This window comes from Balaenoptera acutorostrata, chromosome 19 (genome assembly GCF_949987535.1).
Source record: "Balaenoptera acutorostrata chromosome 19, mBalAcu1.1, whole genome shotgun sequence".
Classification (NCBI taxonomy): Eukaryota; Metazoa; Chordata; class Mammalia; order Artiodactyla; family Balaenopteridae; genus Balaenoptera; species Balaenoptera acutorostrata.
In genome coordinates, this window is record NC_080082.1 from 60,633,494 (window position 1) to 60,688,834 (window position 55,341).

Genomic DNA, 55,341 nt, shown 5'->3' on the forward strand with positions numbered 1-55,341 from the left:
CTCTAGGCATGTGGGGTTCAACAGTTGTAGCTTGTGGCTCTAGAGCGCAGGCTCAGTAGTTGTGGCCCTGGGGCTTCGTTGCTCTGCGGCATGTAGGATCTTCCCGGATCAGGGATCGAACCCGTGTCCCCTGCATTGGCAGGCAGATTTTTAACCACTGTGCCACCAGGGAAGTCCCCCCAGCAATCTTGTTTTCCTCTCTTTTTTCTTTTTCTTAATTGAAGTATAGTTGATGTAAAATATTATATAATTTCCAGGTATACGATATAGTGATTCACAATTTTTAAAGGTTATGCTCCGTTTATAGTTTTATAAAATATTGGCTATATTCACCCCAGCAAGCTTTTGAGCTATTGTAGTAAGACAGGTTCCAGACCTGCCACCTCAGAACTCTCTGATCCTGGGCTTTCCCCCACAGAGCAGGTGAACACGTGTGGCAGGTGAACCGTATCTGAGTTCTGCGGTACCCAAGCACAGAACCACGAGAGGATGGACATGCGATCGGGAAGGGATTCCCAGATGCTCACCATTACAGATGGAACGTGACAGACATAAATAGCCTCCAAGCATAGATAGCAGGAAAAATAATTAGGAATTGATGAGTTTTGAGTATTGACTTTTAAAAAGTATACATTACTTAATTGTAAGTTTATGTAATTTAATTTTTAATAATGGCTGTGTTTAGCAACCGGCTCTCAAAATTCCTGAAAATTTGCCAAGAGGCTCTTATGGGCTGGGATGAGCTGGCCCTGGCACACGCAAAAGAGCTGCCACCCAGCCCAGGTTTAATGATTTTTTTATTCATAGGGACTCTCGACTTTGCTTTTAAATTATGTTTACTGTTTCTTGTCTGTGACCTCCTGCTAGAACGCAAGCTCTGTGACGAGAAGCATTTAGATTTGTCTGGCTCGTTCGCAGCCCTACTTCCAGTACCTAGAACCATGCCTGGCGCATAGTAGGTACCCAGTAAATAGACCAATGCCTTGTACACAGTAGGTGCCCGATAAATAATCGTTCTTGAATGAAAGTAAGAAAGAGAATGAGATTCATAACACAATGATTTTGTGTAAATTAGAAGCAACACAATGTGACGGTGCATGTGTTCCAAGGATGCAGGGTATTCAAGGCCATCTGTGTTGATGCCTTTGGGGAGGGAGGGGAACCAGAGCCAGGGATGACAAATGGAAATAAATAAAACGAGAGCAGAGCTCTGTCAGGACCTGAGTGTGATTAACTCAACTCTCCTCACCTGAGATCTGACTAGGAAAAAGAGGATCTCTTCACTTGCATAGTGTTTTCCAGGAAACAAGGTAGGTCTTTGCCCTCCCTGTCTGGGACCTCAGCAGTCCCTGCTCACAGGACTCTGAGAGGAGGCTGGAGGAAGGGCAGTCCTGCTCAGGGTCACCGTGCAAGGCTGGGGCGTTTCCTTCTACCACACCAAGTACAGTGGATGGTGAGGGGGCAGACGCCCAGGGGACACCATGCACTTTGGAACATGCCTCCTGGCTGGGCGTGATTGGACCCCTGTGTGCATAGCTGTTGGATGAATTAAATGAATGGAGAACGGAATTTAGGATTGTTAAAGTTTTATTCGTAGTATTTACCTGGTGTTTACAGACACTAAGAGTTTTGAACATTGTCTTCTTCGGCATATGGTGCCAGTGCAGCACCTTTGCCTTCACGCTCCTACTCTGTGTGTCTTAGGGGCACCTTGAAGAATGACGGGGATGTTGTGGGGTGCAGAGAGAACCCCTGAAGGAACCGCTCTGGGAAAGGGGAGTTCTGAGCCAGGGGTCAGGAGCAGGATGCTGGGGGCCTGGGCTTGTGGGTCTGAGGGAGGGGGCGCTGGGGGCCGGGATCCCGGGGTCTGGAGTGGGGAGAGCAGGGTCTTGGGGAGCATGAGGGCAGGTGCTGTCCTGTAACACCGGCTACGATCTGCTCTGCATGGTTTCTTGGATCCAGTTTTGGTACTTGCACAGGTTTGTATAGACGCCGGGGTAACCAGGCTGGGCACAGTTCTCCATCCCCCAGGACACGAGGCCCTGGAGCTTTCCATCGCACACCAGGGGTCCCCCGGAGTCACCCTGAGGGGGAGAGACAGAGATGGAGACATCCACAGACAGATGACCAGAGCCGTGGGTATGGAGAACCCGAGAGGCAAAGATGGGACAGGGGTGGGCTGAGAGCCCTGGGCAGGGGCTCTGGAGATCTCAGCCCCTGGGCGTTGGGGTCACTGGTTCCCACTCTGTCTCTGTCCCTTGGGCCCCTCTTCATCTTAGCTCTGTCTCTAGAAAACTATGTGTGTGTTTCCACATCCCCTGTCTCTGGAGCCATCGCTCAGGGATGGATTACGATCTCTAGAGGACCTGAGCCCGGCTTTCCAGGTGCCCGTATGTGATGATGGCAATGACAGTGGTGACCAGAGCTCTGTGCTCTTTCCATGGACTAGCTCATCTCATTCCACCGACTAAGACCTGCTACCCCCAGGGGACAGATGAGGAAACTGAGGTCCAGTACCCAAGGGCGAACAGCGTGGAGGCAGCCTGGCTATTACAACCTCTCTCGTTCTCTGTGTGTGTGTGTGGGGGGGGGGGTCTCCCCTGATCTTCATGTTCCTGTGGTCCTTTTGTACCTAAGTCCCTGCTCCAAACAATCCCCCTGCCCGTGCTCTCCCTGGGCCTCACCTGACAAGAGTCCTTCCCGCCTTGGGGGACCCCTGCGCAGACCATGCCAGGGGTGATGGCTCCAGAATAGGCCCGCTGACACTCCTCATTCGAGAAGATGTTGATGTTCACGCATTGCAGAAAGTTGGGGAACCTGGCTGCAGGGGCACCGAGGGGTTACGATGGGGTCTACCCCTCAACAAGACCCAGGGGTCAGGGCCACCAGCCCCTCCCCCCTCGGACCCAGGATCCAGGCCCCCAGCCCCTCCTCCCTCAGACCCAGGATCCAGACCCCCGGCCCCTCCTCCCTCAGACCCAGGATCCAGACTCTCGGCCCCTCCTCCCTCAGACCCAGGAGTCCCCGCCCCCAGCCCCTCCTCCCTCAGACACAGGACTCAGACTTCCAGCCTCTCTTTCCTGACGCAGGACTCTCACCGATGGGACTGGATATCGTGCCCCAGCCCGACACAAGGCAGGACGTCCCTGCGCTGGCACAGGAGCTGGCCATGGCGATGGGCTTCACTGCCCTCCCCAGCCGAGCAGGCCGCTCCAGCTCCAGCAGCATCAGGTCGTTGTCGATGGTCCGGGAGTTGTACTGGGGGTGTGGCACCTGGCGGATCACACGCAGCACCTGCTGTGTGACCTCCAAAATCCTCATGTTGTGCTTGCCCAGGGCCACTCGAAGGATCCTGGCCCATGACCCCCAAGAGTAGCGCCGCTCAGGGTCTGACCTGGAGACCTGTCCCCACCCTCCAGCGGCGCTCCCTTCCCTGGTGATGAGTTTTCCTCAAGTCTAACCGTCCCTCTGACTGCAGGCTGAGTGTCTCCCGGCACCCTGCACCCTTTCCCCCAGCCTGGGCTTTCTCTCTGGACCCAGTCTTACCATTCTCCCCTTCCCCTTGTGGGCTGCGCTTTGCCTTCTGACTTGGGTATAAAGTGATGATTGAGCGTTCTTGGCTCTGTCCTAGGGTCTGAACCTGGATCAATACTCTGAATTCTAAGTGAGACTCTGGGCTGTGGCTCTAGGCTCTAAATCAGAATTGGTATTCTGGAGTATCCTTCCCAGTTACTCCATTGCTTCAGGGAGGTTCCATTCCAGTTCTAGCCTGGCCTTTGGACTCTAAACATCCTGAACTTTTGAGTCTAAGCTAGGAGCTGGGTTCTAGATTGAATCTGGATGATAGCATACTTTTTAGATACTGGTGTGAGCTCTGGTTTCTAGGTTGAGTTCTGGGTTCTTGATTAAACTCTGGCTTATGACCTGGGTTGTAGACAATGGTTTGAGCTCTGTGCTCCAGTTGGGCTCAGGGCTCTAAACACCGGTCTGCATTCTTGACTCTAGGTTGGGTTCTGTTTTAGATCAAATTACAGGTGATAGTCTGGGCTCTTGGTTCTAGACTCTGGTCTGAGCCCTTGACCTCGGGTCAGGCTCTGGGTTCTAGATGGAGCTCCAGGTTATGGTCAGGTTATCCCAGGTTCTAGATGTTGGTTTCCATTCTAGACTCTGGGCCCTAGGTTCTACACTGAACTTTAGTTTATGGCATTAGATCTGGTTTATGGGCACTGGGTGAGCTTTTATCTGGACTTTGACTTCTAGTCTGGGGTCTGAGGTCCAGGTTTCAGTCTAGAATCTGAGAAGGGCTCTGGGCTCGATATGAAGCTTTAGATTATGGTCTTCATTCTGGGATGTAGATGGCGGGTTGAGGTCTGGGTTCTAGGCTGCTCAGAGAGGAGCTGTAGACTAGACTCTGGATTAAATGTTGGATCTAGAACAAGCTTCAGGTTCTGTCTTTATCTTACGCTCTGAGCTGTAAGCAGGTTTCTGGATTTATGTCTGGACTGTGGGTTCTGAACCTGACTCTGGATTCCAGGCAGTGTTCTGAGAGGGGTCCTGAGTTTCTGAAGGTAGACTGTGTCCAGAATTCAACCACTACTCTGGAACAGGCTCCTCATCTTAGTCTCTAGGTAGAGCTTGGCCTCTGGATGGATCTCAGGTTATGTGTTAGATTCTAGATTCTGTGTGGGACTCTAAGCTTGTGTATGGGTTCTAAATGGTTGATCTGCTTTTAGAATCTAAACCGAGTTCAAGATTTATGGCTGGATTCCATGCTCTGAGCTGGGTCTGTTGTTCTAAGCTCTTATCTAGACCCCAAACCAGGGTCCAGCTACTACACTGGGTTCTACACAGGGCTAGACTCTGGAATTCACTTGGCAGAAGAATAAGGAGAGGGTCACTCACGGACGGGCACAGTGAGCGGCGGTGATGACCCATCGCTCGGACAGCAGGGACCCTCCACAGAGAAAACTACGGCAGGGACCTGTCAGTAGGGCTGCCTGCCATGGTTGGGAGTGCCGGGTGCATCTGTAGCCTCCAATTATCTTGTTCCCTTGGTTCTGTGCCATGGCTAGGAGAAGGCAAGCGTGAGGTGAAGTGGGGAAAGTAGATAAACAAATGCTCTCCATCTACCCCCAACTCTCTAGGACATCTGGAATCCACAAATCCCCCCTTTTTTGCCTAATCCTTAAACCACCCACCTTTATCTACCCCACCCTATATGAGATATGCCCAACACTGCCCCCCCATTATTGTCCCAACATAACCAGGGAGTTCTCTGACACCCCCTCACCCCCAGGCACCTCCATAGTATCTATTATTGGATCCCAGGGCCACCTCATCCAGGGTCCTGATACAGCTACTATGCTTGACTCTGCTTCTCCACGAATACTTTCTGTCATCACTTTTCACAATACAGCACAATTCCACCCAGTAATCTTCCAACACCTTCAGGGAGCTGCCTGTTCCTTCCCCAAACTTCTCACTCCATGTGACGCCCCCGGATCCACTATCTCTCCCCACACCCACTCTGCGTGCCACACCACTCTCCCTGCCAGGAGCTCACCACCCCATCATCATTCCCACCATCATTTCTGGCAACACGCTGTCTTTCCCGTATTAGTTCTTCCCTAACGCAATCAAGAAGTGTCCTGCTGTCCTTTCTAGGAAGACCCAGTCAAGACCCCATAGTTCTACTCAATTCCTCTCTTATTTCTCCCCATCTCCTACAACTCCCTGGACCCTGCGATCTCCTAATACCTCCACAACTTAGAACTCAGGCCCCCCCCTCCAGCATGCACCTCAGCCATCATCCCCAAACTACTCCCTGCCCCTTCTCACCAGGTCACCTGTGAGCACGTCGGGTCCCCAGGACCCTTCCCCACCTCTTCTCAGGGTCCAGGTCCCACTGTTGTCTTACCTACAGCCAAGATCTGAAGCGCTGTCAGCAGGAGGAACATTCTGAGGGCTGGGGGCTGGATTCTGGCAAATGCAGAGAGAAAGTGAGGGTTAAGGAGGCTGTGAGAGACGCAGAAGGTATAGTTCAGAGACAGAGAGAGCGTCTTAGACAGAGACTAAGACCCATAGAGACATGGATGAGGGACAGAATAGAGAACAGAGACCAGGTAGGTCAGAGACAGAGAGAGCGTCTTAGACAGAGACTAAGACCCGTAGAGACATGGATGAGGGACAGAATAGAGAACAGAGACCAGGAGGGCAGGGTCTGGGGGATCCTTGGTGGCTGGAGAGAGGATGCTGAGAAGGGTTCAGGTCCTGCCTGGATGTCTCCTGTCTGGAGGAGCGGGGAAGATGTCTTGCTTCCTTGTCACTCATGGAGGCCTTTTATCTCTGGCCTGAGTAGCTGGCGCTTCTCCTCCACCCTTCTGGCTTTTTTTTTTTTTTTTTTATTGCCTACTTCCCATTCCAGGATCCCTGTTCCATCTCTTCCCTCTCCCCTCTCACCAGAGAAGTAGTCACAATTGTTAATGAGAACCCGCCTGCTTGGTAAGGGAAGGTGTTGTAATCTGGAAGGAATCCAGGGAGAGGGACCCCAGGGCAGGGTGGACGGGGTGGGGGTGGGAGAGGGGCTGAGAGAGGGAGGGACAGAGGCAGAGAGAGGGGCTGCCATGGGAGGAGAGAGAGTCTAGGAAATGTGAGAGAAGTAGCATATGAAGGTGGAGAGGCAGAGAAAGAGTAAGAGAAATACAGGCCAGAGAGAGAAGAGTCAGAGGTAGAGAGAATTCAGGGAGATGGAGAACGAGCGGGAGAGGAATATAGATGGGGAAGGGAGGCAGACAGCAAAAGACAGAACAGATGGGGGCAGGGCACAGGGACAGACATTCATGGAGAGGTGAGTGTGGCAAAGTGAGAGACAGAAACAGAAAAACAGAAGGAAGAAGGGGGAAGGCAGAATAGAAACAGGCACAGAGAAAGAGAAAAAAAGTGAAGAGAGAGAAAGGAGGCGGAGGTACCCCAACTCCAAACACACCCACACAGAATAATAGCAGTGATGATGAGAGGAGGCCAAGAGATGACAAATGAGGACGTGGTGATACAGGGAACAGTGAGGAGGAGATGCAGGACCAGGCAGAGGACAATGGGGAGATGGAGGGAGAGGGGGACACAGAGGAGACTGAGAAAGAGGAGACACAGCCGCAGAGGAAGAGAGAGAAAGGGGTGGGGGTGAGGAACCGGCAGGAGACTGGAGGTGCTGGGGCACTTGGTGCTGGGTGGTCCTGTCTCCTAGGCTTTCTCACTTTGCGGTCCGGGAGCAAGGGCCCCGGCAGGGAGTGAGCAGGGGGGGCGGGGGGGGAGGTCAGGGCAGAACTTGTGTCCCCCAACTCAGGCTCTGCAGAGAGGTCAGGGGAGAGTGGGATACAGGGACCCAGTGAGAGGGGGAGAGGGACCCAGAGAGAGCAGGAGAGACAGAGTGATGAGGTGGGGATTGGTTCCAGGCAGACGGAGGAGGGCCTGGGTTTGGGGGACTCATCCTATCTTTGGGCAGGGCTCGCTGACCTCAGCCCCTCCCCCAGCCTCTTAAATTCCCTAATGACTGCATCTGTCTCTGGGCTTGGGCAGCCCATCCGGACCACCACACAGAGACTCAGTAGGCCACATCTGTGCACTCTCCCTCCCTCACCAGCCCCGGGGCTTGCTCCCAAACCACTTTCCTCCGCTCTCCCCCTGGGCTGGTCTCCGCCCCTAGGGAGTCCCTCTGTGCCTATGCCCACCTAGCCCCCCGTGCGTGTCTGTTTCCCGTGAACTGGCTCTGCTGAGGGGTCTCGCTGCTTTGAACTGAAGGTCTTGGCTCAGGCCCTGGGAAACCAGAAGGGCGAGATGCGCAAACAGAAACCCCTCTGACGGCGCGGGGCGGCACAGGCGGCTGCTCTGTGAGCGCTCAGTTCTGCATCTTGATGCCATTGTGGTTACACGGATCTACACTTGGGATAAAATTACACAGAAACACGTGTGCACATACGTGCACAGGCAAAAAGATGCACGTAAACAATGAACACCGGATGAGACCTGTAGTTTGGTCAATAGCATGGTACCCTCTTCGATTTCCCGGCTCTGATTTTGGACTGCAGTTATCTGAGCTGTCACGACTGGGGGAAGCTGGGGGAAGGGTATGGGGACTCTGTACTCTCTGCGCAACTTCCTGTGAGTCTATCGTTATTTCAAACTAAAGAATTAACAACAAAACAAATTCCTGGTAAGCGCAAGCCCTGCCCCCTCCCTTTGAGCAGAAGTCTGTGATCTGGTGGACTCATGGGGACCCTCTGCTGAGCTAGAAGGCCTAGGTAAACCTGAGATCTCCCTCTTCCTAGAAAGAACACCCGGCTTAAGCAGAAGGCCTCGGCAAACCCCAGGGAGCGCAAGAAAAAAGTGCTGGGGATGCAACCGCGAATAGGGCTCAGTTAACTGCCGTATCCCCCCCATCCCAGCCCCTAGTTCCCTCAGGGTCACTGCCAGGTTACTCATTCCCCTCCCGTCAGACTCCACTCTGGGCTGCCTTGCTCCCTACTCCACCCGCCACGGTATTGTTTGCCATGACAGGGGTCCTCAAAAAATATTTGATGATGAATGAATGAATGAACTTATGGCCACAGTCCTCGCCTTCAAGAAACTCACAGTCTGGCAGGAAAGGCCTAAGAGGCAACAGGAAACTCCCGTCTGGTGTGATGTGTGCTCTAATGGGGGTGGTAGGGGAGTGAGTGGCAGTGTTGAAGGGCCTGATGAAGCCCCAGGGGCGGGGAAAGTGTTTCCAGAAGGCGGGCTGTCTAAGCTGGGTACCGCGGCTCAATATTATAAAACAACCTAAATGGGAAAAGAATTTGAAAATACATGTGTATGTATAACTGGGTCACTTTGCTGTACACCTTAAACTAACACAACATTTTGTTGTTGTTTGTTTGTTTGTTTTAAACATCTTTATTGGAGTATAATTGCTTTACAATGGTGTGTTAGTTTCTGCTGTATAACAAAGTGAATCAGCTATACATATACATATATCCCCATATCTCTTCCCTCTTGTGTCTCCCTCCCTCCCGCCCTCCCTATCCCATCCCTCTAGGTGGTCACAAAGCACCGAGCTGATCTCCCTGTGCTATGCGGCTGCTTCCCACTAGTATCTATTTTACATTTGGTAGTGTATATATGTCCATGCCACTCTCTCACTTCATCCCAGCTTACCCTTCCCCCTCCCCGTGTCCTCAAGTCCATTCTCTACGTCTGCGTCTTTATTCCCGTCCTGCCCCTAGGTTCTTCATGGCCTTTTTTTTTTTTTTTTAGATTCCATATGTATGTGTTAGCATACTGTATTTGTTCTTCTCTTTCTGACTTACTTCACTCTGTATGACAGACTCTAAGTCTATCCACGTCACTACAAATAACTCAATTTCGTTTCTCTTTATGGCTGAGTAATATTCCATTGTATATATGTACCACATCTTCTTTATCCATTCATCTGTCGATGGACACTTAGGTTGCTTCCATGTCCTGGCTACTGTAAATAGAGCTGCAATGAACATTGTAACACAACATTGTTAATCAACTATACTCCAATACAAAATTAAAAGTTAAAAAAAATGAATTTCCAGCTTTAAATTGTCAAAAAACAAAAACAAAAACAAAAACAAAACCCACACGTCTACTGAGGTCTTGGTTCAGCCAGGTGCTGTGTTATGTTCTTCTCCCTGCTTTTTTTTTAATGTTCAAAACTTTTTTAAAAATAAAATTTTTTATTGTGGTGAAGTATAATACATACATAACATAATAAATACATAAATATAATAAATACATAACATAAAACTTACCATTTAAAACATTTTTTAAAATAAATTTTATTTATTTATTTATTTATTTTTGGCTGCATTGGGTCTTCGTTGCTGTGCACGGGCTTTTCTCTAGTTGGGGTGAGCGGGGGTTACTCTTTGTTGCGGTGCGCGGGCTTCTCATTGCGGTGGCTTCTCTTGTTGCGGACCACAGGCTCTATGCGTGTGGGCTTCAGTAGTTGTGGCTCATGGGCTCTAGAGCGCAGGCTCAGTAGTTGTGGCGCACGGGCTTAGTTGCTCTGCGGCATGTGGGCTCTTCCCGGACCAGGGCTCGAACCCGTGTCCCCTGCATTGGCAGGCGGATTCTCAACCACTGCTCCATCAGGGAAGTCCCTTAAAACATTTTTAAATGGCATGAAGTACATTCACTTGGTTGTGCAACCATCACCATCATCTGTCTCCAAAACCTTTTCATCTTCCCCAACTGCAACTCTGTCCCCGTGAAACACGGGCTCCCCATCCTCCCTCCCCCAGGCCCTGGTAACCTTCATCCTACTTTCTGTCTCTATGAATCTGACTACTCTAGGTATTTCATATAAGTACCATCATGTAGTAATTGTGTGATTATTTTTTGTGTGTCTGGCTTATTTCCCTGAGCATAATATCCTCAAGGTTCATGTCAGAATTTCCTTCCTTTTTTTTATACTTTGTTTTGCTGTGTCATGCAGCATGCAGAATCTTATTTTCTGGACCAGGGATCGAACCTGCACCCCCTACAGTGGAAGCACAGATTCTTAACCACTGGACCACCAGGGAAGTCCCAAGAATTTCCTTCCTTTTTAAGGCTGGATCATACACCACCGTATGGACAGGCCACAATTTGTGTATCCAGGTAACTTCTTTATGTGGGTTAGCTTCTTTCATTCCTCCTTCCCTCCCTCCCTTCCCCTCTCCCTTTCTCCCTATCCCTCCTTCCATTCAACAAATATTTCTTGAGCACCTACTAGGTATCAGGCACGGTTCTAAGTGCTGAGGATACGGCAATAAACAAAATAGACGGAGATCCCTACCCTCCTGATACTTCCATTGTGGAAGGAAAGGCAACCAAGCAAAAGAAAGTTAAATAAATACAATGTATACTATTGCAAGTTACGAGTGCCAAGAAGAATAAGAAAGCAGGGAAGAGGTCAGTGTCCAGGGAAGGCCTGACCAAGGGGATTTTTGAGCAAAGACCTGCAGTTTGTCAGGGATACCAGGGGAAGACTGTTCCAGACAGAGAGAGCAGCATGTGCAAAGGCCCTGAGGTGGAAGGAGGTCTGATGTGTCTGGGGACCAGTGAGGAGGCCAGTGTGGCTGGTGCAGCATGAATCAGGGAAGAAAATAGAAGGAAATGAGGGCGGTGAGGTCGAGGAAAGTCCAGACTCCATGGGCTAGGGACTATCTTGGGCCCATTTTACAGTCTGAGAAACTGAGGCTGGGGGAAGGGGGAAGTGGCTTGTCCAAGGTCATCCAGCTGGTAAGCGCAGGAGGAAGCGTACAAACTCCTGGACTCTCTGAATCCTCTCTATGGTCTCCCGAGGTGATCTGAGCCTCAGTTCCATCGGAGCACTGATTTGTGTGTCCAACACTGTTTTAACGCATTTTTCGTAAGTTAACTTACCGAACCCTTCCCACGGTCTGGTGAGAAAGGTACACTTATTATTCTCCATGTGCAGAAGGAGAAGTGGAGACGCCCATGCAAGGTTACACAAAGCTGCGTGGTAGCACTGTGATGCAAACCCCGGCAGAGAGCTCTTAACAACCTCAGGGATGCCCGAAAACAAAGGCGTGGGTGGTGCACCTGCCCAGCCGAGTGGTGGGATTAGCCCCAGACAAAAGGAAAGACACCTCTTCCCTTGTTCAGAAAGGAAGAAGGAAAGGGTGGGGGAGTTTGCAGGTGGGGTGTGGGTCAGGTGGCCAGAAGTGGAGGGAGGGCTGGGCCAGGGAGACTAGGAGGCCCAGGCCAACTCATCTCAGCGGGCACCTGGTTGGGGAGGTGAGGATGGCGAGCAGGTTCCCAGGTGAGGCTGGTGACCAGGAATTTAAAGAGGCGTCCTCTGAGCAGCCAGATGATTTTGCTTTGTTTCCTCCCGCAAAGGACAGCGGGAGGGGGTGTGGTAAAGGGGCGGAAGGTAGGGGTAAAGGAGGTGCAGAAATAAGGGCCTTGGTGGAGGGAGGGCTGCACAAAGAGGGTCAGGGTGTCTTTGAGGTGGAAGAACAGGTATGGCAGAGCTCTGGAAGCATGGGAGGCTGTAGTCTGGGAGTGGGATGTGGGATTTTGTGGTTTTAGAGGTGGAGCTCTTCTGATGGAGGTAGGGGCCAGGGTGTACCTGTGGGACTGGGTGATGGGGGAGGTGGTCTCCGGCCACCTGGAGGCTGAGAGACTGTGAAGCCAGGGGGTCCTCTCTCCTGGGGGCTCCTGGGGGCTCCTGACTCCCTGTCAGCAAATGCCTGTCTCTATCTCCATTTATAATACAAATCTGGCAGGTTGTCAAGGACTTTCCATACATTATCACATGTAATCCTCACAAGAGCTTTATGAGGTTAGGGTTAGGGTTAGTACCGCGTTAGAGATAAGGAAACCGGGTCTCAGGCAGAAGTCACTTGTGCAAATGGCATTAGCCGGGATTGGAACCTGGGTCATCTGGTTGTTTTTTTAAATTTTATTTATTTATTTATTTATGGCTGTGTTGGGTCTTCGTTTCTGTGCGAGGGCTTTCTCTAGCTGTGGCGAGCGGGGGCCACTCTTCATCGCGGTGCGCAGGCCTCTCACTATCGCGGCCTCTCTTGTTGCGGAGCACAGGCTCCAGACGCGCAGGCTCAGTAGTTGTGGCTCACGGGCCCAGTCGCTCCGCGGCAGGTGGGATCTTCCCAGACCAGGGCTCGAACCCGTGTCCCCTGCATTAGCAGGCAGATTCTCAACCACTGTGCCACCAGGGAAGCCCCATCTGGCTGTTAAATGCCATGCCATTCTGTCTCCAAATCTGTCTCCATGCCATCGAGGGTGGGGAGTTCTCTGTTGGATCCTCGTCTCCTGGAACAGCCCCAGCGGCTGAGAGTTCGTGCAAAGAATGTTTCTGGTATGTGCAAATGGACCCTCACCTTGGGAATTTCCTGGTGGTCCAGTGGTTAGGACTCCACCCTTCCACTGCAGGGGGCATGGGTTCGATCCCTGGTCAGGGAACTAAGATCCTGCAGGCTGCTAAAACAAGAAACAAAACAAAACAAAAAAACCAAACCAAAACAAACAAAAAACAAATGGACCCTCACCTTTGTCTTCTGTCTCCCATCAGCTCTTGGTTGGCAATTTCTCTAGTACCTCCTAAGTGTCACGTCTTGCTTAATCCCCCCATTGGCCCTGTGTGGTACACACAATCACACCCATTCTACAGATGCGGAAACTGAGAGAAATGAGGTCAGTTGCCCAACAAGCAAGTGGTGGAGCTTGGACTGGAACCCCAGCCCATCTGACTCCATGCTCCTGTGCTGCTGATTTCACGTGTCTCTTTGATTACCCAGACTCTCTCTGGGTAATCTCTTAGATGGCTCTGAGTCAGCACCTGAATCTGCTACATGCCAGGCAGCTTCTGCATACACACCTGGGTGCCCCCTGATGCCCTGTCAACAGCCAACGAACATCTCTGCCCCACCTCCCTCCATCTCCATCATCAATCACTTATTTCCCTTTGTTGGTAGTGACACCATCCTCTCCCCAGTTGCTTCCGTCAAAAGCTGGGAGTGGTCCTTGATCCCCTCCCTCACTCCCACTTCCTACTTTGGCACTTCCTGTCACCTTAGTGCCAAAATAGACACTGAATCCACCCACTTACTTCCTCTCACTCACCCTTGTCCAAGCTACCCTTACGTCTCACCTGGACAGGTGCAAGAGCATCCAAGCTAATCTCCCTGCTTCCACATTCAACCCCATTCCCACCTCCCCCCACTCCTACCCCACACTAAGTTCATTCTCCACTTGGCAGCCAATATGTTCTTAAAATATAAAAGAGTATCATGTTAAACCCTGCTTAAAGCCCATCTATGATTTCCCACTGCAATTGTAGTAAAACCTAAACACCTCCAAGGCACTCTGTGTCTGGCTTTATGTCCGCCTCTCCAGCCTCACCATTCCGTCATGCACTGTGCCTCAGACCCCCTGGACTTCCTTGACTTTCTTGACATGGTAGGTGCCTTCCCACCTCAGGGCCTGTCTTTGCTGTTCCCTCTGCCTGGGACATGCATCCCATCACTCTGCCCGTGATCACCTTCTCTAGAGTAGACATTCCCTTCTAGTTTCTATCTCAGCCCCTTGTTGGTTTCCTTTCTGTGCCTCATTTCAATCTATAATTGCTTTATGTGTTTGCTTCCTTTTTTATTGTTGTTGTTGTTTTTTCTCTATGGTATTTATCACCATCGGATGTCCCTCGTGTTTTATTTATCTCCTTTTCTGTGTAGTCTATCTCCCACAATTTGAGTGCCAACTCTGACAGGGCAGGGGGTTTTGCCTGCTTTCTTGGCTTCTGTTCCCTGGCACATAGTAGGTGCTCAGTAAACATTTATGGAATGAAGAAACATTTCTCTCACTCAGACTGAGGCTTCACGAGGGCAGGGACCTTGTCTAAAGTGCTCACTGCTGAATCCCTGGAGCCCACTCTGGTAGCTGGCATGTGCAGGGCCTCTATGAAAACAGGCTGAATGAGAGTGAGATTACTGAGAGCCTTCCTCTCCCCAGAATCTCTGCACCCAATGCCTCTACATCTTCAGACCTGACAGGAATCTCTAATTACCCAGCCCTGGGAGAGCACACACAGGGGGAAGATGGGGAAGCCCATCTTTCTGAGATCGGGTTCCAAATCCTTGCAGGAAAGAATGCTTCTGACTCCAGGGGATGGTACCTTAAGGCGTGGGGGATTCCTGCCTCATCAGTCCTGGTCCTTTCACAGACATTCGATAAGTATAAAGGACCCCTTGTGTTTAGGTAAGGGCTGCATTCACCAAGGCCCATGGGCTCCCAGACAGAGAGCCCACTGAGGGCAGGGACTGGGGCTGACCCAGCTCTGTTTCCCCGCTGCCCCGTGCAGGGCCCGGCTCCTGGGAGGTGCAAGCAAATGTTGGCTTCCTGAATAAAGAGATGGTCCGTATCGCTGCTGTGCTCAGAAATCTCCTGACCTCCGCCTCAGCCAAAGCCCTGCTCCGTGATGACTAGACTTCTTGCCTGGGCAACACCTGTACCCCACCCTCCTTGTTTACCACGACTTTCTCCCTCAGAAAGACTCTCCCGTGTTCACCACAGCCTGCCTAAGTGGCAAACATCTTTATTTTTGTTCAGCCTGTTTAGGAGAGGTTTCTCTTGTATTTACAGTTTGGGGGGGGTTTAGGCAGGAGCTCTTAATACTTACAAGGCACACCCTAGAGTTTAGTAGGATTTCCAGACTTCTTAAATAGCCCTCATCTCTGTTCCCACCATTCCCACCCGCTTATGGTTTTGGCTTCTCCCTGGCCTCCTGGCCTTGAAGTCCCCCTCCCCCATCCCCACCCCACAGTCCTCCTAGACACAGACCCAGAAGGCTCTTTCTGACACCCGGGGCGAGGCCTGTCCGCTCTAAACCCTTCCTGGTGCCCCATCACCCCAGCGGGAAACCTGCCTTGTGCAATGGCATCCTGACCCTCTTGGGGGTGGGGTGGGGAGACGCTGGCCGCCCTCACCAGCTCCTGCCCGGGCGTCCTGCACCAGAGGCAGCCATTCAGCCCGGTTCACAGTGTGTCCTTCCCTGCAGGTCTTTCCACCTGCTGTTCTCTGGGCCGCAGGTGCACCCGTCCTCCTCCACCCTTTTCCCCGTGCTCATTCTTACTCATCTTCTGGGGCCTGGTTTAAACACTACCTCCTTCAGAAAGCGTTCTATGACGCCCCACGCTAAGTTAACCGCCCCACCTCTGGGCTCCCCTGTGCCCTTACGAACCCCCGCCGTGACACGTATCCCTTTGGGTCTTGATTTGCCAGTGTCGGTCCGTGCCGCCTCCCCCATCAGACAGAGAGCCCATTGAGGGCAGGGACTGGGGCTGACCCAGCTCTGTTTCCCCGCTGCCCCGTGCAGGGCCCGGCTCCTGGGAGGTGCAAGCAAATGTTGGCTTCCTGAATAAAGAGATGGTCCTTTTCACCCCTCGGCTCCAAACTCTCCGTGGCTTCCGCCTCAAAATCACAGCTGTGCCCATGCAATCGGGCCCCTCTTACCTCTCTCCTCCACTTACCCGCTCCACCACTCCCCTGCCTCCCTTGGCGTTTGCCCACGCTGTTCCCACAAATCTGCAGAGCCCACTGCCTCACCTTGTGTGGGTCTCTGCTCAAATGTCATCTTCTCCTCGAGGTCTGCCCCATCCACCCTACTTAAATGTGTGGCATGCTTCCCATCCTCCGATTAATCAATTTATCACCATCTGACACACTACATAGTCTACTTATTTTCCTCCTTTTTTGGGCCTCTCCCATAAGGGCAGGTTTTTGTTTTGTTCATTGCTGTCACAAACTGAGTGCTCAATAAATATTTGCAGAATGAATGAATGAATGAACACATGGATCTTGAGGTCATGGAAGGTTTCCAGCGTTCATAGGGGACCTTCAGGTTTCTGCCAGACTGTGTCTCTCGTCCTCGGAGTCTGGCTCAGGCCAGGGGGACCCGTGGGGAGGTGGGAGGAGAGAGCAAAGCTCCCCAGCCAGGCAGCGGAAAGAAAGACTTTGCTCTTCGGTCAATGGCCACCCGATGCAAGGTGTGGTCACAGTGACCCCCTTGTGGTAGGAGCTGAGAACAGCATTTTCCCCAGCTCCCACTTGAGGCCCTCTTGTCACATTTGCCACAGAACTGTGGTTGAATCTGAATAGAGACGGGTTGTAAGTGTAACATACATACCGGATTTTGAAAACTTAGGACCAAAAAAAGGTAAAATATCCTCAAGGTTTTAATTTATTTATTTTTGGCTGTGTTGGGTCTTCGTTGCTGGGCGCGGGCTTTCTCTGGTCTACTCTTCCTTGCGGTGCGCGGGCTTCTCATTGCTGTGGCTTCTCTTGTTGCGGAGCACCGGTTCTAGGCGCGTGGGCTTCAGTAGTTTTAGTTCGGAGGCTCTAGAGCGCGGGCTTCAGTAGTTGTGGCACACAGACTTAGTTGCTCCGCGGCATGTGGGATCTTCCCAGACCAGGGATAAAACCGCGTCCCCTGCATTGGCAGGCGGATTCTTAACCACTGAGCCACCAGGAAGTCCCATCCCCAAGGTTTTAAAATATTGATTACATGTTAAAATAGTAATATTTTGGATATAGTGGGTCAAATAAAATACATTATTAAAATTTCCCCTCCCCCCCTTAAAAAATATGGCTACTCGTAATTTTGAAATTACACATATGGCTCGCATTATATTCCTATTGGATAGTGCTACTCTAAACCACAGCAGAAATCTAACCAACCACCCACCTCCTGGTGTGAAGGTGTGAAGGTGTGACGGGAGAAACTCGGTTACAGAAAAGTCCCTTGCCCAAAACCACAGGGTGAATCAGTGGCCGACCTGCAACAAGGGCCCAGGTCCTCTTGCTTCCAGCAGGCGGCATAGCAAAAAGGTTCAAGAGCCCTAGCTCCTTCACTGATTTGCTGCTGTGTGACCTTGGGCAAGTCACTTCACCCCTCTGAGTCAAAAATTTACCCTTTGTAAAATTGGGGATCAAAACGCAAGGAAGGAGTGTTCCGCAGTGCGTGGTGCGCTAGAATCATTCCAATTGACCGTGATCATCTTGCGCCCCCTAGAGCCCGTTCTCTCCACCGCAGCTGCAGGGATTTTTAGAAAACGGAGATGGGCTCCTGCCCCTGCGAGATGCTGCAGGACCAGCCCTGGCTACCACCTGATCTCAACTCTTGCTCTTCTTCTCCCTGCCCACTCTGCCCTGACCACACTTCCTTGCTGTTCCCTGGACTTACCAACTTTATTCCCACCTCTGGGCTTTTGCATCGGCAGTTCCCTCTGCCTGGAAAGCTCTCCCCCGAAATGGCTTTATGATTCACTCCTTTGCTTTATTCAGGTCTCGGCTCAAATGCCACCTCCTCAAAGAGGCCTTGCCCTGACCCCTATGGACACTGGCTTTTGCTATCTCCCTCTCTCTTTATCCTGCTTTATTATTATTTTTTTTAAGGTAAAGCTATTTTAATTATTTATTTATGGCTGTGTTGGGTCTTCGTTTCTTGTGCGAGGGCTTTCTCTAGTTGCGGCAAGTGGGGGCCACTCTTCATCGCGTTGCGCGGGCCTCACTATCGCGGCCTCTCTTGTTGCGGAGCACAGGCTCCAGACGCGCAGGCTCAGTAGTTGTGGCTCACGGGCCTAGTTGCTCCGCGGCATGTGGGATCTTCCCAGACCAGGGCTCGAACCCGTGTCCCCTGCGTTGGCAGTCAGATTCTCAACCACTGCGCCACCAGGGAAGCCCTATTTTTATTTGTTGCATTAATCACTACCTGACATTATATTTTTATTGACTTATTGTCTGTTTCTCCCAGATTGTGAACTTCATGGGGGCAGGGGCTTTTGTCTTTTGCTCACTGCAGTATTCCTAGCACTTGGCACATGGGCCACAGATGAGGTGCTCAATAAACGTTTGTCGAATGAATAACTATCCTAATGCTCAATTAACTCACGGAGGAGGCGGGGCCTCTGGTCCCTGCCCTCCAGCCCAATCTAATTAGGAAAAGCGAGCCCCAAAGAGTGTGCATGGCTGGAGGACAGGACCCAGGGGCTGAGGTTTGGGAGAGTCCTAATGTCCTGGGCTGGGCAGGGTGGGAGGAGAGAATCAGGGATGCTTCCAGGAGGCCCCTTGAGGATGTGAGCCAGAAGATGGGAAAGGAAGGCACTCCTGACAAGGAACCAGCCCAGCACAGCTTGAAGGTGGAACTGAGGACACCAAGTCTCCCCAGGGGTCAGGCAGGAAGTTTCTGAGCCTCACACCTGTCTGGACCGGCAGGGAGGCAACCCTGCAACCCAGAGCCTCCCGGGGGGCCAAACTTTAATGTGAACAACGAAGTTGGACACCATTTATTGAGTGCTTTATCAAATATTCACAACAGTGCTTCGGTGGGAGGCTTTGATTCCATTCTCAGAGGAGGAAATGGAAGACCAGAGAGGTTAAGTCACTGACCCAGGTTCACCCAGCTCTGCCTCCAGAAATCTGAGGTCTGGGGAGCTGACCCAGTGGCTCCCCCCCCATCACACAGAGATTCGGGGGGTGGTGGGCGGGGGGGGGGTAAGGACTAAATACACCGTCTTGAGGAGCCCCAGGCAGACCTGGGTGTGAGCCCCCAGTTGGGGATCCAGCGAGGTGACCTCAGGCCAGTTATGGGGCCCAGGCTACAGCCAATGAGATCATGCTGGGGATGAAATGAGACGACCCAGCGCCCGCCCTGTGTACAGCGCTCACACAGAAGCATCACGATTGGTGTAACTGACGTGCCCATCAAGTTACATGGTTTTGCTTATCCCACTGCAGGCAAACATGAAACATCAGGCACACAGTAGGCGCTCAAGAAGGGCAGGACTATCTGAGCACGCCCAGAACCCCACAGAGGTACAGGCAAGGAGCCCCCCTAATTCCCACTCGCTCAGGAATGGAAAGTTGTTTAGTTCTCTCCTCTCTGGGGCCCAGGAGTCCCCCACACACCCAGGAGACCTCCGCAGCCCCAGGAGCCCAGAGCCCCAGCTTCTGCAGGATCACAAGTAAGGGGTTCCGACCCCTTCCCAACCTCACACCGAAGCCCGGGCTAAGGTAACTCGGGTTCCTTCACAGTGTCATTTACAGGCGGCCCCGCACTCCCACGTCGTCGGATCCCAGCGGAGAACCGGAGTCTCTAGAAGCCGGGGATGGGCTCCGAAGCCGGGGGTCCGGACGGCTGCGGCTCCCGCGGCGACCCCTCCTCGTCCAGCCCCCGGCGGCCCTTGCCGATGGCCAGGCGGGGCCGGCCGCGGTTCAGGCCGTCCAGGAGGGCGCAGGCCTGGCAGAGCGCGCGGCTGGCCAGCGCCCCGCAGCGGGAGCAGGCGCCGGGCGGCGGGGGCCGCGCGGCCGGGGCCAGCGCCAGGCGCTCGGCCGAGTGCACGAGGTCCAGCACCGCCGACGGCCGCGCCGCCTCCAGCAGCTTGAGCAGCTCGCGCGCGTGGCCGCGGAAGGCCTCGGGCGCGTACACGCACTCCTCGGAGAAGTAGTCCAGGCGGCGGAAGTGCGCGTACAGCACCACCTCCTTCTGCGAGGCCAGCTGCAGCGGGCGGCAGCGCGGCAGGGCGCCCCCCTCGCCCGGAGAGCCCAGGCCCCCGCCCCGCGCCAGCCGGCCCGCGTCGCCCCGCAGGAAGTTCATGAGCACCGTCTCCGCCATGTCGTCGGCGTTGTGTCCTGGGGGAGAGACGCGAGCCGGTGAGGAGGGGGCGCGGGGCCGGCGGGTCCGCGGGACGGCCGGGGGGAGGCTGCGGGTGGACCCCGCGAGAAAGGAGAGGGGAACACACCAGGCTCCCGTGGAGCAACTTGGGGTGCCCTCATTTGCCCCCCTCGTATTGCAAACCAGGCTCTGTGCTCGGTGCCCTTTCAGGTAGTGAGTAAAAGTGCTTTATGCTACAACTATCATTTCAGTCTCAGTTGAAAGTGTACTTCAGGGAATTCCCTGACGGTCCAGTGGTTTGGACTCAGCGCTTGATGCGGAGGGCTGGGATTCAATCCCTGGTTGGGGAACTAAGATCCCACAAGCCACACAGCAGGGAAAAAAAAAAAAAAAAAAAAAAGGCATTTAATGAAGATTGGAAAGAGGATCGTTGTGGTAAGTAGAATTCTCCCCCACCCCACAACCTGAAAATATGTTGGGTCACATGGCAAAAGATATGAAGATTACTGACAGAATGAAGGTTGCTAATCAGCTGACCTTAAGATAGGGAGAGCAGTCTGGATTATCCAGGTGGGCCCCAGGGTAATGACAGGGGTCCTTAAAGTGAAAGAGTCAGGATGGGAGGTGTGGGGACAGAAGCAAGGTCAGATGATGCAAGGTGAGAAGGACTCAGCCCGCTGCTGCTGGCTTTGAAGCTGGAGGAAGGAGTCGAGGGATGAAGGTGGGCTCTAAAAACCAGAAGAGGCAAGAAAATGGACTCTCCCATAGACTCTTCAGAAGGAATGCCAACCTTTCTTCACTGGTCTCAGCCCAGTGAGACCCTTGCTCAACTTCTGACCTCCAGAACTGCAAGCTAATAAATTTGTGTTGTTTTTAAGCCACTCAATTTGTGGTAATTTGTTACAGCAGCCATAGAAAACTCATAGTTGTTGACACAAGTGCCTTTGACAGCACAGACTGCAATGTTTTTGTGTTATCTTTGTTTAGGGAGACCAGGGAGAAAGTAAGGGAATATTTACACACCATAAAAAAATGCATTGATTCTCACAACCATCATTTCTCACCTGGACCACCCCAGCTGCCTCCCTCTGAGGTCATCTCCTTTGCTCTGCCTTGCCCCTCCAACCCAGGCTCCTCACCCCTGCCACAGTGAACTTTTCAAAGTCAAACAGTCTTCATATCAGGACCACTGGTTTCCCCATTGCTCCAAGGAGCAGGTGTTAATGCCTCACCGCCACAAGGGCCCGTGGAGCCAAGCTCCGACCACTGCTCGGGCCTCACCTCCCCGGCTCTCTGGTCTTCCTGGGGCATCTCAAACGGGCCTCTGCTCAGATGGTTCCCTCTGCTTGGAACAACCTACCCCCCAACCCTCACTCCTCTTCACCTCCTCACCCTGAGCCCTCGGATCTCAAAACACCTCCCTGATCCCGTCTCTCCACATCATAAGGTCCTCTTTTTGCTCACATAGTCCGTGTAATTTTTTTCAGTAACATTTATGATCGTTTATCATTTTATATTTGAGTTGTGCAAAGGTTCGGACTTATGTCTGTCTTGTGCATAGTTGTATTCTCGGCCCTAGTCCGATGATGATGATAATAGCATATATAATATATATGTGTAATACATATTATATATATTAATAACAGCTTGGATCTGGCATTTAGTAGAAACCCGGTAGTTTGTTGAAGGAATGGATGAAAGTGAGAGAATAAAAGAGAGTTATCGAAGAGATTCCAACAAGAAAAAGGCGTTAGGAGGCAGAGAGATGCTTTGCAGAGATAGAGAAGTATTCTGAAGAAAGACAGTTGGGGGCCATGAGACCAAGAGTGTTAGACAATTAAAAATAAATTAAGAATCAAATACCTAACTCCCAGAGACTAACTCCTACTCACTCACTTCTCCCATCTCCCACCCTTCTTGCCAATCTGTGTAGACCCAGATGGTGGCAAAGACACCAAAGTCTTTGTGATGCCCTGCCTAGCCCCAACCCTGACATAGCCCATCCTGTCTCCTGCCGCCCCCCTATCCCAGCATGAACCTTCTGTGGGCTCCAGCCCCATGCTGGAGCATGCGCACATCCCCTTTTCTTTGTTGGGTTCTGTCCCCTAGGATATACAGTCTCCATTACCACCTCTTGGGCATGCGCCTCAGTCCCCTCGCAGTGTCCGCCCCTCGCCCGCGCATGCGCCCGTTCCTCCCACCGCGCCGCTCTGTGCCGCGCCTGCGCTCACCTGTCACGACGTGCGTGGCTCCCACGCGGCGCGCCCCTTCCTCTAGCGCCCGGCGGCGCAGCACCCCACAGAAGGTGCAACAGGAGCGGCTGCGGCCGGAGCCGGCCGTGCTGCGGGCCACGGCGTCCATCGTCCAGCCCCCGAAGAGCTCTGCGTAGGCCACGACGGTGAGCGGGAGCTCCCAGCGCGCTGCCTGCCGCCGCACGGCCGCCAGCGCCGCGTCCCGGTAGCCGCCGATGCCCTCGTCCACGGCCACGAGGTGCAGCGAGATGGCGAGGCGCGGGGCCAGCTCGCGCAGCACGTGCGCCAGCACAGTGGAGTCCTTGCCGCCCGAGGCGCCCACGGCCACCACGGCGCCGGGCGGCAGCAGGCGGCCCGCCACCACCGTGTGCAGCACCTCGGCCTCGAAGGCGGCGCAGAAGCAGGTGCCGCACAGCGCCTGGCCCGAGCGCGGACGGCGGAGGGCGGCTCGCGCCTTGCGGCAGGAGGCGCACTGCGGGGCGGGCATCGCGGGCTCCTGGCGAGGCGGGAGGGGTCGGCTTCTCCTGGATGGGTGGAGAGGGGAGGCGGGTTACACGTGTATTCCGGATTGCGGGAGTCCTTGCCTGCAGAGACTGCTTGCGTAGTGTCTCTGCCAGGAATAGTGCAGGCCGAGTAGGCCTTTTCCAGAGTAAGGGAGGGTTACACATATACAGTTGACCCTTGAACAACACGGGGGCCAGGGACGCAGCCGAAATCCGCATAACTTTACAGTCCGCCCTCCTGGTTCCGCATCCGCGGATTCAACCAAACCGCGGAGGATGTAGTACTGTATGTATTTATTGAAAAAAAAAAAAAAAATCAGAGTATTAGGGAACCAGCGCAGTTCAAACTCATGTTGTTCAAGGGTCAACTGTATTCTAGTTTAAGGAAGCTAGTGCCTCCAGGAAGGCTTCTTGGATTACACCCATTACACACCAAGAAGAGAAGGAGCTGGTTGGGAGAGGTGGAGGGGAGAGGGAGAGACAGGCAAGTTACACCCAGAATTAGGTCGGATTCTGTTTGGAGGGATGGAGGTGCCTCTTAAGGACCAGTTTCACAGTCTCCAGGGAGGCCAGCCCTTTTACAACCCTGATCAGAAAGACAGGGTGGTAATCACTGACCTGGGCTTCCAGGGCTGGTCAGAGAGCTTGGGAGGGGTCAGTGATCTAAGAACAGAGAGAGGCAAGGGAACTGCAGCTCTGTTAGGGGAAGGGGGAAGAACAGAAAAGACCAACTGGATTTCACTTTGGTGGGGGTGGGATACTGTCTCTAGGAATTGGTCCCGATTGTATCCTCTGAAAGGCAGGGCAGTCATCTCCTCCAGGGAGACACAGAGGCAGCATGGGTCGTACCTCCAAGGAGATCAACTGGGGCTTCTTCTGTTTTGGGGGCAGGAGGGGGCGTGGTGTGGGCCTCCAGGATTGCTGTGGTCTCAGAATGCCCCGAAAGCTTCTGTGGCCTTATCAAGACCTGGATCAGCCCAGTTTTGACTCATTTCTGTTCCCCCCACCTCATCCCTCCCCACCCAGCCAAAAATTCCAACCCTCTCTCCTTGGACCCACCTGCTTGGGAAACCCATAAAAACCCACCCGACTGAGTCCCTCCTCCCCAAGCCACCATCATCTCCAGGCTGAACGAGTGCAGTAGTCACCCTGTTTCCAGGATTTACCACAATGTGTGGAATCATGTTATGTGACTTGTATGCTTACTGCCTGTAACACCAGTTAAGGACCAGTGCAACTCACGTCTGACAGGCATCTCAAAACCTAGATTCCTGATTCCCCTTCCCAACCCTGCTTCTCTTGCGGTAAAGGGCAGCTCCATCCTTCCAGCTACTCAGGGCAGGAGCCTTGTGGTCCAGGACCCATGACTGCTCTTTCTTCACCCTTCTTCCCACTCTCCCTGTGGGTGACTCCCAACTGCAGTGTCAAGTCCCAGCCTTTCCTCCAAACGCGCCACTGAAGATGCACCTGGGGCACCCTCCTCAGACCTCGAACCCCATATGCCCAACCAGAATGGAGCGAATCCTGTTCGTAGCTTCAAAACAGATCCAGAAGCCCAACACTCCTTAGCATGTCCACAACTGCGACCCTAGCCTGAGCTGAGCCATGTCTCTCTTACTGCAGGAGGCTCCTCCTCGGTCTCCCTGCCCCACCCTCCCCTCCTCTACACACACAATTCTCCACAAAAGAGCCAGTGGGATCCTGCCCAGTATTTTCTCTGCATCCTCCCATGCATCTCATCTCACTTTCGTAAAAGCTTATGGCTGATGAGGCTCCCTTTTTCTCTGACCGCACATTCCACTCCCCTTCAGCCACTCGGGCCTCTACTCTCCAACACCGCGGAAACACATGCCCAGGAAAGTGTTAGCACTGCCCTTCCCTCTGCCCAGAGTACCCTTCCTTGTCACTGGGCCCAGTAAACAGCCCTCAGGACCCCACTGGCCATGCCCATTCGGCACATCCGTCACAGCTGAGCAACGCCCCCTTGAAATCGCTCCCCCACCCCCACCCCATCCCACCCCCGGCTTTGACTTGATTCTCCCTCGCTCTCCTGGTTTGCTTCTCAGGTCCTGCCCAGCTCATTTTCCTTGTGGGTGACTCTGGATAATGATGTCCATCGGGCTGGTCCTCCAAATGCCCCACTGAGGATCCCCGTTGGTCCTCTGGGATCCTAGGCGCCCAAACTGACCAATCACCCTGCTCCCCACAGGGAGAAACCTGTTCTTGCCCAGCTGTCCCCTGTCTCCTGAGAGGACTGCCACTTCCTCCCAGCTCCTCCCCAGGACAAGACATAAAGTCACCCTGGACTCATCTCTCTTCTCCCCCTAAATCTATGGTCACTCGGTCCTAGGGGTCTACCTCCTGAGTGAGGAAGACCCTGGCAGGCAGTGAGTCTGTGCAGATTGTCAGAGGCTCGTAAGTCATGATACAGTTTTAATTTTATTCAGAGAGAGATGGGAGCCATGGGAGGGTTTTGCGCAAAGAAGGGATACGATCTGACTTAGGTTTTAAAAGTTTCCCTTTGGCTGCTGTGTGGGGAACAGGCCGTGGCAGGCAGGATCAGAGGCAGCGAGGCCAGGGAAGAGGCTATTGGCAATAGTCAGTGAGATGATGGTGGCCTGGACCGGGGTGCTGGCAGTGGAGATGACAAGAAAAGGTGGGATTTTGTATCTATTTTGAAGGTAGGGTCCACGGGACTTGCACAGGACTTGGATTGGGGTGGAGGGTGCGGTCATGAGGAAAGAGGAAAGAAGGATAACTTGGAGGTTTGGGCCTGAGCACCTGGGAGGATGATGGGACCATTTAGTCAGCGGGGACACTGACCAGAATTCCATTTGGACATGTCAGATTTGAAGTGTCTGTTAAGCATCTTCCCCTCGAAGACTTTATAGACCCCAGGCTGGGTCAGGCGCCTCCTCTGGGCTCCCAGAGCCCCATGTATGCCCCCATCCCAACCGGATCATGACGGTATCCTTCATGGTGATAGGCCTGTCTCCCCCGTTGTATTGTGAGCTCACTAAAGGCAGGGATAGGGTCTGCTTCGGCCACCACTGACTTCCCCTGCCTCGCACGGGATTTGGGACAGGGTCGGTGCTCAGGAAAGATCTGTAGGCTGAGGGAATAATAAATGCGCCCCGAAGACGAGACCCAGACCCCAGGGATGCCTCCGTATCGCAGCCTTGTCGGGAGGACGGATAGTGTGTAACATCATTCTATCAAGACAGAGGTTCCAGGACAGAGTAGGGACCTCCCGGACGTACCCAGTCGGAGGCGGGGGCAGGGAAATGGTCGAATTCCAACCTGGGGGAGGGGATGGGCGAGCAAGAGACAGGCCGGACCGCAGTGCCCGAAGTGGGGATCCCGGTCAGAAGGCCTCTGGGATACAAGCGTTGGGAAATCAAAGGCGAGTGTCATCACCCCCAGAGAGACCCTCATCCCTCACACGGCACCGCAACAAAGAGCGGGCGCTCACGAGCCGACCAGCTGGTGAGGAAATACCTGAGTAGAACGCGGTGCTGGATGGTCCCGACTGCCGAACACGCGGAGCTCCGGCGCGGAAGTGGCTCCAGAGACTACGACTACCACAAGGCCTTGGGGGCTGTCTTGCCTACGGCTCCCAGAACCCCATGCAACAGCTCCACCCGAGGCACCTGTGGTTACTGGGCCCTCGGCCTTCAACTCCCAGCAGCCCCTGCGGCCCCTTGTTTCACTCTGCCTACCACTCCCAAAATGCACTGCCTTGTTTCCTTCTGCGCCTGCGCACGGGCAAGGGCCGTGGGGCGTGGACTGTTCGCTGTGGTAGTAATATGTTGCCGTGCAGGACGCTTAAAAGGCGAAATGGCTGTATTCGGGTTATCTGCTTTTGTGGGATTATTATAGGCTTTTAGAGGGATTATAGAGCATATTATTTTTACCCTTTGAGGTGGGATTGCGGGTGGGAATTGAAGGTGGGAGTGCGGGGTTTGGTCGTGGGTGTAAAAGGAGTCAGCGCATGCGCAGCGCAGAGAGCCAGAGGGTGGGGGTTCGGAATGGATCTACGCATGGCCTGCAGGGGTGGTAATGGTGCGTGTGGACGTGTAGGGTGGGGAGAGGGAGCAGTGTGTGTGTAAGCTGAATTCTCTGCGCATCAGCCCTAGACCCTCGACTTCTGAGACTGAGGGTTCCAAAGACTCAGATCCCTGAAACTCACTAGTCCCTAGGCCCCGTGTCATAGAGACTCGGAGTTCCAGAGACCCAGACCCCTGAGACTTAAAGCAGCCGAGAGAACCAGGACTCCAGAGACAACTCTCCCCAACCAAAGCCCAGAGACCTGGAGACTTCATCCCCCCAGGCCCTCGAAACTGAAATCGGGGGGCCAAAGAAGACCAAAGATTCAGATCTCTTAGACGCAGGAGACCAGAGATCCTGGGCCTCAGAAACTGAGACCCAGGGTCCCCAAACCAGATGCCCCCAAAACTAGGGCTCAAAGGTCCTCACGATGAAGGGACCAGAGCCTCAGGGATCCCAAGACAGAGGTGCACAGCCCCAGGGTGTGCGGGTCTGTGGTGAGTGATGTCACGAGTGACTTGACAGGCACTGTGGAGGCCATGTTTTCCTCGTGACAGGGGACCCATGATACCTTAGTTTAAGATGAGATGGCCTCCATGAAGTCACCATCAAGGGTCATCATGGGCCAGTTCTTGTCATCACTGGCTCGTTGGTTCATTTGTTGAATGGTCATTTCCTGAGGTCTCCTCGTGCCAGGCTGGCCCTGTGCTAGGTTCTGGTGACACAAGCGAAGTCACAGGCCTCTGAGCCCTCTGCCTGGTGGGGGTGAGAGAGACATAGTTAATACAGGTGACAAAGCTTGACGTGGATGTTAGGGACTCTGGAAGCTGAGCCTCAATCACTGCTAGCCAGGGCATCAGGGGGAAAAAAATTCAAGCAGAGGTTATTAGTGTGCTTAGCACTTTACATGCACTGTCTCAGTTTGCTCATCTGTAGAACGGGGATGATAATAGCAATACTTGCCTTAAAGGGCTTATGTGAAGTCAAATTGAATTAACAACACCTACAAAGAGTGGTTTGTGCTCTAGAAAGTTTATTCCAGTTGCCAAATTAGAAAGAACTGGTAAAATGAATCTCCAGAGGTGGTGAATTTAAAGCATTTTGGGGCACTTCCCCTGGAGGTCCAGAGGCTAAGACTCTGCGCTTCCACTGCAGGAGGCACAGGTTCGATCCCTGGTCGGGGAACTGGGATCCCACATGCTGCGCGGCACAGCCAAAAAAAAAAAAAGAAAAGAAAAGAAAAGCACTTTCACTCAAGATAAAGTGGAAGCAAAATAAATGCCCAACCTCATTTGAAAGAGTTATTAAATATAGCACATTTCCTCTTTTTTAAAAAGACAGTGAGGGGACTTCCCTGGTGGCGCAGTGGTTAAGAATTCGCGTTCCCAATGCAGGGGGCCGGGGTTCGATCCCTGGTCAGGGAACTAGATCCCACCTGCGTGCCTCAAATAAGAGTTCGCATGCCACAACTAAGGAGCCTGCCTGCCACATCTAAGACCTGGTGCAACTAAATAAATAAATAATTTTTTTTAAAAAGTGAGAATTGAATTTAGAAGACTAGGTAATTGCCCAGAAAAATAAAATAGAACAACATAAAATCATACTTCCAATAGGACATATAATAGAGAAAACAAATGCCCAGAAAAAAAAGAAGGAAGTCTACCAAGATGGTAATCAAATGTCTTTGGCTCTGGGAAGCTGGACCTGCTGTTGATGGTGTTATAGACCATACCGTGACACCATGTAACCTCATGTGTGGGATGGTGCTTTGCATAGAGTAGGTGTTCAATCAACATTCAAGAATGAGGGAAAGTCAGCTGGTCCCTCCAAAACCTAGATCTAAACATTCTATTTAAATCATACCTAGTAAGGTCTTATGAGAAAACGTATTTTAACATTTTTCCTGAAATATAATAGTTAATTAGGATTATGAATACTTCTCACTATTATTATAATTACTTGCTGAAACTGACGGTCCCTCCCTGATGAGCTCCTGTCATTTCATTTCTCAGTCTCTCTACATAAGGCCCAATACTCTCCTGTAATCCTTCTCTCTCTGGTCCCCATTAGTGTCCTCGACCTTAGGCCCCACGGTCTTTCCTGTAGACTCACTGTCCTTTATTCCCTTAAGCAATTAGGACAGGCAGACATGCAGAAGCATCCCTGAGGATGAACTAGGAAGCAGAGAGAAAAAGAAGAGAAACCCAGCCCACTGATAAGAGGGTCTTCTTGTCCCCCAATCCTTTTCTGTGAAGAAGACCTTATCTTTTCACCACTCCAGGTTATATGGCTGCCTTCCCGGCCTGAGTCTTGGATCCCGTGCTTGAGGGATCAGACCCCTCCTGGAGCTGGGCGATATTTGAGCTCAGGACCTGGTTCTATTTCAGCACCACGGGCAGCGCCACCCTGTTGCTTGGAGCTCGCCAGCCCCACAAATCCTCCACAGGTTATCTTCACTGAAGGCTTCAAGTTACCACTTCAAAGTCATCCTTTAAATACAGTATGTGGGGGAATTCCCCGGCGGTCCAGTAGCTAGGACTCGGTGCTTTCACTGCCATGGCCCGTGTTCCATCCCTGGTCAGGGAACTAACTAAGATCCCGCAAGCCGTGCATTGCAGCAAATAAATACATACGTACATACATACATACTTACATACAGTACGTGAGAAAATTGGTGGTGAGTAAGCCTCCAATTTCACTTTTCCCCTATTAGCTATAATTCGTGTGGGCTGCTATGTTGGTTATGTATTGCTGCACAGCAAACCACCCCAAAACTCAATGGCCCAAACAATCTTTTAATTCTATCTTACGGTGCTATGAATTGGCCAGAGACCAGGTGGGCAGTTTCACTTCTCGTTTTGCCTTGGGCTCTTTCAGGCAGTCATGCTGAAACGGTTGCTGGGGCTGGGGATGAAGGTCTAACCCCTCAGGGTTTCTCTGAGTAGCGTCTCTTTCCATCAGAGTCCCCTGGATTGCTTACACAGATACCCAGGGGTCCATGAGGCAGGAGCAGAAGCTGCCAGGCCTTCTTAATATCTGAGCCATACAAATCTCAGGACGTCTTGTTCTCCACATTTTATTGGTAAAAGCAGTCATGGGCCCAATCCAGATTCGAGAGGAAGACATAATAAATTCCATTATGTAATAAAAGGATAACCATGTATGCATAAGGGAGGGGTAGGATTGTTTGGAGTGGTCTTTGGAGACTAGTACCTACAGCTACTCATCCGTCTGTCAGCTGCACCCTCTATCTGTTGGGGGGATTACCCCTTTCTGTCAGGGGTGTTCAGAAAATGAAATGGGACCATATCTGTAAAAGGGTAGCACAAAGCTTTCACCTTCCCTGAGCTTGGACCGGTGTCAACAGCCTATGTTGTTGAATGTCCATAGGACATTCCTGAGGGTTGCCAGAAGGTCAAGGAGGAGAAACAGAGGTCTTCCTTTCCCTGGAGCGCTTCCTCCCAGGTAGACCTGGGCCCTTTCCAGCACATGTGACATATTGACCCTCCTGAATACAGACCTGGGGTCCCTGTTCTTTGTGATCAGCTCCCCCTCCTCTGCCCCAGAGCTACAGACATCTTGAGTCAGCGCTCGACTCTGAATCAGCACCACGGACAGTGGCATCGCCCTTTCCCAGGGATCCCCAGGATCCGTAGGAGCAAGTCTTGGGCAGAGGCCCGACCCCTTGCTGGGGCACAGGTGGGATTGGTCACAAACAGAGCACAGAACTTGGTGGCTGGTGAAGGATCCCCAGCGCAGTGGGAGAGTAAGTGGGATTGAGAACATAGTACCTGAGAGTCCAGGACCATCTGCAGAATTCACATACCCTGTGAGTGCCTGGAAGTCCCTACTATGTCTACCTGGCCTACTCCTCTCTGAGAACTCACCTTCTAGCCCAGAAGAACAAGAGCCCCACCCATCCCCTGCCTTTGTTTCCCCCATCACAGGCATTTTCCCTATGGCACTGAAATTGTCAGGTAACCTGGCCCCCAACCAGATGCTGCTTTCCTCCAGAGCAAGAGCTGAATCTTTACTAGAAACCGAAAGGCACAGTGTGGATGGTTGAATGCCTGAAATTTCTTCCCTCGCCTCATGGTAAGAGTTGACAATTCTTCCTTCTCATATTAACATACACTTCCTATCACCCAGCCAATGAACCCTGGGCAAAGATTGATGAAATGTCTCCCTGTGCAGTCAATGGTGCATGAGACAGGGCTCCTGTGTGATTTGGACAATTCACTTGCCCACTCTGGACCTCAGTGTCTTCTTCTGCGAATTGAATAAGTGGGGCTAAAAGTCCTCCTAGCTCTGATGTCCTGTGGTCATAAGTTCCTCTTTCACACAGTTAAGATTCTCTGTGGCTTCCCTGTGTCTCTCCTCCAATTATTCTGCTTTTCTTTGCAAATTGGGGACCATGGGAAATAGTTTGGGCATAGCCCAGCCCCTCTGAGCACAGAGATGCTGTAACTGCCCCTGCTAGGAGAGAGTGAGTTGGCCAGGACGGGGGGGGGGGCAGGAGGGGGATGGGGCTGCAGGATGAGATACCAGCTGAAAATGCAGGAGTTGGTGATGGTGTGCGTGTGCCCTGCATGCTTAGACCCTGCACCTTCCCTTCTCAATTATCCCAGCACAGACCCTACCCCGGGTTATGGGTAATGGTTCCAGGAAGGGGATGATATAGGACGGGCAGATTCATGAAGTTGAATGGAAGAAAACAGATGGCAGTTTTCTCTCTTTATACCAAGTCTTAAGAAAAACAAGTGCAAAGCCATAGTACTAAAGGCAGCATGCTCAGATGTTAAAACTACAGAGAAAAGCAAGGAACCAAATAGCATTAAAGTGAGGCTAGGGGCTTATTGAAGGAGTGGGGTGTGGGGATGGGGAGGAGAAACAAGAGGGAGATCCTGGGGGGCTGGCAGCGTTCTATTTCTTGGAGGGTGTTCGTTTTGTGATGAATCACTAAGTTGTCTTCTATCTCTTCCCAATAATATTTCAAAAAAAACCCAGCATGGCTCTGAGGAGTCACCACTTGCCGTGCCTTCCCACCACTTCCTCCCAGCCCCCAGCCACACAGTTAAAAATAATCTTCTGTCAATTCAGTGCATGTCTCTTCTCTCATGAAATCCTGACCATCCCCGAGGGTGGGCGACCGCCAGGCTGGTTTTCCTCGCTCCAGGTCTCCTGCACACCTGTACTTCTGGGGGCAGAACCTGCGTGGGCAAAGCCCCCAGAGGCTGACAGACCCCACCACACTCTGGAGTAACAAAGAGAAGTGTGGTCATGAGACAGACCAGCAGTGAAGAAATAATCCTGGCGCACCACATGGGCTAGTTTCCCATCCCTTTCGAAATCCGTACAGAGAACCATGCTCTGTTTCCCAGGCATCCTGAAAGCCCACCTCCCCTCCAAGTCCTCCATGTGTGTTAATACACAGAATCCTCACCTCCACTGCCCGAGATTCCCCTCTACCCTGTCCTCCTGACACTCAACTTCCAACCCTGTGGGGATGGCGACACCCTACCCCCCGTGCATCCCGCATCACAGCTCCGGGTGCTGGGACATCTGTTGTCTCCCCACGGGACAGTGGCTCAAGGGACAGTGTCTGGGCCCGGTGTGTGGCCTCATGAGCAGGGAGGGGATGCCCATCACCTGGACACTGAGGGAGGGAGGACAGTAAACCTCCTCACCCTCCACCCGCCATGTCCCTACGTCCCACCCCGGCTGGACCGACCTCCACAAACTACACCCTGCGACTCAAGGGGTCTGGCCAGAAGGGACCAACTTTCACATTGCAGAAAATGACCCCTGAGGGGAAGGGCATTGACAGGGAGGCAGGAAATGGAGCTCAGGCCCAGCATGGGGTGTGAATTTGGGCAAGTCTCTCACCTTCCCTGGTCCAGTGTCCCCAGGAGTGGACGTGGGGTGGTGGGTGGTTGATCTCTAAGGGCTCCCCTAGTGCCAACAGTCTTTGGCTGTGAAGTTCCTCCTCTGAAGAGGCTCACTGTTCTGACCTCACCCACATCTTCCTGCTGGGGCCTCCTGTAAATCTTGCAACGTTTGGTTCCTGAAAGATGAACCCTGAGAAACAGACTTTCCCTGGGGGCCCCTGGCACTGTCAACCCCAGACAAGCTTCTGCCGCTGCCGCTGGCCCTGCTGTGGTAGAGGGAGGGGGCCGAGGGCCAGAGGGAGTCCAGGAGGGATTACATGCTGCAAGTGCAGGGGCTGCAGGAGGGCCTGTGTGTCCATGTGCCCTGCTCCTTCTCCTATCCCAGGAGCTGCTAGACTGACTCTACCCCAGTTCATGGCTACTGGTTCCAAGATACAGACTGGGAAGCTCCAGTGGCCACACACAGTCCAGATCATAAGCTACAGGAGGAAACTCAAGGGCTGAATCCTCCTCCTTGGGGACCCCCAGACCAACTGCTGGACATCAGAGATGACAGGAGGAGGGACAATGGAAAATACTTTTTTTAGGATAGAGAGAGGAAGAATGAAATGCAATTACATGTCTAACCTGTTCTCCTTGTATGTGACGGATAAGGAGTAGGATCCAGGAGAGGTCACAGGGGAAGGCCTTAGAGGTCCCTGGGTAGGGCTGGGATGAGACACTCCTCCCGGGATGGGGGGTGGGGTAAAGCAGGTGGGGGCTCAGAGGGAGGAGCTGGACCCAAGCCTGACGCTTCTCTCAGGGCTGCACCTCTAACCTTCTTAATCCCCCTGTCTCTCCCTCTCCTCATCAGCCCTGACCCCCATGCCCGACATCCTCATTTCTGGGACCCTGGAGTCTGGCCACCCCGGGAACCTGACCTGCTCTGTGCCCTGGGCTTATGTGTGGGACATGCCCCCAATCTTGTCTTGGACACCAGCTGCCCTCACCTCCCTGGGCCCGAGGACCCACCTCTCCTCAGTGCTCACCCTCACCCCACAGCCCCAGGACCACAGCACCAACCTCACCTGTCAGGTGACCTTGCCCAGAGCCGAAGTGACCACAACGAGGACTGTCTGCCTCAACTGTGAGAGCTGGGCCAGGACGCCTGAGCCCCTGACGGACGGGGTCCTGAGGGCAGCGGGGAAGGGGCTGTCAGGGCCTTGGGCAACAGGTCCCGGAATCCAGTCTGGGAAGGGGTGAGGAGGATGCCCACCCCCACCCTCTCCCCATTTATGCAGCTTCTGGGGACACGGGGCCCATATCCACCAAGGCCTCACCATTGACATGGATCCACTATGTCTTTCCGTCCCAGACTGTCCATGAACTTGACCATGACTGTCTTCTGAGGAAACAGCACACGTAGGAAGGAGCCCCCTGCCTGGCTGTAGGGAGCAGAGCTGCTTCCTGCTCAGGGCTGGGCTGGGCCCCTGACTCATCCTGGACCCACTCTAGTGACCAGAGACCCCCTTGTAGGTGAACCCAGTGGCGCCCCCCTCCTCAGCCCCCATGGCCACTGTGCCCAGCTGTCCCCCCGGCCCCTCACTCCCCTCAGATGTGTCCACTCTCTCCTCGGCTCCCCCAGAGCAGGGCAACATCCACATGGCAGGGTCCACCTCTCAAAGCCCCTCATCATCCTTGTCCTGATGACTTCTCCTGCCTCCTCCTTTTGCTTTCCCTAACAATTGTTTATTTAAGTACCTTTGAGCACGCAACATGCCAAATGCTCAGCAGAGTCTGTCCTCAGATGCACGGTCCCCTCGCGGGAACTAACCAGTGTCCCTATGCTGCTCTGAGCCTTGGTTTTTTCACCTAAAAGATAATAGGTCACGGATACCAGTAGTAAGACTGCCCTCCTTCTTCTCCATGACTGTGGAGCATTCCATCACATGGATGCATTCTGATTTTGTCTGTTAGCGGAAAATCATGGCATTCATTTAATCTACTAACAGAAACACTGCAAGGAATAACCCTGTGTCTACTTTCATGTGTGTGTGTATGTCTGTGGGATAAGTTCCTAAAAGCAAAATGGTTGCTGCTTCATATGATCCAATTTTGAGAGATCTGGTCAAGTTGATCTGCACTGAGGGTGGACAAGTTAATGGGAGCAAGAGGTGGGCTTCTGGGTTGAGATGGGGGTCAAGCAGTATCTCATGATCTCCCCCCTTAGAGAGACAAACCAAATGACTGAGGAAGGTTCCCAAGTGATCACACGACCATCTGATGAATGAAACAACATGATCCCAAAATTCACCTATAGCACCAAAGCGAAGAAAGGAATCTATCACAGCAATCACTTCATAAAGTAGCCTTGGTGGAAAGAAATCAAAGAACTGGATGAGGCACTAAAGCCACCTCTTGAGTTCAGCTTTCAAAGACAGAGGCAGGTGAAGGCCAGGTGGGTGGGCATTTCCAGGAGGGACCTAACATGCAGGGACTGAGGTCTAATGCTGGTCTTCTCCAGAGTCAGGAGAAATTCCCAGTAGGACCTTTCTGTTCAAAGCTCAGGGATCCAGCCTGTGTTCAGCAAACACTTGGTGCCAGGTGCTCTGATAGGATTTTACTCCTGTAAAGTTTTCCACCCTCGGTGCAGATCAACTTGGTCCTAAAAGTGGACCCCAGCCCATTTATGATAGCACCAAAAAACATAAAGGAACAGCTTTAAAAATATATATATGCAATACTTCCACACTGAAAAACACAGAACATTGCTGAGAGAAATTAAAGACGATTCAAATGAATGAAAAAATATATCATGTTTATGGATTGGAAAGATGTCAGTTTTCTCCATATTGATTTAAAGTAATCCCAGTCAACAGACATGTATATGGGTGTATATGTATACATATGTATATTTATAACTGTGTATATATGTATGTATAAGTATATGTGATATAAATTATATACACACACAAATTGACAAGTGGATTCTAAAGTTTATATGGAAATGTAAAGAACCTAGAATAGCAAAACAATCTTGAAAAAGAAGAACACAGTTGGAGAAATCAGATGTTATTATAAAGCTAGAGTAAACAAGAGTGTGGTATGGAACAGAATCCATAAATAGTCCCACACATACATACGTACACACGTGCATACATACATACATGGTCAATTGAACAGCACCGTGTCTATCCGACTGAGAAAGGAAAGATTTTTTAACAAATGGTGGTAAAACAAGTGGATCAAGGTTTGGAAAAAATAAACCTGACCCCCTTGTCACATCGCACAGAAAAAATTTAGTCTAAGATGAATCATAAGCCTAAAAGTAAGAGTGAAACCTATGACGCTTCTACAGCTGTGCTGTCCAATATGGCGGCCACGAGTCACACATGGCTATTGAGCACTTGAAACGTGCTAACCTTAGTATGCAAAACAGGAAGATAAAATACCTCATTAATAATTTTTAATATTGATTCTGTCACCTACAAATTGGCCCTTGCCATCTACCTCTACAAATGTCAAATTATGAGCCACTGCTGCTGGTGACCTTCAACACCCCCTGAAAGGAGCTCAGTGTGGAGAGCAGAAATGAGGCACTCTGTGCTCTGGGAAAAACTGGCAGAACAGGTCTTCAGATAGTTAGATATTTTCAGGAGAAAATTTTATGAGCCCAATTCTTGCATCTCCTCGTATCTAGAAAAGCACTAAAATCCTTCAGGGTGACGTCTGCTCCTCGTGACTAGGAGTAATCTTCACGAGACTAGCAGAAACCTTCTGCAAAAAAATATGTGCTTGACTGCATGTACTCTCCCTTCACCAAAATCACATATAAACTCACCTTCCCTCATACCTCTTGGGAGCAGTTTCTCAGAGCTTTCTAAAATGCTTTCTCCTAGGCTATAGTCCTCATTTTGCCCAAAATAAAACTTAACTCACAACTCTCACGCTGTGCATTTTTTTTCAGTTGACAAGTCTATGTTTAAATGATAATATTTTAGATCTGTTGGGTTAAATATAATATGATTAAAAGTAATTTCACCAAGTTAATTTTTTACGGTGGCTAGTAAAACTTTTTAAATTACGTATGTGGCTTGCATTCTATTTCTATAGGACAGCATTGATCTAGAAGGAAACTTAGAAGAATATCTATGGATATGCAAAGATTTCTTAAAGGACATCCAAAATACTAAGCTTAAAAAATATATATTTAAATTAGACCTCATTAAACACTTCTGTTCATCAAAGACAGAATTAAGAAAATAAAAGGTAAGCTATAAGTTGGGAGAAAATCAAATCTATATATCTGTCTATATAGATAGATAGGTAGACAGATAGATCCCTGAAAGACAGGTTGAACTTAAATATATAAAGAATTCTTACCAGTTAATAAACCAATGTTTAAAAAAAGATGTAGCAGGCCCCGAATGGAGTCATATGTGCTAAGCACCATGTCAGCAAGCAATACTTGATACCTAACCTAATTGCAGTTTCAGCCTCCCAGGAATGTGACCTTTAACCAGTCAATCTGGAATTTCCTGGTCAGCACTAGTGAGATAATATCCCATATTCATCTTTATCTCCCAAAGCAAGATGGGTAATTCGTTCTTTCCTTGTCCCTGCCCCCTTCTGCCTATAACAGCCTTCCATTCTGTACAGCTCCTTGGAGCATCTTTCTACTTGCTAAGTGGGATGCTGCCCGATTCATGCACTGACTAATAAAGCCAATTAGATACATAAATGTGCTCCGCTGAATTTTGTTTTTTACACCGATGACAAACGAATTTTTAAAATGGGAAAAAGAACTCGTTCATATATTGTGTAAGAGAAGAGATCCAAATGGCCAATAAGCACAGGAAAATACCATTGGGTGCCAGGGAAATGAAAATTAAAATTACAATAGATGCCCTATCACATCTGCTACAGTGGCTAAAATTTTAAAACCTGAGCACACCAAATGTTGGAGAGGATGTGGAGGAACTGGAACTCATACATTTCCGGGGGGAATGTAAATAGTACAACTGCTCTGGAAAATGTTGTGGCAGTTTCATGTACAGTTAAGCATAATACATCCACTCCATGACCTAGCAACTCCACTCCTAGAGATTTACTCAAGAAGCATAAAAGCAAACATCCACACAAACACTTGTATATGAATGTTTACAGCAGCATTATTCATAATGGCCAAATGTGGAAACAGCCCAAATACCCCAAGAGAATGGATAACCAAAGTGTGGTATGTCCATACAACAGAGAACTAGTACTCAAAATAAAAAGTGAACAATTGACACATGTAACAAGATGAATGAATTTTGAATACATGGTGAATACATGTTGAATACAAAATGAGTTTTGAATACATACTCGTTTCTGAAAGATGCAAAAGAATACATACTCGACAATTCTACTTATATGAAGTTCAGGAATAGGCAAAATTAATCTATAGTAACAGTATATAGAATCTATATAATTCACAACAGTAGCTGCCTCTGTTGGGGGGGGGGTAGGTATTAACTTAAACGGCACACAAGGAAACCTTCTGGGATGCTAGAAATATTCTATATTTTGATTGGGACAGTAGTTACATGAGTGTATGTATTTATCAAAACTCATTGAATTATACATGTCAGATTTATGCATTTCACTGTATATAAATTTACCTTCAATGAAAAAAAGAAATTTAAATTTATTTATTTTTATTGAAGTAGAGTTGACTTACAATATTGTATTAGTTTCAGGTGTGCAACAGAGTGATTTGATATTTTTATGGAGATACAAGTGTAGATATAGAAATAGTACACGTGCCCACCTCTGTCAATGGGTATATGCAGTGGTTAACACAGGATGTATTTAGTTTTCTATTATTCAGATGAGGTGATTTTGGAAATATCTGTAATGCATAGATATGGTGGTTAAATAAGTGAGCACAGAGACCACAAAAAAAGGATTGGGGGGCGGGGGGATGTGTGAGCAGAACATATAGAAATGGCACTGAGATGCAATAGCACGCGTCTCTTTCCAATCTGTCTACACAGGCGAGGGAGCTGGGAGCCTGTGACTGGGGCAGCCTGTACCCGTCTCAAATCTTGACAATTTACATCTGGAAGAACTTCTCAGGGCACCTCACAGTCCTGATTCTCTGCTGACGAGGACTATGGTCCCTGTTCCCTTCTCCTCCCAGAATCACTGTACATACAACCATCCCAACTTTTCCTGGGACCAGCAGCTGCGATCCTGGGGTGACCCTTCCTCGGTGGGCGGCTCCAGGCAGTGACAGGCAGAAAACCCCGCCCACTCTGTTCCTTCTCTGTTCCCTGCGCTTCCTGGGTAAAAACCTCAGCCCTCCTCCAAGAGGAAGGTCCCTATTAAAATGACGTGACTTGGCCACTGTCCAGCCCCACCCAGGAGGCCCTCCGGGTTTGAACAGTAGAATTCATCACTCTCCCTCCCCACCTGCCCCCACCTCAACCTCACCCCCAGTTGAGACGGGGGATTAATTCAAAATTCCAGGAGGCGGTTCTCACTTCTGAGTCAGGCAGGGGAATGAACTAGGGTGCGGAAGACCACCGGTGCCCTCGCTGGGTCCCAGCTGGGCGCTGGAGTCTGACAGTAGCTTTCTTCTAAAAAAACCATCAGACGCACGTATGGCTTCGCGGGCTATTTGCCGAGCACCGGGCCTGTGTGAGACTCTGTGCCTGGTGCCCTGCAGGATCCTGTAAAACGCAGTGTAACCCCTTCATGTAGATGAGGAAACAGCCTCACAGAGGTTACGCGGCTGCCTCAGGGTCACTCAGCTACTCAAGGCAGGGCTGGGATTTAACCCCCTGCCTGATTCTGAGGGTCTCTTCCTCACTGGCCACGGGGTCAAGCAACCAGCAGACCCCATGGCCATGTGTGTGCAGGAAATAACATCCCTTGAGGACTTCTGATTTTTACTGGAAAAAGGGGGTAAATGAGTCAGTGACTCAGGGACAAGAGAGATACAGATGAGGAGATGAAGGCTAGAGGATCCGGTAACACAAGGGGTCTCAAGCAGTGGGTCCAGGGACGGCCTTGTATCCAGGCACTGTCCTAACTGCTTTGTGAACATGCAAACAATCGAGTGCTTCCTAAGAGCAGTGATGGCCACAGGGGCTGAGCTGGCCCTGCACACTTCCCCAGAGGTGGCCAGGAAACAGTCCCGCTTTCTCTCTCTGTTTCCTTCTCCCTCCCTCCCTCCTTCTTTCCTTCCTTTGTCCTTCTTTTCCTTCCTCTCTTCCCTCCCACCTTCCTTCCTTCCTTTCTTCCTTCTTTCTACTCTAACCGCCCTGGGGATGAACAAATTAGGTAGTTTTGGACACTTCCATGAAGAGAGCTCAAGAAAACAATTGCAGAAATGGCATTACAGGGATCTCAACAAACCTTAGTTGTTTTAATTTTATTGGTTCTCATTCTAAATATAAAAACAATTTACATGCTTTGTGAAGAAAAAAGAACTTCAGAGCATAAAGTGAGAAAAAGGAAATTGAAATAGCACTGTTGATAGTTAAGAGTTTCTACAATTTTTGCACAGATATATGTATATATATATCTGTATATATAGTGTGTGTGTCTACACATACAGCTGTGGAAAACACATACATACACACTGTAATATTATGTCCATATCAATTAACTAACCTGTGCTTTTCACAGCATGGTCCTATCAGATGCAGGTTTGCATTATGCGTTTCTAACTTAGCATCAAGTTGTGAACATTTTCTGCATCAGTGAGCATCCTTCCCCAGCGAGGTTTCCTTTCTTTGTTTCTTTCTTTTTTTTTTTTTTTAGTTAATTAATTTTTGGCTGTGTTGGGTCTTCGTTACCGCGCGGGCTTTCTCTAGTTGTGGCGAGCGGGGGCTACTCTTCCTTGCAGTGCGCGGGCTTCTCATGGCGGTGGCTTCTCTTGTTGCGGAGCACGGGCTCTAGGTGCGCGGGCTTCAGTAGTTGTGGCTCGCAGGCTCTACAGCGCAGGCTCAGTAGTTGTGGCTCGCAGGCTCTAGAGCGCAGGCTCAGTAGTTGTGGTGCACGGGCTTAGTTGCTCCCCGGCATGTGGGATCTTCCCGGACCAGGGATCGAACCCGCGTCCCCTGCATTGGCAGGTGGATTCTTAACCACCGCGCCACCAGGGAAGTCCCAAGACCAACAAAATTCTTAGTCTTCAACTCCAGCTATTGAAGACCCCTCAAAGAAAGCAAAACCCTCCTAGTGTCTGCTATTACTGCAAAGAACCAGGACATTGGAAAGGACTGTTGTAAATTAAAGGGCTTAACCTCTAATCAGCCTTGCCATGGTCCTCCCAGTTCTCAATGACGGGGCTCTGAGGAACTTCAGGGGCTCTCCCCAATTCTCCCTATTAATTGGTTTGGAGAAACATTTCTCCAGATTGGGAATAAATCTCTCTGGTCCTAATTGACACTGGAGACACACTCTCGGTGCTCATCCCCACTACTATAAAACAGCCCTGGGGCTTCCCAGGTGGCGCAGTGGTTGAGAGCCTGCCTGCCAATGCAGGGGACACGGGTTCGAGCCCTGGTCTGGGAAGATCCCACATGCCGCGGAGCAACTAAGCCCGTGCACCACAACTACTGAGCCTGCGCATCTGGAGCCTGTGCTCCGCAACGAGAGAGGCCGCGATAGTGAGAGGCCTGCGCACCGCGATGAAGAGTGGCCCCCGCTCGCCGCAACTGGACAAAGCCCTCGCACAGAAACGAAGACCCAACACAGCCAAATATAAATTAAAAAAAAAAAATTCTATGAGAACAAAGTTAAAAAAAAAACAAACAAAAAACAAAAACAAAAAACAAACAAACAAAAAAACCCAGCCCTGCCTCAGAGTACTAAAACAATTCAAATCGTGGGGATCTCTAAGAAACCTCCAGAAATTCCTGCCTTTGAACCTGTTCCCTTCTGTTTAGGCCGTTTGAAAGATACTCACCCTTTTCTCCCTAGCTTTTCCACCTCTATCCATTTATTAGGCTGAGACTCCCTGAAAAAGTATCATGCTGTAATATCTTTCTCCCAAAAGGGGGAAATAATTCTAGAATTTGACAGTAGTCATCACAGCAGCCAACCAGGTGAATTAAATGACACTCTGATATCTTGTATTTGTTCCAGCTCTGGCAGTACTAATGCTGATTCTGGAAACACTGGTCGTTTGTCTATTGAATCAGGTACCACCCTCCTTATGGGCAAAATCTGCAACTGATATTGGCAAAAGTCACAGCACATCTCCCAGCAAAATTCAAATAGATCCCTGAAAATCACTTTGCAGAATTAATCAGTATCCTATAAGTCAAGAAGCCCTTCAAGGCTTAAAGACCATAATAGAAGATTACAAGGCTCAAAGCCTCATTATCCCTTTACCAGCCCCCTGTAACACTCCTGTTTTGCCACTACCTAAGGGCTGAGGATGGAGGTTTGTCCAGGATCTTCAAGGAATAAACAACATTGTTATCCCTTGACACTGTTATTCCTAACCCCATATGTTGTGGGCACCCACTCCCACTGGAAGTACATTCTTTACTGTAATTGTTTTATGAAGTGCGATCCTTAGTATATTCCAGTTAATGAATCTAGTGCATACCTCTTTGTCTTCACTGGGGAAGAAAAAAATTCGCCTGGACGTAATGCTTCAGGGGTTTACTGAGAGTCATTATTTCTCACAAATCCCGAAGGCTGATCTGGATGATATAAAGTTCCCTAAGGGGTCTACTTTGCTGCAATATGTGGGTGACTTGCTTCTTTGCTCTCCTGAAGCCTCTTTACAGGAAGACAGCATCCACTTCCTAAAGCTGTTAGCCTTAAAGGGACGTAAGGTTGCCAAAGAAAAACTGCAGTTTGCACAAACCCAGGTTTGACATTTAGGGCATCTGCTCTCAGAACGAGGGCTACACCTAGATCCAGATAGGTTTCGTGATGATCTAAGTTTCCCCAAACCCAAAACTAAGTACCAACTCTGCAGTTTTCTTGGGCTAGCTGGTTATTACTAAAATTGGATTCCAAATTTCTCTCTTATGGTCAAACCTCTGTATGTTTTACTAAAGAACAAGTTCCCTTTGGATCCTGTCGCTGCCACCAATCTCTTAAAAAAAACAAAATTCTACTGAGGAAATTTGAAGAACTAATTGGCTTCATTCAATGACTCATGAATCAGGCAGCATCCCATCTAGCAACTAGAAGGGGGCTTTGCGCATGAGCAGCACAAACCAAAAGGCTTTTATAGGGAAGGAGGGTGGGGTAAGAAAGTATTAACAAAAGAAAAGATAGGGTTATTTGGGGCCAGGCCATCTTTCAAGGAAAGGGAAAGGTAGGGACTTTTATCATGCAGATGACCTCATTAGTGTTAATCAGGAAAATTCAGCTTGACTGTTTAAAGTTCATATTTCTGAGGGACTTCCCTGGCGGTCCAGTGGTTAAGACTGCAGGGAGGACGGGTTCGATCCCTAATCGGGGAACTAAGATCCTGCATGCCACACGGTGCAGCCAAAAAATATAAATAGATAAAAAATAAAGTTCATGTTTCTGGAAGGGTTTGATACTGCAATTAATTCTTGGTTTACTATAGTGGGCAGCAAATGCTTGATTGCTGTTCTTGTTATTTCTTTTTTAACACTAGGCAGTGCTGTGCCCAGTTTTCAAATTTTGTCATCCCATTTGACCAGCTTCCTGAGGTTGCTTCCACCCCGCCCCCCCCCCAAAGTATCGTGTGTCAACAAAAAAATTAATCAGTCGATCTAAGAAAATAAATGGAAAATTGTATTTGAGCCAAATTTGAGGATTGTAACCTGGGAAGAGCATCTCAGAAATTTCTGAGAACTGTTCTGCCAGTTAGAAATCAAGGCACAGTCGGGCTTCCCTGGTGGCGCAGTGGTTGGGAATCTGCCTGCCAATGCAGGGGACACGGGTTCGAGCCCTGGTCTGGGAGGATCCCACATGCCGCGGAGCAGCTGGGCCCGTGAGCCACAGTTACTGAGCCTGCGCGTCTGGAGCCTGTGCCCCACAACAAGAGAGGCCGCGATAGTGAGAGGCCCGCGCACCGCGATGAAGAGTGGCCCCCGCTCGCCGCAACTAGAGAAAGCCCTCGCACAGAAACGAAGACCCAACACAGCCATAAATAAATAAGTAAATAAATAAATTAAAAAAAAAAAAGAAATCAAGGCACAGTTATACAAGTTTTTTGAGACAGAGGGCTTTACATCAAATGTTGTATTATTGACAGTTTACGTAATCTGGATCTAAATGTCACCATCATGGTAGGTCATGTGACGCCTTACAAGATCAAGAAGGAATGCTATCTTTTAAGGAGTTGCCTTGTTGATGCTGGGAGAATGTCGCTCTTGATGGTTGAGCTGGTATTTCTGCTGATGGGGGAGGTTTAGTCGATGCCCAATGCAGATACACAATGCACAGTGCGGGGAGAGAGGAGGCCAAAGGGCAGAGAAGAATTTTTTTATGTTTAAATTTTTCTTGTCTTACCATAAAATGTGAATTTTATTTCACATGAGTATCTCTCCTTGTCATTGAATGTTCCTCAACATGGCCAATTTGACTGGCTGCAGGGCGCGCTCTTATATGCCTGAACCAGAATTTATAGAACGATTTCCCTTGATGTTGGGCCTTTAGGCTATTCCTAAAATTCAGCATCAGGGGTAATGCTGCAGGAGAGGAGCAAAAGGTACTCCATGCAGGGGGAGTCGGGCAGCGGGTATAGAGCTGTGCAGAATGTGATGTGTGCTTATTGAGACCAGATTGAGAGAGAGAGACCCAGACACAGAGAGGTGAGATACAGAGAAGGTGGAGGAGAGAGCGCACATCCCAGAAATGTCTGATCATCAAGGTCTTTCAAAAACAAAGTGAAAGGGCTTCCCTGGTGGCGCAGTGGTTGAGAGTCTGCCTGCCAATGCAGGGGACAGGGGTTTGAGCCCTGGTCTGGGAGGATCCCACATGCCGCAGAGCAACCGGGCCCATGAGCCACAACTACTGAGCCTGTGCGTCTGGAGCCTGTGCTCCGCAACAAGAGAGGCCGCGATAGTGAGAGGCCCACGCACCGCGATTAAGAGTGGCCCCCGCTTGCCGCAACTAGAGGAAGCCCTCGCACAGAAACGAAGACCCAACACAGCCACAAATAAATAAATAATTAAATAATTTTAAAAAAGAAACAAAGTGAAAAATAGATATGCTGTTGCTACCTTTTGTGCACAAAAGAAGAAGAAAATAAGAATTAAATATCTGCAAAAAAAAAAAAAAAAACAAGGTCTTTCAAACTGATAGGGACAGATAAAGGGACAAAGTAGGTGATTAAATCATTAATCCCACTATGGGATGATAAGTAGAGAAAAACGTATGGGAGACCCCTGTAAGTTAATGATCACTCAAGAAAGCAGGCTTGCTTAACCGCAAAACCAAGTGGGCTTGCTTGGCAAAAAAAAAAAAAAAAAAAAAAAAACATGCAAGGAAAGCATGAGACATTCCCCCAAACAATAAAACAATAATGGAATGAGACCCACATCCTGCCCAGTGAGGTCAGTAAGTTAATGATTCCTAGGACATGTTTCTCTACATGCCCTAAAAACAAAAATATAGGGAAAGGTGACGTTATACTGAAACCTGAGATGATCTACCATACTTTAGTATATGTTACAGCCCTTATGCTCATTTCCATAGCACCGTTGACAGTCCTGGTTGGGCCATACAGGGTCAAAACTCCCCTGCCCAACATGTAGGAGGAGCTGATGACGGAAGACTCAAAGAACAAGGAAGAAGGTGGTCTTTTCCTCCTTTGATTATAAAACTGTAGCCCACTAAGTTCTGGGGGTAGCACTTCCCTGCCTGCTTGCTGTATCTCTCACAAGTGTTCTTTACTAATAAACTCTTTCCTCACCTGCCGCTCTGCCTCTCGCTGAATTCTTTCTGCACTGAAACAGAAGAACCTATGCTCTACTAAGTCCCAAAACCATTCTGTGGTTTCAAAACTGTACTTGGAAATATGTTCATATTTTTCTTTCTTTCTGTTTTTTTTTTTTTTTGGCCATGCCGGCTTGTGGGATCTTAGTTCCCCAACCTGGGCCCCTTATAGTGAAAGCACTGAGTCCTAACCACTGGATCGCCAGGGAATTCCCTGGAATATGTTCATCTTTTATTTTCATAATAACACATACTACTTTCTTAACTGCAAAAAGGAATGCAGTGGCTGAAGAAAATTTGGAAAATTCTTAACAACGAAAAAATAGAACAAATACTATTTTAATAAGGATTTTAAATAAAATTATGTTATGCATATTTTCTAAATATATATTCATAAACATAAATATTTCTAGTAAATAATTTTAATTAGATAAATATTTACATATTTACCTAAATATATATTTATACATGTATATATTTCCCTTGTATAACTATATACATAAAAATATACATTTTATAAATAAACACACAATTATCTATTATAATTCAATTAATACTGTTAAAAATAACTTGAAGTTATTTGACCACCCAGAGGTATATCCAGCTTTTTCCTACATATCTTTTCAGTTCTGATATGCTATGTGCACTTGTGCACATGTCCATATTTTTACCAAAGTGGAATCACACTGTTAAAAAGAGATAACGGGGCGAAAATGGGGTCACTCTTGCCGAGCTACATCACCAAACCAAAACTTAATAACTAACTTAGAGGCAGTTTCAGCCTCTCCCAGTGTTACCACACACATGTCCAGCTACTCACCACTCAAAAAATCAATCCTTGAGGAACTTCCCTGGCGGTCCAGTGGTTAAGACTCCGCTTCCACTGCAGGGGGCTCAGGTTCGATCCCTGGTGGACGAACTAAGATCCCACATGCTGCGTGACGTGGCCAAAAAACAAAAACAAAACGCAAACAATCAATGCTCGAGAGAAAGAAAAATGTCGGTAGAAAGGATAGTTGCTTTTAATCAGAATGCTGGCAATCTGGGGAGGTGGTGGACTCGGTGTCCCCAGAAACCATCTCCGAAGTTTCTGCTTGGCCATGAAAGCTTTTAAAAGGAAAAAGGGAAGTAATCTCAGTTAATCATTGAGATAGAGGGTCAGAGTCATCGCTATTCCCCATTGTGTGCAGGCTTGTGTGCAGGCTTCTGGACTTCGTGTGATTTTTGTTTAGATGCTATCTTGTTCACACAGCTTGTCCACAAAATTACTGAAGGGGGAGCTAGGGCGGAGACCTGGTCATCTGTTAATTACTTATTGTTCATTTCTGCTTCTTTGATCTATGGAGAGAACCAACAAGTTAGGCAAGGTATTGTGTGATCAAAAGATACGAAAGGTGTGCTAGGGCCAGAGATGAGTAGAGCATGGGGGTGTCTCGTTTAAGGTCAGTGAGAAGACAGAGGGTCCTCCCGCAGGGAGCTCTTTCCTGCAAAGGGCTCCTTCCTGCCAAAAGCTGCTTACACCAGGGGTGGCACCGGTGAGGTGATCTACATAGCAAGACCCCTGCCTTTCCTTTCCCCCAAAGAAAGGTGAGGTCGCCTGAAGCAATCCTTTTTTTCTTTTCTTTGGCTAGTAACTTGCCCCACCCTCCTTCTGCCTATAAAAAATTTACATTTTGTACAACCCTTCTGAGCGCCTTTCTGCTTGCTAAATGGGACGCTGTCCAACTAATGAATCACTTAAATAAAGCCAAGTAGATCTTCAAATTTACTCGGTTGACTTTTGGGTTTTTTAACCAAAGAGAGGTCTGGTCTTTGTCCTCAACTCCTGGGAAGGTTCTAAACCCTTAGAATCTCCTCTTTTTTTTTAAATTTTTTAAATTTATTATTTATTTATAATTTATTTATTTTTTATTTATTTATTTTTGGCTGCATTGGGTCTTCGTTGCTGCGTGTGGGCTTTCTCTAGTTGTGGCGAGCGGGGGCTACTCTTCCTTGCGGTGCACGGGCTTCTTATTGCGGTGGCTTCTCTTGTTGCGGAGCACGGGCTCTAGGCGCATGGGCTTCAGGAGTTGTAGCGCACGGGCTCAGTAGTTGTGGCTCGTGGGCTCTAGAGCGCAGGCTCAGTAGTTGTGGCGCACGGGCTTAGTTGCTCCGCGGCATGTGGGATCTTCCCTGACCAGGGCTCGAACCTGTGTCCCCTGCATTGGCAGGTGGATTCTTAACCACTGCGCCACCAGGGAAGCCCTAGAATCTCCTCTTGATAAGACTGTCTTTGTTTACCTGGGGGCCTTGTGCTACACCAGATAGTCTAGGGGTTTATGATGGAGGCTTTGGGTCACGAGGTATCAGCTCTACTTCTGAAGAGTCTGGAATCTGAGGTCAGCCATGTGGACAGCCAACCATATCTATGTAACAGAGCCTCAATAAAAACCCTAGATACCAAGGCTCAGGTGAGCTTCTTGGCTGGCATATTGTCACACATCAGTGCTGGGAAGAGCCAATCCTGTCTGTGACTCCAGTGAAGAGGACAACTGGAAAGTCCACACTGGGAATTCCCCTGGACCCTGCTCCGTGCATTCCTCCCTTGACTGATGTGAATCCATATCTTTATGCTGTAATAAACTGTCACCATGAGGATAATAGCTTTTAGTGAGTTCTGTGAGTTCTTCCAGTGAATCATCAGAACCGATGGTGGTCTTCGGGACCCCTGAACTTGCAACTTGCGTTAGAAATGAAGGTAGTCTTGGGACTTCCTTGGTGGTGCAGTGGTTGAGAATCTGCCTGCCAATGCAGGGGACACGGGTTCGAGCCCTGGTCCGGGAAGATCTCACATGCCACGGAGCAACTAAGACCATGCGCCACAACTACTGAGCCTGCGCTCTAGAGCCCACGTGCTGCAACTACTGAAGCCCGCACAACTACAGCCCATGCTCCACAACAAGAGAAGCCACCACAGTGAGAAGACCACGCACCACAACGAAGAGTAACCCCCGCTCACTACAACTAGAGAAAGCCCGCGTGCAGCAATGAAGACCCACCGCAGCCAAAAATAAAATAAATAAATTGTTTTTAAAAAAAAGAAAGAAATGAAAGTAGTCTTGTGGATTGCCCCCTAAGTATGCAGGACCGCTGGGTGGGTGCAGAGCATTTGAGAGATTGTGGTTATAGAGGAACACCCCGCCAACCCCGCTGCCCGGGTTCCAATCCAAATGCTGCCACTTATCTGCCACATTATCTCAGGCAAGTTACCTTCTTCCCCTGAGCCTCACTTTCTCCACCTGTAAAAGCAGGATTATTCTTTTTTCCATTATAGGTTATTACAAGATATTGATTGGGAGATGGGGATTGACATATATACACTATTGGTCCTATGTATAAAATAGATAACTAATGAGAACCTACTGTATAGCACAGGGAACTCTACTCAGTGCTCTGTGGTGACCTAAATGGGAAGGAAATCCAAAAAAGAGGGGATATATGTACATGTATAGCTGATTCACTTTGCCGTACAGTATAAACTAATACAATATTGTAAAGCGACTGTACTCCAATAAAAAAATAAATAATATATAATAAATTTTTAAAAATTTTAAAAAAGATATTGAATACAGTTCTCTATGCCATACAGTAGGTCCTTGTTGTTTATCTACTTTATATATAATAGTTTGTATCTTTTTTTTTTAACTGAGAAACCACTCTTTTAATGCATGAAAACACAGTGCAAAAATTACAAAATAGATTTAGAATTGAAGGACCAAAGAGTGAAAAACATTTCAGTTCCACAAAGGAAATAATAACAAAAATATTTTTCCTTAAATTCCTTAAATTCAGGAAACTCATAAACCAGTTTTCATCATTAACTATATTACTTGGTCTCCTTTCCACGTAATTTTCTCCAAGTTTTTTAGTCACAATATGTGACTAAGTGCAAGGAACAAAAGATGGAATCACGTTCTGATTGTTTTTTCCCAAAGCCAGTTTCTTTCTCCTAAAGAGATGTGAAAGCTAAGACAGAACCCTGAACTTGTTTACCATCTTAAAAACATTTTTTTGTTGTTCATAATCCTAACATGATCTCCTATTCACAAACCTGTTGGTGTCCCAAATAATGACATTGCCATCAAATCCTGACGTTACTAAGAGTCTTGTATTAGTATCATATTCAATGTTCTTCACCCAGCTAGTGTAACCATGTAAAGTGCATACTTTGCTGTTCAGTTTTCTCAGATCCCATAGTGCTATTGCAGTGTCATCAGATCAGGTAGCAAACAGCCGATAATCAAGAAATGTTTCACTGTTTACCCTTTTGTACCTTTGAATTTTGTACCACGTGCATGTATTACCTTATATTATTTACACAGTCTTCGTGAGCTTCAGAAAGCGTTTTTACGTGCTTTGAAGATACAGGATCAAAAAGCAGAACACCAGGGCTTCCCTGGTGGCGCAGTGGTTGAGAATCTGCCTGCCAATGCAGGGGACACGGGTTCGAGCCCTGGTCTGAGAAGATCCCACATGCCGCGGAGCAACTGGGCCCGTGAGCCATAATTACTGAGCCTGCGCGTCTGGAGCCTGTGCTCCGCAACAAGAGAGGCCGCGATAGTGAGAGGCCTGCGCACCGCGATGAAGAGTGGCCCCCGCTCGCCGCAACTAGAGAAAGCCCTCGCACAGAAACGAAGACCCAACACAGCCATAAATAAATAAATAAATAAAAATTAAAAAAAAAAAAAAAAAGCAGAACTTCCGTCTGTTCACCAGCACTCACCCGTCGGGCGAGTGTACTCGAGGTTGAAGACGGCCCCGTGGGTGCGGGTGCTGAGGTACACCGGGTCCGCGGGATGGATGGAACCATAGAGGTTAGTCATGCTGCGGAAATTGCCTCGCGCCGGATCCACGAACAGCCCGCGGGCCGGGCTGCGCTCTCTCGGCCACCCGAGCGCCAGGGCCGCCCAGGCGGGCGCTCAGGCCGGGCCGGCCCTGCCTCCCGGCCCTGCAGTCGGGCCCGGGTTGCCGGCGCCGCGCGGGGGGCGGTGACTGCTCTCCCCGGGCGGAAACGGCTGAGGACTCCAGAGCTCCGGGCGGCCCGAGCTCCCCCGCGCGGCCAGCCGGGGGCTGTGAAGGGCCGCAGGGGCGGCGAGGGCTCCCGCAGGGCGACGGGGGCGGGGCCGCGTCAGCCCCCGGCTGGGCGCGCGGGGGGCGGAGAAGGGAGCGGCCCGGCAGCTGCCGCCTGTCTCGCGTGGGGTGCCGGCTCCCGAGCCCCGGCTCCGGCCGCCCTGTCCCCTCCGCGGCTACCGGGCCCGAAGGGAAACACGACCAACGCCCCGACCCCCCGGCTCCTGGCTGCTGCCCCGCCCGCCGACACCTCCGCGGTCCCGCCCCAGCCCAATAGTGTGTATCTTTTAATCCCACACTATTAATTTACCCCTCCCTTTTCCCCTTTGAGAACCATAAGTTTGTTTTCTATGTCTGTGAGTCTGTTTCTGTTTGTAAATAAATTTATTTTTATCACTTTTTGCATTCCACATATAAGTGATGTCATATGTTATTTCTCTTTATCTGTCAGACTTACTTCGCTCGGTATGGCAATCTCTGGGTCCCTCCATGTTGCTGCAGATGGCATTATTTCATTCTTTTTTATGGCTGAGTAGTATTCCATTGTATATATATACCGCATCTTCTTTATCCATTCATCTGTCGATGGACATTTAGGCTGCCTCCATGTCTTGGCTGTTGTGAATAGAGCCGCTATGAACGTTGGGGTGTATGTATCTTTTCAAATTAGAGTTTCCTCCAGGAAAATGAGGCTATCAAATGTCTTCTGTCCATAAGGCTGTTGTGAGAATTAGGGCACTCGGGGCGCGGAGCAGCAGAGGTGATTCTGACGGCCATCTGGGAAGCCGCTGTCAAGATCCTGCTCCTCTCCCTCTGCCTCATCGCCCTCCTGTGAGCACCCCCAGGGAGAGGGGGGAGGGGAGGGGTGGGGAGGGCAGGGCGCAGGTGGCTGCATCCTGGAAGCAGCGCTGCAGGGGGCGGGGGCGGGGCGGGGCCGGCAGGAGGCTGACGGGAGGGGGAAAGGGGTGGGGCTTGAGGGTGGTGAGGATTCCACCGGGGCAGGGGCTCCTCCCCGCCCAGTGTCAGGGTTGAAGGTAGACGCTGTGCTCTAGAGGGTCTGTGGGGCCAGACCTGCCCTCTCCCACCTCGGTCATCCCCCCCGCCCCTGAACAAGGAACAGGGTGAGTGAGTCTGCGGTCCGCGGCACCCGATCTGACCAGAGCCTGGTCTCTCCTCTGGCTCAGAGTGACGTCCCGCAGGAGGAAGGCAGCCAGGCCGGCAGGGGGCGTGTCAGATGCAAACGCCAGGCCGGCAGGGGGCGTGTCAGATGCAAACGCCAGGCCGGCAGGGGGCGTGTCAGATGCAAACGCCAGGCCGGCAGGGGGCGTGTCAGATGCAAACGCCAGGCCGGCAGGGGGCGCATCTATTGCAAACGCCATTCCAGGTTACCCCTCAGGTGAGTGATGTCGGCATCCTACCACCCAACATCCCACTGCACACCTGCCCCAGAACGGCCCCCAGGATTGCTCCACTCAGCATACCCAAAGTGGAGCTGCCATCTTTCTCCCCAAACCCACTTCTCTGCTGGGTTCCCTGCCACACTGATGCCAAGGTGGCCCCCATCTCTAAGGCCAGAAGGAAGGACGGGGTTTCCCCCCTTTCATCCCCCCTTCTCTTCTCCAGGATCCAATCATCACTAAGTGCTGTCCATCCTTCCTCCTAAGCACAGCTCGTCCTGATGCCCGTCTCCTCCCCATCCTGACCCCAGTCATTCCAACAGCCTCGTCTCTTCCCTGGGTCTCTGAACCCACCCGCCTCCTGCCTCCATCTCCCTGGGAAACACAGGCCTCCGGACTGTTCACAGAGACCGTTACCATCCACTTGCTGCACAGCAGGAACAGCTGTGTTTCCTCTCCATGGCCAGAGACCAAGGTGCACACACCACTGGCTGGATTTGCAGCCCTGGCGGGCTCTGCCCTGCTGGACTCTCCACCCAGCTCCCTCCTCTCCCTGCATCTCCCAGCATCTCCACACCCAGCCTGGCCGGACCTCTGTGACTCTGAGACTTTGTATGTGCAGTCCCTTCCCCTGAGACATCCTTCCCTCCCCATTCCTGCCTCTCCAAGTCCTGAGCACCCTCAGGCTCTGTCTTAAATGTCACCGTGTGTGTGTGTGTGTGTGTGTGTGTGTGTTTCATTGTCTGGTTTTGGGTGGAAGAGTAACACACACTTAATTATAGACTGTTCAGCAAGTACTATTGAACATCTACTCTGTGCCCCCTTGTTGGAGGTTCCCAGGGGGCATCAGTGAACACAGCGTCAAAAATCTCTGTCATCAAGCATAGAGAATAAGCTTGTGGTTACCTGGGGTGGGGTGGGGGATGGATTGGGAGTTTGGGGTTAGCAGATGTGAACTATTATATATAGAATGGATAAACAAGGTCCTACTGTACAGCACAGGGAACTATAGTCAATATCCTGTGATACACCATAATGGAAAAGAATATGAAAAAGAATATGTATTATATGTATATGAATAACTGAGCCACTTTGCTGGACAGCAGACATTAAACACAACATTGTAAATAACTATGTTTCAATAAAAAAATTTTTTTTAATCTCTGTCATCAAGAAGCTGTCCATCTGGATATAGGAAGGATAGAAACATTAAAAAAAAATAAGAAAAAATATTGAGTCTGTTTGATGGTAATATGTGTTTGGAGAAGCATCAGGCAGGAAAAGAACAAGTGACATTTGGGGGGCCAATTTTCTATTTCTGAGAGTGTGCCGAGGTGATGTTTGAGCCAAGACTTGAAGGTGGAAGAAAGCAGGTTCTGTGTTCACCTAAGAGACAATTATCCCAAGGGCTTCCAGGCCAATGCAAGTATCCGGAAGCCTTTGAGGAGAGCAGAGATAGGATTGAACTTTCATTTGAAAAGGATCCTCATGGAAATGCAAATCAAAACTACAATGAGGTATCGCTTTACACCAGTCAGAATGGCAATCATCAAAAAGTCTACAAATAATAAATGCTGGAGAGGGTGTGAAGAAAAGGGAAGCCCTCTGCACTGTGGATGGAAATGTACACTGGTGCAGCCACTATGGAGAACAGTATGGAGGTTCCTTAGAAAACTAAAAATAGAGTTACCATATGATCCAGCAATCACACTCCTGGGCATATATCCGAAGAAACCTCTAATTCAAAAAGATACATGCACCCCAATGTTCACAGCAGCACAATTCACAATAGCCAAGACATGGAAGCAACCGAAGTGTCCATCCACAGATAAATGGATAAAGATGTGAGATAGATAGATAGATAGATAGATAGATATGTGTATATATATATATATATATGAATATATATAATGGAATATTACCTAGCCATAAAAAGAATGAAATAATGCCATTTGCAGCAACATGGATGGACCTAGAGATTATCATACTAAGTGAAGTAAGTCAGACAGAGACAAACACTATATAATATCACTTACATGTGGAATCTAAAAAATGATACAAATGAATTTATTTATAAAACAGAAACAGACTCGCAGACATAGAAAACAAACTTATGGTGACCAAAGGGGAAAGGGGATGGGGGAGGGATAAATTAGGAGTTTGGGACTAACACATACACACTACTATATATAAAATCGATAATCAACAAGGACCTACTGTATAGCACAGGGAACTCTACTCAATATTCTGTAATAGCCTATACTGGAAAAAAATCTGAAAAAGAATAGATATATGTATATGTATAACTGAATCACCTTGCTGTACAACTGAAACTAACACAACATTGTAAATCAACTATACTCCAATACAAAATAAAAATTAAATTAAATTGAAAAATAAATAATTTGGAGGCTCGTTAAAGAAAAAGAAATTTCCTTTGCACTGACATAGAACACGTGCTTGCCCGTTTGTTTTACATGAAGATGCTACATGGTTTTCTTGCTTTTTGTTTTTTTTAATTAATTAATTTATTTATTTATATTTGGCTGTGTTGGGTCTTCGTTTCTGTGCGAGGGCTTTCTCCAGTTGCGGCAAGCGGAGGCCACTCTTCATCGCGGTGCGCGGGCCTCTCACTATCGCGGCCTCTTTTGTTGCAGAGCACAGGCTCCAGACGCGCAGGCTCAGTAGTTGTGGCTCACGGGCCCAGTTGCTCCGCGGCATGTGGGATCCTCCCAGACCAGGGCTCGAACCCGTGTCCCCTGCATTGGCAGGCGGACCCTCAACCACTGCACCACCAGGGAAGCCCTCTACATGGTTTTTATTCTGAAGATGCCATTGAAAGTTTGTGAATCAGCATAGTAGAAGTTAAAAAAAAATCCCATATCATATTTTTAGAAAATACCCAGTACGCTGCCAGACACTCGGCGATCTCACCAGGGATGCAGTTCTAAAGCCCGACTCTGCTGCCTGTTTGGGGAGGAAGTGATGGGGCCGGGTGGGAGCATGTCCTGGGCAGGGACCAGGCCAGCCTATCCCTTCTGGTCT

At 49.9% G+C, this 55,341-nt stretch overlaps 2 protein-coding genes and 1 pseudogene across 3 annotated transcripts; 1 reads left to right on the forward strand and 2 right to left on the reverse strand.

Annotated features, from left to right (window-relative positions):
• Positions 1-1,928: 1,928 nt before the first annotated feature.
• Positions 1,929-5,998, reverse strand: KLK14 (kallikrein related peptidase 14). The gene is made up of 5 exons (XM_007179951.1): positions 5,918-5,998; positions 4,903-5,068; positions 3,099-3,352; positions 2,685-2,821; positions 1,929-2,084 (listed from the first exon to the last, which is right to left on the reverse strand). Exons 1-5 carry the CDS (start codon positions 5,955-5,957, stop codon positions 1,929-1,931), a joined length of 753 nt encoding a protein of 250 aa, XP_007180013.1. The 5' UTR covers positions 5,958-5,998.
• A 12,856-nt stretch (positions 5,999-18,854) lies between these two features.
• On the reverse strand, positions 18,855-50,791 carry CTU1 (cytosolic thiouridylase subunit 1). Of its 2 annotated transcripts, XM_057533604.1 has the most exons (5): positions 50,553-50,791; positions 46,611-46,724; positions 27,571-27,755; positions 22,429-22,973; positions 18,855-20,214 (listed from the first exon to the last, which is right to left on the reverse strand). In XM_057533604.1, exons 3-5 carry the CDS (start codon positions 27,606-27,608, stop codon positions 19,679-19,681), a joined length of 1,119 nt encoding a protein of 372 aa, XP_057389587.1. In that variant the 5' UTR covers positions 27,609-27,755; positions 46,611-46,724; positions 50,553-50,791; the 3' UTR covers positions 18,855-19,678. The 2 variants fall into 2 exon arrangements, with proteins under 2 accessions (XP_057389587.1, XP_057389588.1); XM_057533605.1 differs by lacking the exons at positions 27,571-27,755; positions 46,611-46,724; positions 50,553-50,791 and adding an exon at positions 26,451-26,566.
• Positions 31,648-34,129, forward strand: LOC102997317 (sialic acid-binding Ig-like lectin 8; annotated as a pseudogene).
• Positions 50,792-55,341: the final 4,550 nt, after the last annotated feature.

Excerpts from the sequence above, each read along its gene's own strand:
- KLK14 (XM_007179951.1), bottom strand. The coding sequence starts at position 5,957 with ATGTTCCTCCTGCTGACAGCGCTTCAGATCTTGGCTGTAG. Across the intron at positions 3,353-4,902 it reads GCCGCTCACTGTGCCCGTCC|GATCCTTCGAGTGGCCCTGG; the intron begins GTGAGTGACCCT and ends GTCATGGGCCAG. Across the intron at positions 2,085-2,684 it reads GCGGGAAGGACTCTTGTCAG|GGTGACTCCGGGGGACCCCT; the intron begins GTGAGGCCCAGG and ends TCTCCCCCTCAG.
- CTU1 (XM_057533604.1), bottom strand. The coding sequence starts at position 27,608 with ATGGTGACTTCATGGAGGCCATCTCATCTTAAACTAAG. Across the intron at positions 22,974-27,570 it reads CCATCTCATCTTAAACTAAG|GAGAAGCCGACCCCTCCCGC; the intron begins GTATCATGGGTC and ends CCACCCATCCAG. Across the intron at positions 20,215-22,428 it reads AGCCACGCACGTCGTGACAG|GACACAACGCCGACGACATG; the intron begins GTGAGCGCAGGC and ends TCTCTCCCCCAG.